Source organism: Lactuca sativa, chromosome 3 (genome assembly GCF_002870075.4).
Source record: "Lactuca sativa cultivar Salinas chromosome 3, Lsat_Salinas_v11, whole genome shotgun sequence".
In the NCBI taxonomy this organism is placed as follows: Eukaryota; Viridiplantae; Streptophyta; class Magnoliopsida; order Asterales; family Asteraceae; genus Lactuca; species Lactuca sativa.
In genome coordinates, this window is record NC_056625.2 from 207,850,964 (window position 1) to 207,923,052 (window position 72,089).

At 38.0% G+C, this 72,089-nt stretch overlaps 1 pseudogene; it reads right to left on the reverse strand.

Moving 5' to 3' along the window:
* Nucleotides 1–31,085: 31,085 nt before the first annotated feature.
* Nucleotides 31,086–35,408, reverse strand: LOC111877552 (villin-3-like; annotated as a pseudogene).
* Nucleotides 35,409–72,089: the final 36,681 nt, after the last annotated feature.

Genomic DNA, 72,089 nt, shown 5'->3' on the forward strand with positions numbered 1-72,089 from the left:
ATAGTCAATTTCGGGTCAAGTCAAAGTCAAACAAAGTCAACGAGATAAACCAGTCAAGTCAATTAAACCTTGTATATTAGGATTTATGTTATGTAATTACTGTATAACTCACTGTTTTAATGAGAAAACATCACTTGGAAAATTCGTGTGTTTAATTTTCCTTAGCCATAGTGCTAAACAATGAACTAAACCGATAAACAATGTTGCATACTCATAGGGAGTGTGAAAGATCTTTAAACATGGCTTAATGGGGCTTACGGACCTTGTGTTGCGAAGTCGGACAGTCACAAATGTCATACACGAAACCTCTCTCAATTGTTTTCACTCTATCTCTCTTTATCGAGAATCTCTCCCAAATCTCTCTTTGTATGAGAAATCTCTCCAAGATTGTAAAATCTCTCCCAAATCTCTTTTTGTATGAGAAATCTCTCCAATATTGTAAAATCTCTCCCAAATCTCTCTTTGTATGAAAAATCTCTCCAAGATTGTAAAATCTCTCCCAAATCTCTGTTTGTATGAGAAATCTCTCCAAGATTGTAAAATCTCTCCTGAAAACCTCTCTTCAAACTTTTATAATCAATTGGGGCATCCCGATACTTGGCTTGATAAGGAACCACTCAAAGAAGGAAAAATCTTGGAAAATTACCCTTAGGACCGAAGCCTCTCTTTAAGGGTCAAGTCCTCTTGGATCCGAGGCCCCTTGAGCAGCCACAGTCTTCGGACCGCAATGGGGTGCAGCCGCAGCAGGTGAGCCACAGCCCGACCGCAGCCAAGCGAACCGCAGCCACGCCCGCGTCAGGACCCCCGACCGCAGCGCCTTCCTTCTTCGACCTCCACATCCGCAACTCCTTCTCCTCGGACCGCACCAGACGACTAAGCCAATCCGATTTTGGCTGCTGATGACCAAGACTCCGGCCCTAGACTTTGGATTTTACATTTTTCACTCGGTTTTTGACTAATTCTCCATTTTAAGTCCGTTATTAATTATCTTAACGCGGGATTTTCTCCAGAAATCATATTTTAACATATAAGACCCTAAATAATCATAATTTGGGCATATGTTCATGAAAATATTTATTTGAGAATAAAATCTTTTCAGTGAGATCTTGAGGTGGAGTGTGGATCTTGCCATAATATTTGACACAAACCACCACCCCATACCCATTCCTTTGACCAATTCTTGGACTCCTCCCTACTCCTAGTCACCTCAAGGCCTTACCCCACCCATTTTCCCAGCAAACTCATGTCCAAAAAGAGCTAGAGAACCCTCTTTCACTCTTCACTTCACACATTTTCCCCATTTTCTCCAAGTATCAAACATCACCTTTCTCTCAAACCCTCTCACTCATATTTCGAGATTCAAGGCTGATTATCAAGCTTTCTCACACTCTTGGTAAGTATAATTCATCCTCTCTATGATTATTACACTCCCCTTTACTCATATCATAGAATGCTTACACAAATTCCATCACTTTGGTGTTTGATTCTTGAAAATCTTCTAGGCATCTTCAAGTGTTCTTGGGTTGAACACTTCTCTCCTTCAACATACACCCACTTACATCATTCAAGGTGAGTTCATACCCCTACATTTTCATGTTTTCTCAAGTTTTTAGAGGGGGGAATACAAGTTAAAACACCAAGAACATAACTAAATTTTTATAACAGCTTTCATCAGAAACGTTGGGCTCCATTCACGGACTGTTTTGGACAACTTAAACATTTTTGTTTTCAAAACTTTTTTAGGTGTAATTAGTTTCAGCTCTTAGCTTTGAAATGACTACTTGCACATCTCCATATGATTTTTCTAGAATTTATGGTGATTTTTACAAAACGGCCTATCATTTCAAACATCAATCCGGACCAGTCTGTGATTATTGACTTTTTCACACAAGTTAAAGGTCATTAAAATTTGTAATAAAAATTATGAACAAACTAGACTCATTTCCCAAACTCTCAAACTTTACGGATTCTGATTTGGACCTTTGATGATTTTTCTATAAATTTTCTAAGAACAGTAAATGAAAATATTAATAATAGAAAAATGCTATCAATTTCATTTCACCTTGTAACATGTTGAGCAAGGTGTATATCTTTATGTGATTATATGTTATTGCAATATATGATAGTATTGTCTTAGTTTTTGGACATACATCAGTTAACAAAGGGATTTTTCTAGACAAAGTATAGAAATAACAATTTGTTGAAGTCAAAGTACACCTATTGCATACAAACATTTGAATAAACTATGTTAAGTATAGTTTATGTACATTACCACTTTTACCCTTGTTTTGATAAACTATAATAGGTATAGTTTATGATTCATCACATAACACACTCATACAAAAAGGGTACATTCATACAAAAAGGTTTTACATACATGTACACCACACATAAACTTGTTAACTTAAATTGTGAGACATTCTCCTTCCGTACGTCCGAGTGCGGGATTTAAATTCCTGGTAGCTATATCTAGAGTCTCTTGTAGGGAGAACGTGATAGTTGTATATAGATCTATATTGGGTTAGACACCCCACACCTAAGCTGCATGCAACAGCTAGACCGGCAGGTCTGTGGTGACAAATGTCATAGCAGTTTCGCGACGTTTGAGAAACGTCGTGGCAGGTTCATTCGGTCATAGTATGGTTATAGCGACTCACTTAGGAAGTTAACAACTCATAAAGTTTACGGGAATTTTTATAATTAAAAAAGGTTTTATGTCGATTTAAAAGCATGGTTATATCATTAAGTATAGAAAATACGTGTTCATTCTTGGTTCTGGGATTTAGGACCACATAACTTTAAAAGGAAAATATCGGATTTTTCTGGAACAAACACTACTTTTACAAGAAAAAGCTTTTCATAAACCGTCTACAAATGCTTATGAGCTCAGCAACCTTTGTGTTGACACTTTTTCAAACAACTTGTATTCTTAGGAAATCACTAAACATGAAATCAAGTGCATTTTGAGGATGGAACGTTAAGGCATCAAACATTTCATATTTTGGCAACATATTATAATTCATTTTGAAACATGTAATTCATACAATGGTGTAACTCTTTCAATTATATATATGTTGGTTGCGTTTACTTTCATCACTATTGCCATTGTTGTTATGATACTATACATGAAGTCCTCCACCCCCAGAGGTTTCCGCCATCCTTGGTTTGGGGGTGTGACATATATCACTTTAAGGCCTATTTAGGATTATGTTTTATATCAGTTATTGCATCTCAAGCTTTTAAAAATATTAATGTGGAACACTTCTTTGGAAATGTTCGATATTAATGTTATGTCACATCGAAATAATATTTTTGGGACAATTTCGCATTAATAAAATACATTGTTTTTAAATAAGCATAAATAAAAGTTTTAAAATGGACGTGAAAATTTTGGGATGTCACAGAGTCCAAATTGACCTTGACATGGATCTGCACAACGAACATCTCTGTGAAGAGCATAGCTGCTACATTAATGCTTACAATAAGGCTTGCCTTGATGAAGAGAGATTCTTTAAACAAAAAAGAATAGGTTGATTGACTTAGGGATGGAGATAAAAATTCTCTTTTTTTCATAAAACCGTTAAAAGTCACAATACCAGGAACCGCATTGATACTATCCAAAATAAGAATGGTGACTGGTTGCATGGGGATGATCTCCATAACATGTTTGCCACCCACTTTGAAGATTTCCTTGGCTTTGCTCAACCTACTGTTCCCATTTATGACCATGTGTCTCTCTTCCCAACCCAGCTTAGTGATGCCCAGGCTATGTCTATGATTCATCGTATCAAAGATGAGGAAGTTAAGAAATTTGTGTTCCATATGGTTGATGATAAATCCTTGAGTCCTGATGGCTTCACAGCGAGTTCTTCAAATCCACTTGGGATGTTGTTGGATCTGATGTCGGTTCTGCGGTTCGAGAGTTCTTCCACTTTGGCAAACTTCTTAAGACCCTCATTGTTAGATACCGTTTTATGCATCTTTTAGGGTAGTTTTTATTATCATTTTAGCATCATATTTTGTACATTTTCATTTCATTTTTTTAAATAATGTTCAGCTCATGTATTTCGTTAGAATTCCCGTACTACTCACATTTTTATGTTAATTTCAGATAGTTCAAGTGGAGCAGTGCTTTGGGAGTAGTTGGATGCGCGTTTGGAGCTTAAAATGGACCTTGGAACTTATGGATTATGTTGAGGAATGATTGGAAGATGCTTTGGTCAAGAAACATTCGATCGAATTGATCACATGAAGATAGAATCTGCAATCTAAAGTTAAAGGATGTTGCTGGCAGCTTTGACCCCCTGTCAGTATTTTGACTATATCTCAAGAACCGTAATTCTGGTTGATGCCATTCAAAATGATATGAAAAGTAGACGAAATTTCAGACGTAATAAGCAAATCATGCGATCGCATGGGGCCTTTATGCGATTGTAACTTTGGTCACAGCTTGTCTTCGAGGTTTTTTTGTGCCAAAAACTCATCTGGGAGTGAAAATTCAGAACATGTGATCGCAGGTTGACCAAACTTTCTTGAAATGGTATTGTACTTCATTTAAAAGGCATGTGACACGTTTTCGGTAATACATGCGATCGCATCTTTGAAACATGCGATCGCATGCGCGTCGTTTTTGCTGCTGGACGTATAAATAGACCCTCATAACCTTGCAGTAACCTAAGTTGGTGATTCCAGAGGTACCAGACGACGAAAATACGATTTTGAAGGTGTTTCTTCTTAGATTTCAAAGATTTATGAATATCTGAAGACTGTGGATTATCTCCATCAAGTAGATTAGTAAGATTAGTTGCTTGATGTCTCTTTTCATTTGTTTTTATAAGAGTTTTGCCAGATCTGGCTAAAACCTTAGTTTTCAGTTCTGCAAAGATGAGTACTTTTCATGTGATTGATCATTAGATCTGGTTTTTGATTTGTGCTTCTATCTAGATTCTTCAGTTTTGTTCTTAATGAATGTTTGATTTTGATTCTTGTTAGTCTGATCATCTAATTAGGGTTTTATCATTCCAGTTAATCAGTTATAGAATACATAATTGTGCTCGTCAACTGGTAATAAGCAACAAATAATAAATCGGTTCCATGTTTGGGACTTGACTTTATTATATACTGAAAAATCATATCTTTACGCTTCTGAGCTTGTGAGAAGTATTGGGTATTCCTGGGAATTTTACAAAGAACTTAACGCAATTTTTTTGATTTAATTAAGAGCTTGTTTAATTGAATAGTAAAAATTTAGGGTTAATTGAAGAGCTTGTTTTGATTAACTAATTTAGGTAAAAGAGAAATTATTAGAGCTTGTTAGTTTTTCTCAGTACCATCTTAGATAGAGCGCATCTCAAATAATCAGATCTGGGTTAGTTGCATGATTAGGAAAGTCGCAACAGGGCTGAAACCATTTTTATTATTGATTTTCATTTAATTTAATATCATTGCATTTTTATTTTTTAGTTTCATCGAAATCCCCCTTCTTAATAATTTTTATCCTGACTAGATTGTGCCTGATGCAAAAAGGCATTAACCATTAGGCTATGTCCCTGATGATTCGACCTTGCTTCTGTGTGCTATATTTTTAGTGCAACCAACAGTGATAAATTTATTTGTTTAATACGTGCGCGACAGCGTGTTAACAAATTGGAGCCATTGCCGGTGACACCGTGCTTTCTAATAGTTTTATGCCAATAATTTTTTGTTCAGGTACACCTTTAGTTTTTGATCCAGAAATCGAGCGAACTGCAAGGAAACTGAAGAAAGAAGCAGCATATATATATATATATATATATATATATATATATATATATATATATATATATATATATATATATATATCGGGTTAGATTATTTTGTTTCTAGTAACTATTGTGTGCCAGAATACACAGATTTGGACCATTGGATGGAATATAATCAAATGTCATGATCTGAGGGTCTATGATAGTAGAATAGGATAACATGTACCATATAATCACACAAATTTGAGCATAAGGGCATTTTAGTCAATTAACCTATATTAAAAAAGAAAATTTTTGGATTTTTAAGGATAATTAATTCCTTTATTTTTAAAAATCTGAATGTTTTAAATTAATTTAAAATTAAAAATTCGTTTTTATTCTGTCATAATGATAGAATTTTGTGACAACCCGAAATTTCCATCCAGTTCAGTCTAACACTTCTTTGAAAGTCAAACTCATTATTGTTATCTTTTAGCACAATTATAATTTTATTTGAGCATTCTGAGCCTTGTACACTTAAGGAATAAGTGTCGGGGTTTATCGGCTAAAGTTTTAACTCAAAGAAATGACCTTAAACACTCATGCAAGGAGTTCACGGCCAACACACGGGAGTTTACAGCTATAAACTCCATGTGGGCCGTAAACTCTTGCTTATATGATGAAGAGGTGGTCATTTGTTCATTCCTCCCTTCCATTTGCCCCAAATCCTCTCAAGTATCATCTCGATCTTCGTCCCCGATCTTCAAAACTCGTAAGCTTATTGTCTTAACTAGTTGTTATCTTGCATAAACTAGTAATCTTACATGATTTCATCCGTGAAATCATTCCATTTTTTAGATCTTCAAGTTCCACCAAGACCATACACTCGTGTTCTTGGCCAAAACCGACCATTCAAGCTCCTAGATCGTAAGTACTCTTGATCCAACTCATTGTACACTAGGTTTATCATTTTTAAGACTTAGAAAGCATAAGAAATCATAGGATTCAAGGAGTATACGGCCAAGGCATGTTCTTGGGTCGTAAACCCCTTTTAAGGGTGCAAATGACACCCTAACACCTTAGTAAGCCTTGGTTAGTGACATAGAACCTTACACCATTGACCTAAGGACCACAATTGACGAAATCGTACTCCTTACCATGATTTTATGGCCTTAAACTCATGGGGGAGTGGTCCCAGGGCCGTGAACACCATACAAGGTCATTTTAGGACCATAAACCCACCCAAACACTTGTTTAAAGCTTTGGAGCAGTTAACCACTTAAGCCCTTAGAGTTTTAAGCCCCTTTTGGTGACCAATTGAGAGTTTACAGCTAGGAGTAAACTCCCCTAGGCTGTAAACTCCAACAAACATGGTCATTGGACCATAAACTCCCGCATGAGGCCTTGCACTCCTTTGTTGCAACCCGATAACCTCCTAGCACTTGACCAAAGTGTTTTCCTCGAAATAGGATGTTTATACATGTTTAATTAGTGTTATAATCACTAATTGTTTATATACATATGTCTTCATATGTAATTAGGATAATTGTGTGAGTGTCTAAGTATTCACTTGACACCATGCACTTGTCCGACACTTCCTTCCGATCCGCTCACTACAGGTGAGTTCATACCCCTTGAAAAAACCTTTTAAATGTTTCTAAATGTTTTTAAGGGGGGGATACAAGTTGAATCATGCTAGTTATTATATCAATCACATGTGATTAGTAACTAACATGCAAATGGATTTACTATACGTTAACTGTTTTACTAAACGGATTTCTTTAAATGATTTTCATAAACGTGTTATATGTTTAAAACTCTTTATTAAACTGTTTATTATACACTGTATGTTTCAATTCAAACTCTTTTACAATTGCGTTCCAAACAAAGGTCTCTTTATACTTAAACTGTTTTATCAAACAAATACTTTCAAACCATTTTATAAACTGACATCAAGTCAATCTTTTCTTAGATATTAATCTTTTCAAAGGTTTTACAAAACTTCTTTTATGCTTTTATATTATCAAATGCATGCCCATATATGTATAGTTATATAAGTAATGTTTAAAGGACTTAGGAAGGCTAACTCACTCTGTTTCCTTTTCCTCGTTGGGATGTGGCTATGGGGTATCGGTTATCCGTCCGAATGTCGTCTAAATATTAGTTATATATCATGTATACATATGTAGACATAAAAGTTTTCCTTTCTGTCAGTTCAGTACCTTTGGGTAGCAAAGGTATACTTCAGGTTATACACATACATTATTAGTAACTATTATAGGTATAGTTAGGAGATACTACTTACCATTCCAAGTACAAGGAATCATCGCAAGAGTCAGTTCATTCATGAGCAGGTTTACATAGATACGCTTACATGAGTACGTTTACATAGATACACTTACATGAGTATGTTTACATAGATACGCTTACATGAGTACGTTTATATGAACACACTTACTTGGATTCCTTTACATGGATACTTTGATAAAAGCATGCCTGTATATGTATAGTTATATAAGTAATGTTTAAAGGACTTAGGAAGGCTAACCCGCTTTATTTCCTTTTCCTCGTTGGGATGTGGTCTGGTAAGATATCGGTTATCCGTCCGAAGGTCGTCTAAATATTAGTTATATATCATGTGTACATATACGGACATAATAGTTATGGTCAGTCAGTTCAGTACCTTTGGGTAGCAAAGGTATACGTTCATATATCCCTAGTAAGCTATTATAGGTATAGTTTGGGCTTATATATGATTTGGTAATAAATATGGATTTCGACCTAGCGATTCGTTGCGGAAGTCACCTTTAGTTCCAAATGTAGAATAGGGACTACCAATCATATTATTACTTACTTACAGCGGGTCTCGTGAGAAGACTACTTACTTACTAGACGGGACTAACCATTCCGGCACCCAATTGTTAGCAACAGAGGTAATGCACATCTATGGATGTCTACGGTTGATACCATTATAGGTATACTTTAAGGGACTAACTATACCTACACACAGCTGTTAGCTACAGAGGTAAATGTACATCTACGAATGTATTCAGTTAACATTGTTAGTTATCCTAGTACAAAAGGATAATACTTAAGTTATTTATATTATTATTACCTTTATCCTGTGACACATTCACATAACCTATGAGGTGAATTATATTTGAGTATCCTAGTACCTAAGGATACAATGTCTTATATTAATAATAATAATAGTAGTCCAGTCGGGTCTTGGTAGAAGATTACTTTCAAAACAGTCGGGTCTTGGTAGAAGACTACTTTCAAAACAGTCAAGTCTTGGTAGAAGACTACTTACAAAACAATCGAGTCTTGGTAGAATATTTCATCTATACTAATAGGAATCATAGGGATTTCTAGGGTTTTTCAAACGCTTTCAATTACTTACAAACATTTCCACACTTATACGAACTTTCTTTCAAAACAATGTCAAGTCTTTCATTACAAGTTTTACAAATCAAAGACACATTAAGACTTATAAATTCAACAGCTTTTTGGCTGATACTCGCTTTCAAAATAACTTGTATTCTCAGGTCACAGATAGACATGTACGACGACCAGGTTTTGTGAAGACGGAGCAGTCCAAACTCATCTTATATTCTGATTATTCATTTTATTGTTGTATATTATGAAAGAACACACTTGTAATTAAAATTATACTATTAATGCAATGGGTGATGTTGTTTCTTGTTTACTACTTTACATTGTTGTGAAACATTACATGACGTCCTCCGCCCCAGAACGTTTCCGCCGTTCTCGGTTTTGGGGTGTGACAAATTTTAACCATAAACTAGTAAATATATTTTTTGATTTTATTCCGTCAGAATGACAGAATGCCAACCATAAACTAGTAAATAAATTCTGAAAGAATACAAAAAATCGATTGTTGAACTAATAATATACCAAATAATTACATTGTATGATTGTGATTCATTGAATAATAACAAAACATTATGAAAGAATAACAAGTATAATTCTTAAAAAATAACAACATTCTTAAACAATGAGTGTAATCATTCATTAATTCATTATGCAAGCCTTTCCCATCAGGTCTTCAAGCCATTTCTATCAGAAATTCATTGTCAAGTAATTTATAGTGATACACTTGTAACAACTGCACATTAAACATACAAATAATTAACTACAATTCTATCAGAATACAACAATAATATTCTTATAGAATAAACTATTCTTGCATAATGGTTTTGAATATTCTTAAATAATTTGTATTATTAAGAATATACAACTGTAGTTAAAACGCCTCCTGCTTCATCTTCAGAATCCTTAGCTTTAGCCTCCATCTCCAGCTCATAACCACTATAGTTAAAATGAAAAAGCAACCAACATTATATTTCTAATTCATCTATTTTATTAACTCCATAAAAGGGAAGACATGGATAGCTTACCCATCAGTTGTTGGATTAATGTCTAAGTCCATAACTATAATTGGTAAGACTTGACCCGACCCGGCATGGTCCATTTGGGTTGCATGGCATCATGCATTTGGATAGACTATAATGAGAGAAATAACACTTAAGGTTTGTTAATATATTATAAGTTATAATATATTAATAAGATTATTTAATTAGTATTGATCAAGAATTAATCTAGAATTAATTAAGGGATCAAAAGAAGACTAATTAAATATATGGGTTGATTGTGTAAATCATCCATACTTGTATAGTGGGCTAATGCTCCATGGATTATGAAGTTGGGCTAAAACCCATAGGATGCTCCATGGATGCTCCATGGTGTATTTGAACCCATGGATCCAAGGAAATATAATTAGGGTTTACCCTAATTGTAACAACTATATAAGATCATATTCTTTGGGAAAAATCGGTCACTAGAGAAAGTAAGAAAGGGCTAGCCGATTTTAGAAGTGTGGTGTTTCTCTCAAGTTCTTCCAAGTGCATATGATGTTGTGTGAACCATTTGAGGTGTCACACTTGGGGCACTAGGCACTCAAGCTTCATGAGGACATTATACATCAAAGAGGTATGTATTCTATCTTGTTATATTCATTGTTTTGTATGCTAGATTAGGATAATACCTTGGATGTTCATATTTGCATGTATAATAGAAAAAACATAGATCCAAGGTATTTAGGGTTGCATGTACACTTAGGAGTGTTAGAATACTCAAAACCCAACAGTGGTATCAGAGCCTAGGCTTGTTTTCTTTTTATACTTGCAAAAGTAGCTGAAAAATCGAGTTTTGATGTTGTCTGCCTAGCAGACTCGCCGAGTCCAAGGCAAAATGCATCCAACTCGCCGAGTTGGTTCGTGCACTCGACGAGTTGGAACCCCAGACAGCATATATTCGACTTTTTTGGCTGGAATTGGACTAGGAACATTACCCTAAGATGTTTTTGGACTTATAAACTTGTTTTTTATGTGGTAATGTTCATGCTAATCCAATTTCTAAGATAATTGTCATAATTTCAAGATTTGTACTAGTTTGTATGTTCATGCTAATTTCTTGAGGATTGATGATTTGAATTATCTTGTTCTTAGATTAATAGAAAAGTTGTGTGAAATAGTTGATTTCAATCCATTTTAATCTAAGATTTGATTCCAAAGTGTGTTTTTGTGACTTGTCCTCAAGTTATATGAAAAGTCACATTTAAGAATCATAAAACTCATAAAAGTTGGCAAAGGTTACAAAATGAAGAGTCTAGTTCTAATTAAATGGTTTTATGACTCCATAACTTGTCCTCAAGTTATGGAGGTTCAAGAGTCTCTTCATTACATAATTAATAAAAAAATTGTAACCTTAATTAGTTCCATAAGTTATAAAATAAAGAAAAAATTACATTCTTTAATAGTTTAAAGTCTTCCATAACTTGTCCTCAACTTATGGAACTTGAAGAGTCTTTTAATTAAAACTCCTTTAAACACATAAGTTATGGAATTAATTAGTTTTGAATAGTTTCAAAACTTGCCCTCCAGTTTTGGAATTTGAAAAGTTTCACTTATGAATACTTCAATTCCAAGTTAAGCCCTTAGAATTTTAAAGAGTTAAAATTCAACCCTTATACTTTATAATATTATAAGTTAATAATATATATATATATATATATATATATATATATATATATATATATATATATATGTGTGTGTGTGTGTGTGTGTATAAGAGTAAAAGTCAGTCTTACCGTTAGTAGGCCTCATTCACGAAGTCGGTCTATAAGGGGGGGGGGGGGGGGGGGGGGTTATAAGGTTACTGCCTATAAAATGGCAGTTTAATGGGTGTCCACTCTCACCCACTACTTCCTTGACTGATGGACGGTCGTTAGCCGAACGGGTAGGACAAAGACTATAAGTTCTCCCCTCATTAAAAGTATTAATGATAAATACTAAGTAACTAAACATTTTATAAATTCCCAATCTTAGTTACTTAGGAAAATGTGAATAAGGTGCTAAGCTATGAAATTACACTTTGCACTTTGCTTATGTCGGTTGGTGGAGCGTGTGTGGTTTACCGGCACACTAGCTTGACTTAACAAGGTGGGCAAAGGGTTTTCTTAAAGTTTATCATAGGCTGGTGGAGCGTGTGTGGTTTACCGGCACATTGGTTGGGTGATAAATATTTAAGAGTACCAAGTAATTTGCATGGTTATTTCACATCTTGTTTTTGTGATCCTCGGCATCCTAGTCACAAAACTTGAAGGGCACACTCGAGATTGAAACATGCCATTGAAAAGTTCAATGAATCTCAAAAGATCTAGGAGTTTCAAATCCAATTAAAACTTAATTATATTTTGTTTTTCATGGTGGAAATTGGTAAATCCTCATTTACCTACCTTAAGCTATTTTATAACTTGGATTACGACATCCCTCTTCCAGTTATAAATAGTTTGTAGGGTCCTAGCCTTAATATTTCATATTGGGTGTCATATTAAGGACTTTAGATCAACTATCTTGAATATCTCCCAAAAGATGTCTAGTTCAGACATCTATGATCTTCCCAAATCTCTTGGAACTTCACTTCCTCCACCTCCTCCGATTATTCTCCCTAACCCACAAGTTCAAGGTCACTCAAGCCCTATTGGCAAAGCAAAGGTCTATGTGTGATCACATCTTGGAGATGTAGTCACATATTGACAAGCCGGGAGAGTTGGGTGTCAAAGTCTTGAGAAAGTTGGATGTTCAATCACTTTCTAAGTCACATAGTGAGTTCCTTTGAGACTCCTATGAAACAGACTATGACAAGACCCTTAATGATCTTATCTAGTTGCTTGGTACTGCTGAATCAACAATGATTTGGAAGGCTAGTAAAGCAAATGTGATTAGGAGATTGACTTCCCAAAACTTTATGTACATTAACAATGGTGACACTGGAAATCCAGAAAAAGAATTCTCTTCCCAATAGAAAGGGATCGGCCATAGTCAACTAGGTTGACCAAATGGTAAAGAGAAATGCTAAGTCTGTGATAGTCCCATGTACCATTAACAAAGGGTCCATTTGTTAAAATTGCCAAAGGAAGGGGCACTAGTTGCAAAGCTGCCAAATTTACCTAAGGATATTAAAGACAATAAGTTTGACTCTACTTCAGGTAAAGTCCATTGTCTAACTCTATTAAGTTCCTATCTGGAGATTCTTATTTAAAGATTTGACTGGGTCACATCTTGGTGTTTTAAGAATCAAATAAAAGTAAAGAAACTTAAAGAAAGAATATGCTGAATCTGATCGCGTAGATGGATTTCTATCGCATAGTTTGAAGATTGGATTCTTGAGCTACTTCTTAGGAGTTATGTGATATTGCTTAGGAATAGATAACAACAAGTTTTTCATATGGACTGTAAGGATAAGTTCTTCCGCAAAGTTTTTAAAATAAAAGGAAAGTTTTATGATTTTATGTATTTTAAAATATCCTTACGATGACATTTGTGGAAAGTTGTTGCTTATAAGATTCCATTGATATCAATATTGGAAAAAATGGATTTGATTCTGTCGGTTGTGGTAATGTCTAAATTTACCAAATAAGGAAAGATTCTCATCACCCAAGTTTCAATTGGACCGGAACTTGGAATCATGCAAGTTGTATACTATGATGAATGAGAACTTTCAAGCATTGGAAAATTAAGACTAATTACTTGTTCACATGGATGTGTGAGTCAAGTAAAGGGCTAAGGGATCGAGTACACATGTGCACTGATCAAGCCCACCACAAATAATCAATAAGACTATTCGTCATGATTGACTTATGTTTAGTAAATATGGTTATACTTACAGGCTCAAGTATAATTTTGATACATTGAAAAATTTCGATGTATGGCAGAACGAATGAGAAGAATCAAATTAGGCAGAAGGATAAAAGTTTCTCAAATCTGAAAAGATGGGAGATTACTTTAGTATCATGTTATATGATCATCTTAATGATTAAGATACCTTATCACAATTCATCCTCTAAGTGCATTCTGATAGCTAAGAAGAGGAGTTATGAATTGTTGAAGTGATTAAATCAAGAAGATGAATCATACTTCGTTCCAAAACAGTTCTTAGAGTCATACTCCAAGATTGTCACTTGAGTGACATATCTTAAAGAAGGTTTATTAACACTAGTCAAATGTAAGAGTAAAAGGTTATCTACTCTTGTACATTTGAAATTGGTAATTTGTGATGTTTTGGATAAAACAGAGACCAACTTAGGCCAAGCCAGGAGTGATTTGATTTGTTCAATCAGTTAGTCGTCATAAATCGGAAATTGGGAAACAAAAAATGGACAGAGAGAATGATCATAATCCATGTCTCAATCCATATGATATCTAGAATGGAGGAATATATGATCCCTTATCTAATGGACAAGTCATTGACAAAGGTCAGAGATCATCGACAAGGTCAGAGTTCGACGGAAGCCTTTGAGAGCTACGATTGCTAGTTGGTTCTTGAAGTCATACGCAATAATAGTTTTAGACTTATCCACATGGGAGACTGTTGGACTAATGTCTAAGTCCATAACTATAATTGGTAAGACTTGACCCGACCCGACATGGTCCATTTGGGTTGCATGGCATCATGCATTTGGATAGACTATAATGAGAGAAATAACACTTAAGGTTTGTTAATATATTATAAGTTATAATATATTAATAAGATTATTTAATTAGTATTGATCAAGAATTAATCTAGAATTAATTAAGGGATCAAAAGAAGACTAATTAAATATATGGGTTGATTGTGTAAATCATCCATACTTGTATAGTGGGCTAATGCTCCATGGATTATGAAGTTGGGCTAAAACCCATAGGATGCTCCATGGATGCTCCATGGTGTATTTGAACCCATGGATCCAAGGAAATATAATTAGGGTTTACCCTAATTGTAACAACTATATAAGATCATATTCTTTGGGAAAAATTGGTCACTAGAGAAAGTAAGAAAGGGCTAGCCGATTTTAGAAGTGTGGTGTTTCTCTCAAGTTCTTCCAAGTGCATATGATGTTATGTGAACCATTTGAGGTGTCACACTTGGGGCACTAGGCACTCAAGCTTCATGAGGACATTATACATCAAAGAGGTATGTATTCTATCTTGTTATATTCATTGTTTTGTATGCTAGATTAGGATAATACCTTGGATGTTCATATTTGCATATATAATAGAGAAAACATAGATCCAAGGTATTTAGGGTTGCATGTACACTTAGGAGTGTTAGAATGCTCAAAACCCAACATCAGTAACATCCATTCACAGTGTGATTAGATGCAATTTCCTATAATATAATAAAATGTCAACTTATTTTATGCCACTTGAAATAAAAGAACAGCTTAATCAAGTCGAATGACTATTCTCAACTTCATAATTTATTCTAATAGAATGTAATCCTAAAACTGCAATGAAAAAAAAGATGGGGTCTTATAGGCATTTCATCGAACAGTTAGAAGGCAGAAAAATTACACCGTTTATGTGGGAAGCATCATCAACAATCAGCGGCAAAGGGTTATTGATCACAGTAGTCGGATCAAAAATCCTTCGTTAAAGATTCGATCGTTTCCAGGTTGAGATTACATAACATCATATCGATACTTCCAGACATTGTTGTACCTAATTGACACGAATGGGATTAGTTAATTGGGTTGTAAACTAAGATCTTATATAAATTGTAAATAAAAGTTTGTACCTTTTGATGGAGGCGGCGGATATGAGTTTGATGGGAAGTGGATGACTACTCGATGAATGTGGTTCTGGGCAAGCAAAAAGCAGTTCTTGCATCTGCGATTATGTATTATATAGACAACTTGACTGTTGTGCGTGAAAACCCAATTTGAGTTTGGTTAATGTTTCTGGCAACGATCAATTGTTTTTTTTTGGGTTTTAAAAGTGATTGCAATTTTATAGGGATTTGATTTGATTTTAATTTTGGAATTTATTTAATATACATGTAACATTAATAATTTTCCCTTATTGATTTATTTAAAAATTTAATTTGTGCTAAATTCTGATTGGTGCATATATGCACACAATAGTTGTTGAAAACATTTGAACCTAACTATATATATATATATATATATATATATATATATATATATATATATATATATATATATATCTGATTGGTGCATATGTGCACATAATACTTGTTGAAAACATTTAAACCTAACTATATATATATATATATATATATATATATATATATATATATATATATATATATATATTTATATATAAACGAAATTGTATATTTCAATTGTTAATTGTGTTTATTGTTTACAGTTTTAAGATCGTTATATAAGTTATTAGGTCATATTAATCAATAGTTATTACCATGCTAAAACAGAAAATTAAAACGTTACTTTAGCGTTACTTCAATAGAATTCTTTTATAAATTAAAAGAACTACATAATTAATTTCTTTATTAAACATCAAAACTACTCGATGTATTTATTTATTTTAAAGACTTACAATAGTTAATTATAAGAAGTCGGTATATATCATTACCAATTAGTACGAACCAAACTTCTTGATAGCCAAATATATTGGTACCAAATATAGCTGGTACGGTACTGATAGAAATTTTTTTATCCCAATTATAATTGCTACGATAGACGGTTTAAAGAAAAACGAATTGGTATCATACCAATTTCACCCCTAATAAATTTGATGAATTTTTTACAAATAAAACAAATAAGACTTTTCAATTTTTGAATAACTCAAGCTACATATTTTTTACGTATTAGAAGTCGTGTTCTAAAAGAAAAATATTATCGTATGATATATATTTTGGTTTATAAATTAACATAATAAATATTTATTATTTTTCGTATGAAGATTAATAAATTATACAATTTATTGTAATAGTTTTACAAATAAATAAATCATAATTATTAAAATATATTTATATTTAATCGTATAAGATAATTTACCAAAAGTATGGATATTATTTATATATGTTAAAAGATATTTAAATCAATTTATTAAAATCTGAAAAAGTTTTTTATTAAACATTAGTTGAAGTAACTTTGAATTTGGGGTTTTTTGTTTAATTCAAAAACTAAAAGCTCATGCTAACGAACCAAACTTTTTTTTTCCGAATTTTTTCTTAAACCTAGAAAATGGTTGTTATTTTTACATTTTACATGTGGTTACAATAGAATAGTCATTTATTGAACTTGGCCATTTTCATAATTATACTGAAAAAGAAGCAATTCAAAGTTAAATAACTTGTTGGGCACTTTTTAAAAATTTGTAGAATATTTTTATTAAATTTAAAATAAAGAAAGTGTATTAACACAAAGTCGCACTATTACAATTTTTATGTTTATAAAGTAGGCTAAAATTTGAAGACATCCACTCATTCAAGAAAATATAATTGTGCAACTCGTATAATAAAATTATCAAATATTTAACTTGATAGTTTTGAAGTCTAGTTTTTGAATGTGTTGTTAGCTAGCGGCCATTATTTCAACTCATACATTCATACCTTCTTTGGAGTACAAAATGAAAATAGTATAATAATATAATCCTCATATAAATGAAAACAAAAGCAAAAATAAGAAGTCAACATGAGATTTGAGGGCCTCATAAAGACCAGGTAAACGAACCCGATGATCAAGAGGAATCTTTAAACAAATTGAGTCTTCAATTTGAGTGTTATGTAAGAATGGTGCCGTTTTGAAATCAACTTGGGCAGCTAGAATTCATTTTGCAAAAATAGGGAACTTCGAGTAGTTTCATTTTTGGTCTTATCGTTTTTTCTTTTTACCCCTCCATAAACAATTCATATTATATATCTTTATTGAGAAATTAAATATCCTCTATGTGTCCATTTTCTTTTATCCAAAATACACATAGTTGAAATATATATATATATATATATATATATATATCCTATGTTAATAAAAGAGTAGTTTTTTTGCCAACTGTCACAATATTAGACCTCCTAATTAATATGATGCCACTTGTCATTTTATTAATTTTCTATTTTAAATTGATTAAACCTTCTAATTAATGTGATTGTATTTGTTTAATATTTATGAAAAAATAACTCCACATATTTATTTTAGTTAAAGATTATAATTTTACATAATTAATAAAAATATATTTTAATTAATAACTTATTTAAAATTTTATATAAAATAAATGATTAATAATTTTGAATTTTTTACAAGTTTAATAATTTTGTAACTGTGGTTCTCACGGGTTATAAACTAGTATATATATATATATATATATATATATATATATATATATATATATATATATATATATATATATATATATATATATATATATATATATATAAATTCATCGAAAAAGTCGTCGTATATTTATTTTAAAAATACAAAATTGAATATGATTAAAATGATGCTAAATGGATATTTATTGAAGTCATTTAAAATTACTTATTCATTACAACGAGCTAAATAGACATATTAAATTTATCTCCATTAAAAACACGTTAGTTAGTTTATTGAGTTTGTTTAAAGAAAATTTTAAAATAAATCATTACAAATTTACCATATAATCGATTTAATAATTATATATTTTTTATTTAATTAAGTCTCAAAAATCGATAGATGTATTCATTTTGATCATTTTATATTTTATCAGGTTATCTCACTTTCAAAAATTATACTTTGGCCTAAATTTAAAACTTTATACAAATTTGGTCCGAAATTTATATTTTTGGCTCAGATTTTAAATTTTATTATAAATTTTGTTCAAAATTTATATTTTTGGCATGAATTTCAGAATTTTTTTATGAATTCCTCATAAATTTGCTTTTTTTACATCTTTTTTTTTTCTCAAAAATTTGTTTTGGCTATGCCTTTTTCTTTATAAAATCATATATATATACAAAAAAAAAACATATTTTCACATAAGAAACTTAATTTTTACTATATAAAAACATTTAAAAAAAAATACTTTTTATATGAAGTACATATTTATAAAAATACGTATTTATTAAGTACATACATATGTACAAATATGCTTTAAAAAAAATATACTAACGCATATTTTATAAAAGAAATGTATAGAAACACCCATTTTATTATAAATGCATTTGAATACAATTACATATGTATTAAAAATATATACAGATACGTTTTTATAACATATATATATATATATATATATATATATATATATATATATATATATATATATATGTGTGTGTGTGTGTGTTTACAAAAGAAATATATACAAATACATTTAAAAAAAATATATTTTTATGTATTTCTTTTGTAAAAACATATTTATATATATATATATATATATATATATATATATATATATTTTACAAACACATATTTATAATAAAATATGCGTTTGTATATATATTTTTATGGAAAACGGATTTTTACATATTTATGCACCAAATAAATATCTATTTTTTTTATAAATAGCTATTTCGTATACAAAATATATTTATAAAAATGTGTTTGTATACAAATACACTTCTATAAATACATCTTTGAAATTTATACAAATACATTTTTATAAAAACATATATATATATATATATATATATATATATATATATATATATATATATATATATATATATATATAAACACCTATTTTATAATAAAATACGAATTTGTAGACATTTTTTTTATGAAAACAGAATTGTGCATATTTATGTACTTAATACATATCTATTTTTATAAATAGGTATTCTGTATACAAAATATATTTATAAAAACAAGTTTATATACAAATATGTATTTATACATACGTCTTTGAAATGCATATATATACGTTTTTTATAAAAACATGTTTGTATATATATATATATATATATATATATATATATATATATATATATATATATATATATATATATATATATATATATATAAACACCTATTTTATAATAAAATGTGTGTTTGTATACATTTTTTTATAAAGAAGAGTTTGTACATATTTGTAACATCCATGTTCTAGGTATTAATTTTTCAAGCATTAAATTATTATGTTTGGCATGGACACTGTCACACTCCAAAACCAAGAACGGCGGAAACGTTCTGGGGCAGAGGACGTCATATAAGTATCACAACAGTGTAGAGTAGTAAACAAACAACAACATCATCCATTGCATTAATAGTATAATTTTAATACAAGTGTGTTCTTTCATAGAATAAGACATGAAAATAAGCAATCAAAATAAAAGATGAGTATTTACTGCTCCGTCTTCTCAAAACCTGGTCATCGTACCTGTCTACTGGTGACCTGAGAATACAAGTTATTTTGAAAGCGTAGATCAGCATTTAAGCTGGTGAATTCATAAGTAATTTAGTGTCATTGATTTGTAAAAATTGTAATGAAAGACTTGTAATTGTTTGAGGAAAAGTTTGTATAAGTATGAAAATCCTAGAAAATCTCATATTTCCTACTAGTATAAAAAGTAGTCTTCTACCAAGACCCGACTGTTTTGCAGGTTTGAACCTCTGTAAAAATGAAGGTTTTTCCCCCCGTATAACTATTATTATCAAAATATAGTCTACCTCATCGTTTATGTGAATGTGTCACAAGATAACAGTAATAGGGAAAATTATATACTTATTGATATCGTATCAAAATATATTCTACCTCATCGTTTATGTGAGCGTGTCACAAAGTAAAGGTAATAAAGAAAATTGTATAATCCTTGAAATCGTATCCATTTGTCTAGGATAAACACGGCGTGGTAAATCGTCGAACAGTACAACCGAGAACATCCTTGGATGAACAGATCCTGTTGTAGCTAGCAGCCAGGTGTAGGATGGTCAGTCCCATAGTGAGTAGTGTATGTATGTACTAGTGTAGGGTATGTCTTCCCTGTGCCCTCATCATAGTGAGTTCGCTAGTATAGTATATAGTGTGTAAGAGTGTCTCTTCATATAGTGTGTATTAGTGTCTCTTCATTTAGTGTGTATTAGTGTCTGTTCATATAGCGTGTATTTGTGTCACACCCCGGCCGTCGGCGAAAACACCGGGCAGTGTAACGTCATTTCTCGTATCATAGTTATCAACTTCCTAAAAACACATGCAATTTAAAATACGTCAACATAAAGTTGGAGAGTTCACAGGTTTTGACTCCATATAAAAATAACACTTTTTCTCAAGTTCAAAAGTATAGTTTTGAAAGTATAATTTTGACTCTCAAACGTTTACTATATATATCCTAGGTATAAAAGTTTACTTACCAAATAAGTATATACCTATAAGTCTCATATACTATGAATATAAGTGTTTGTAATTCCATACAAACGAATGTTGCTACGTATAAATCTTATTTTAGTTCTATACGAGTAAAACCACTGCGTATAAATCTATTTCAATTCTATACGAGTATGTGTGTTAGGTATAATTATCTACTTAATATACAAGTAGTACCTAGGGTATAACTAGAGGGAAACTTATACTTCACATTAATACTTGTATACGACAAAAAATAATGTTTCTAACAAGTTGCTACCATGAGTCCGTAACCACTGCTTGACAACAAAACCTCTGACAAAACACACTCATGATTTACCATGAGAAAAAATACACTCGTGATTTAGCATGAGAAACAATACACACATGATTTACCATGAGAAACAAACACCGCGCACTTCATCGACGCCAGAATAAAAATAAAAGGAGCGAATCGTCACTCGCTTGTCTTGGGTTGTAATCAACCACGAGTGGGGTCGTCAACCCGTATCTTATTCATACACGAATTCCTCGCTCACACGGGATTAACGGTTACAAGTCAGAGGACTTCCATTAAGATCCCCAATCTTTGTTGATGAATGAGGTAACTCATGTAGACCTTGACGGCTTCCTATAGCTCTAACAACAAAAGTATTTTCATGTCTAAAACCTTAAGTCACTAGACTATGCTTTTAAACATTACTCCTAACTTCATAACATTTAGGCAGTATAACAGCTATATCTTGAAGTAAAACTAGGTTTTATATTGATCTAAAACCAATAATAACAACATATAATATTCCTAATTTTATCTTGACATAAAACTATCAATAACTATACTAAGTTTTATCTTAACATAAAACTAATCAATAACAACATATAACATATCCAGTTTTATCTTGACATAAAACCAATAAAACCAACATATAACAAACATGGTTTTATCTTGACATAAAACCAATAATAACAACATATTTATCAATTAACATATAGGACTTCAGAGTATAACTCTGGAACTATATCGCACACATAATATATGTAGAATCCTAAGTATAACTCAAGATCAACATTAGTATACTACTATAACAATAACATACTAACAACTTTATGATAGTTTTATAATTTCCTATACGAAATAGCTATATCCCGGTTATTATAAATATTTAAGTTGATACTAATATACTATCATATAGTCATAATAATAACGTATATATCATATTTAGCATGCGTTTCCCCCCGAAAATATTAGAAAGTGGGGCGATGAAACTCACCTTAATAGTGTGATCTGTAGAATCTAAACGGTCAGAGGCTCGTCCTAGTCATGCTCGGGAAGGGAAAACGGCCTTCAGAAACAAGAGAGAAAGAAGATAAATGGTGTAAGGAATAAAAGAGTCGAGGCCTCTATTTATAGGCTGATTTTGGCCATCTCACGACGTGAGAATGATAGATTCACGTCGTGAGCTATGGAAAGACTCGTCTCGTAGCTTTAACGTGTGTTTTCTAGCCTCGAATAGTGTCCTGCAGCGTCCTCACGTTGTGAGAAAACCTTGCTCACGTCGTTATCTTTTGGGTTATCGTTCCGTAGACTTCTAGCTTCGAAATGTGGCGTTTTGACTCTTCACGTCGTGAGTTTTGATGCTCACGTCGTGAGTCCAGTCGGATTAGGGTTCCTGACACGTGTCGTGCTCTCAGATAGCTGTAACTTCGGAAGGTCGTAACTTTTGCATACGAACTCCGTTTTTGACGTTCTTTATATCCACGCATAGGTACTTACGAGTACTACAACTCTCTTTTATATTCCAATAGCTAATTCTAAGTCTATTTTAAATTCCTCTTATTATAGAGATTTATAGTGTTAGGGTTTATCATAACTTTATCACACGAAGTCAGCTTTAGACGTACTCTATATTTTTGGATTCGTGTGGACGTATACTTTGAGTTGTATCATAAATTATGTATGAAAGTTGATACCTTATCATGAATTACATATAAATTTTGTCACTTTACTAGTTTAACAAAGTCACATTACATGATTGGCATAATCACATGTGATTGTTATTGACCTATTTTGACTGGTGTTACATTCTCCCCCCGTTAGAATAATTTCGTCCCAAAATTTATTATGTGGATGAGGTTTTGTTAAATAGTTGGGGAAAACATTGTGGATATTGCTTAGCACTTGATGTAACTTAAGTTGATATGCCACAGAACCAATTCTTTCTGGAATTTCAATAGATTCTATATATCGCGGGTTTAGTTTGCCTCGTTTCCCAAATCGAATCATGCATTTCCAAGGAGAGACCTTCAACATTACTCCATCTCGAACTTGGAATTCTAAAGGATTACGTATTATGTCAACATAGCTCTTTTGACAATCATGTGCAACCTTTAATCGATCCTTAATTTGCACGATCTTTTTAGTTGACTCGTGGATTATTTCTTGTCTAGTACGTAAGGTATTGCCTATACGTTCTCTGGCCATCTGCATATCTCCGGCATCTGCCCAACATATTGGGGAACGACATTTTCGTCCTTAAAGAGCCTCAAACGGTGCAACCTTGATGCTGGTGTGATGACTATTGTTGTAGGAGAACTCAATTAATGGTAAATGAGTATCCCATGCATTTACAAAAACAATAACACAGGCTCAAAGCATATCTTCTAAAGTCTGAATGGTTCTCTCACTTTGACCATTAGTTTGTCGATGGTAAGTTGTGGTCATATTTAGACGTGTTCCTAAGGATTTTTGTAGAGATTGCCAAAATCGTTAAGTGAATCTACTATCTCGGTCAGAAATAATAGAATTTGGAACTCCATGCAATCTGAAAATTTCCTTAAGATAAACTCTAGTAAGCTTATCCATCTTGTCGTTCTCCTTAATTGGTAAGAAATGGGCGGACTTTGTCATTCTATTGACTATTAACCAAATAGTGTCGAACCCATTAGGAGTTTTAGGTAACTTAGTGATGAAGTCCATTGATATATGCTCCCATTTCCATTAAGGTATTTCCGGTTATTGAAGTAAATCTGAAGGCTTTTGATGTTCTGCCTTTACTCTAGAACAAGTCAAGCATTTGCTCACATAAGTAGCAATTTCAGCCTTCATGTTTGGCCACCAATAATGTACTTTTAAATCTAAGTACATTTTGCCAGAGCCTGGATGTACGGAATACCTAGAATTATGGGCTTCTTCTAAGACCAAGTCCCTGACTCTACCGAAATTAGGCGTCCAAGTTCGGTTCATAAAGTGTCGCGTTCTGTCATCTTTTTGTATAAGTTGCTTTTCCATTCCTCGCAAAGCTTCGTTCTTGATGTTTTCTTCTTTTAGAGCCTCAAGTTGAGCTTCTCTAATACGTGCGGTAAAGTTAGAATGGATAGTTGTGGTTAATGCTCGTACCTGACGGGGTTTAATATATTCTTTCCAGCTTAAGGCATCTACCACCATGTTTGCCTTTCCGGGATGATAACGAATCTCACATTCATAGTTATTCAACGATTCGAACCATCTTATTTGTCTCATATTAAGGTCTTTTTGGTCAAAGATGTGTTGGAGACTCTTGTGGTTGGTAAAAAAAATAGTACACTTAGTAATGTATAAATAATGTCTCCAGATTTTTAGTGCAAAAATTACAGCTCCGAATTCAAGATCATGGGTAGTCTAATTATTCTCATGCACCTTAAGTTGTCGTGATGTGTAGGCAATAACCTTTCTTCTTTGTATCAACACACATCCCAATTCTTGATTTCATGAGTCGCAGTATACGATGAAATCTTCTGTCCCCTCTGGAAGGGATATGATTGGTGCACTACACAGCATTTGCTTCAGTTTCTGAAAAGCTGCTTCTTGTTTATCTTCCCAGTTGAACTTCATATCCTTCTGGGTTAGTGTTGTAAGTGGCTTGGCTATTTTAGACAAATTATCTATGAATCTACGGTAATAGCCAACAAGTGCTAAGAATTGACGCACTTCTGTTGGTGTCTTTGGTGCTTCCCAATTCTTAATTGCTTCAATCTTGGAGGGTTGGACATGAATCCCTTTGTTGCTAACTACATGGCTTAAAAATTTGTACTTCTCTAATCCAAAATTCACATTTGGCGTACAACTTTTCTTAGTAGTTCCAAGGTTATGTTCAAGTGTTGACCGTGTTCTTCCTTGGTTTATGAATATATCAATATATCATCGATAACTACTATCACAAATTTATCCAAGTACGGTTTGCAAACACTATTCATGTGGTCCTGGAACATTGTTGGATCATTGGTCAATCCAAAGGCATAAGTAAGAACTCTGAATGACCATACCGAGTCCTAAATGTTGTTTTTGAAACATCGTCTTCTCGTACTCTGAGTTGATGGTATCATGATCTGAGATCTATCTTCAATCTTCTAGAATCTTCATGTGTTTTATTCTATCAAACACCATATCCAGTTTTAGTTGTGCATCGGTCTAACCATAATTAAACATAGGTGACCAGTCTACGTTTATTTGTTGTTTGGCCCATGTACAATAAAACTCGAATAAGGAGCTTTGACCTAAAACATTACGTTGAATTCTTATCGAGGGTTTGGGTTTTCTATATTTTTGGTTTGTATACATGTGTTCTCATCGTGGGACTGAGTTCATACATAACTCTATTTCTTTGTGTTTGTTGTATTCATGAGTATTATTAATTATTGTTTGTTACTTCAGGTCTAGCTGAGAAGGCACCGGCCAGTCAGGACAGTTGGAGGGCAGGATCATTTTAGCATATAGCCCTTCTGAAAACCAGCAACCCAAGCAACGTGTCTATCCTATCACCGCTCCCGTAAGTAGTCCTTTAGTAGTATAATTTAATAATACTTTTTATTTGTATGTTAAGGGATATACCTAAACCTAACAGAGTAAGCCCTAAACTATAGTCGTGCTTTCCTAAGAAAGTACTATTACACTATAGTTAATAGCTCTGATACCAATTTGTCACACCCCAGCCGTCGGCGGAAAAACCGGGCAGTGTAACATCATTTCTCGTATCATAGTTATCAACTTCCTGAAAACACATGCAATTTAAAATACGTCAACAAAAAGTTGGTGACTTCACAGGTTTTGACCCCATATAAAAATAACACTTTTTCTCAAGTTCAAAAGTATAGTTTTGAAAGTATAATTTTGACTCTCCAACGTTTAATATATATATCCTAGGTATAAAAGTTTACTTACCAAATAAGTATATACCTATAAGTCTCATATACTATGAATATAAGTGTTTGTAATTCCATACAAATGAAAGTTGCTACGTATAAATCTTATTTCAGTTCTATACGAGTAAAACCACTACGTATAAATCTATTTCAATTCTATACGAGTATGTGTGTTAGGCATAATTATCTACTTAATATACAAGTAGTACCTAGGGTATAAGTAGGGGAAACTTATACTTCACATTAATACTTGTATACGACAAAGTATAATGTTTCTAACAAGTTGCTACAGTGAGTCTGTAACCACTGTTTGACAACAAAATCTCTGACAAAACACACTCATGATTTACCATGAGAAACAATACACTCATGATTTACCATGAGAAACAAACACCACACGCTTCATCGACGCTGGAATAAAAATAAAAGGAAAGAATCGTCACTCGCTTGTCTTGGGTTGTAATCAACCACGAGTGGGGTCGTCAACCCCTATATTATTCATACACGACTTCCTCGCTCACACGGGATTAACGATTACAGGTCAGAGGACTTCCACTAAGATCCCCAATCTTAGTTGATGAATGACGTAGCTCATGAAGACTTTGACGGCTTCCTATAGCTCTAACAGCAAAAGCATTTTCATGTCTAAAACCCTAAGTCACTAGACTATGCTTTTAAACATTACTCCTAACTTCATAACATTTAGGCAGTATAACTGCTATATCTTGAAGTTAAACCAGGTTTTATATTGACCTAAAACCAATAATAACAACATATAACGTTCCTAGTTTTATCTTGACATAAAACTATCAATAGCTATACTAAGTTTTTTATTAACATAAAACTAATCAATAATAACATATAACGTATCCAGTTTTATCTTGACATAAAAACAATAACAACAACATATAACAAACATGGTTTTATCTTGACATAAAACCAATAATAACAACATATTTATCAGTTAACATATAGGACTTCCGAGTATAACTCTGGAACTATATCGCACACATAATACATGTAGAATCCTAAGTATAACTCAAGATCAACATTAGTATACTACTATAACAATAACATACTAACAACTTTACGATAGTTGTATAATTTCATATACGAAATAGCTATATCCCGGTTATTATAAATATTTAAGTTGATACTAATATACTATCATATAGTCATAATAATAACGTATGTATCATGTTTAGCATGCGTTTTCCCCCGAAAATATTAGAAAGTGGGGCCATGAAACTCACCTTAATAGTGTGATCTGTAGAATCTAACGGTCAGAGGCTCGTCGTAGTCATGCTCCGGAAGGGAAAACGGCCTTCGGAAACAAGAGAGAAAGAAGATAAATGGTTTAAGGAATGAAAGAGTCGAGGCCTCTATTTATAGGCTTATTTTGGCCATCTCACAACGTGAGAATGATAGATTCACGTCGTGAGCTATGGCAAGACTCATCCCATAGCTTTAACATGTGTTTTCTAGCCTCAAATAGTGTCATGTAGCGTCCTCACGTCGTGAGAAAACCTTGCTCACGTCGTGAGCTTTTGGGTTATCGTTCCGTAGACTTCTAGCTTTGAAATGTGGCATTTTGACTCCTCACGTCGTGAGTCCAGTCAAATTAGGGTTTCCGTCACGTGTCATGCTCTCAGACAGCTGTAACTTCGGAAGGTCGTAACTTTTGCATACGAACTCTGTGTTTGACGTTCTTTATATCCACGCATAGGTAATTACAAGTACTATAACTCTCTTTTAGATTCCAATAGCTAATTCTAAGTCTATTTTAAATTCCTCTTATTATAGAGATTTATAGTGTTAGGGTTTATCATAACTTCTTCACGCGAAGTCAGATTTAGACGTTCTCTATATTTTTGGATTCGTGTGGACGTATACTATGAGTTGTATCATAAATTATGTATGAAAGTTCATACTTTATCATGAATTACATAGAAAGTTTGTCACTTTACTAGTTTAACAAAGTCACATTACATGATTAGCATAATCACATGTGATTGTTATTGACCTATTTTGACTGGTGTTACAATTTGTGTCTCTTCATGTAGCGTGTATTAGTGTCTCTTCATATAGTGTGTATTAGTGTCTCTTCATTTAGTATGTAGTATATTTGTATAGACTCATGAATGAAATGACTCTTGTGTATTACCTTGTACTAGTAATAGTAAGTAGTATACCTCTAAACTATACCTATTATAGTTTACTAGAAATGTATGAATATGAATGAACGAAAGTATGCCTTTGCTACCCAAAGGTACTGAACTGACTGATAGAACTTTTATTTCTACATATGTATATATAATATGCAACTAATATTTAGACGACATTCAGACAAATAACTGATACCCTAAGGCCACATCCAAACACGGAAAAGGAATTAAAGCGAGTTAGCAATTCTAAGTCCTTTAAACATTAGTTACATAATTATACATATATAGGCATGCATTTGACAATATAAAAGTTTAAAAGAAGTTTTGTAAAACATTTGAAGAGTTTGATAATAAAAATCGATGACTTGATGTCACTTTCTAAAATGATTTAAAAGCGGTTCGTTTGATATAAATAGTTTAAAGTATAAGATATACCTTGTCTGAAATATAGTTATAACAAGATTTGAAAGGAAAGATTTAGTATAGAAAACAAGTATGATAAAGAGTCACTACTAGAAAAACAGCCTTTTATGACGCGCAATGCGTGTCGTAAAACGCTCAGACGACGCGCAAATACGTGTCAAGAAAGGCCCTGTCATAACGAGAGACGACACGCTTTTGCGCGTCGTCTATAGACGATGTGCATTTATGACACACAATTCGTATCATTAAAGCCGATGTCAAAAAAGGCCATGTCATAAATGAAGATGATACACATATTTGCGCATCGTAATTTTTATTTTTTTTTAAAAAAAAATTATTTATACATTTACTAGTTTTCAAATTAATTTTGCATTTCATGTCTCATAATAGAAAATAAAATACCATATACAAAAAATACAATCCATTGCACAAAACTTAATGTCATACAAAATACAAAATAAAATACATTGAATAAGAAAGATAATTAATTGCACTAACATGTCAAATACAAATAATCATCCCTAACTATATAACCTAATACTACATTGCTACTAAGGGACATCATCATAACTCACTGAAGGTTTTGGAACAATGTTCTCATCATCAACTCTTACACCAACCTTGCTTTAGTACATCAACTATTGGATCCATGGAAACTAGAAATCAAAATTCAACTTATGAGAGAAATTAAAAAGTAGAAATAGAATATTAATGATGATCTCTTACCTGTTGTAGCATCCACATAATACTCCCACATCCATCTCATATAACATTTCGTACACAACTTCATTTGACCAGCATATGTCCTATATCCAAACAATTACAACTCATTTAGCTACAACCAATAGATATTATCATAATTGCGTAAAGCAAAGGTATTACAACTCGTCCTTGTGGTTTCATTTTATATACATCCTTAGTCCCTAAGTCATTAAATCATTAAATCTAACTACTAAGTTATTAGTTTTTTTAAACATGACCATTTGGCCCATGGACCAAACTAATAAAAAAAAGCACCATAAGGTCCAAAATGGTGTGTTTTTTACTTGTAAATATACTTAAATATATACATATGCATATGCATATACATATAGTAAATTACAAATTTGGACTATGTGGTGTGTTTTTTATTAGTTTGGCCCAAGGGCAAAATGGTCATATTTAAAAAAACTAACAGGTGAGTAGTTAGATTTAACGATTCAATGACTCAAGGACCAAGGATGCACATAAAATGAAACCACAAGTACGAGCCATGCAACAAAAATCAAAAATTGGATTCCACCAAACTACAAGGTCCATTTATGTAATTTACTAAGGTAGAAAAGTTTTTTCAATATTTATGGATTTCAAAAAAATTTTCTAAGCAACATATAAAGTAAATCAGTGAATTTATTTATTATATATCTATTTTGCAGGAAAATGAGGTGAGATTCTTGGAAGATAAACCTCATGTTAAGGGCATTATAAACAATGTGTTGTACCAAATAGTAGTTTCTGTTGGAGCAGATAAGAGAATTATCGGGTTTGATTTACACACTGAAAAACCAGATTCTAAGCACCAAATAGAAAGCAAATGCATGAGTGTTGTACCAAATCCATGTGACTTCAACCTTTTCATGGTTCGTACCAGGTAAATTGCAATTGATTCGCTTATATGGTAAAAAAGAATCAACCTCTTATTATGTGCTAATATTTTGGCATATTTTAATATACTTACTTGTAGGACTCCACAAAAGCAACTAAGATTGTTTGACATAAGGTTGACATAAGGTTGAAGCATACAGAAATCCATGAATTTGGTTGATGATTCTAGAAGAGATATAATCACACACATACGGTTGACTCTTGTTTTCAAATAAAAATATTATTTACGATAAGAAAATTTACCTGAGCTGAAAAGAATATAGATTTGATCAAGGAATATTTATCAGCTTCAAAGGACTTCTCATGGGCAAGTATTATCTGGATGAAAAAAAAACAAGATTAGAAATTTGGGAACTCCTGTTAACAATATGAAACTTCTTACTAAAATATATACCTGCTGAAAGAAAGTTCTACAGATGACAAAAAGAAACTATGGGAATCAGCAACATATGGAGAACTTAGCCAAAGATTACGAGAAGCCACTCCAAGTTTCAAGCTATATGCATTAAGATCCTTGATGCCAATTGGCAGGGGTGGAACACAAGCATTAAAAATGAGGGGGCCAAAACCAAAACTTCAAGAGAAAAACTTATAAACAAATTATTTTGTTCAAGCTTCAAACAACTAATTATTTTGATTTACATACAAAAGTCATTATTATAACATAAAAAATATACAAAATCTAACAATTAACATTACATTTAAAAAACAAAAATATCCTAATTCATGTTTGCATTTTGGTAAAATTTTATACCACTCGTTTGTTTTAACAATTCAAACTTGACCAACATTAAAAAAATAATAAACCATTGTTCTGCTTTTTATTACGTTTACAGCACCTCTAATGTGCTTTTTCCTTGAAATTATGCAGGTAATTGAGATACTATAGAAAGGAAATGTGATTTGGACATAAGAGAGAGAGAGAGAGAGAGAGAGAGAGAGAGAGAGCGAGCAATAGTTCCTGAGTTAAATTGGGTACAATAGCAATGAGCATTTCTAGAGCACACTTGAAGATTTCGTATATAATGGCATGATATGAATCTTTAAGCTCATAATTTAGGCCATCTTTGTTCAAGATACAATAGTTGAGAAAATGACAAACAACCGGTTGAAGCACCTGACTGCAACCTTCAATAACGGAAACACCAAGCTGAAAAGATGCATCCTAAAAATGTACGTTGTTGCTTCAGCAGCGATACAATTCAAACCCCAATTATAGATTAATAATCATGCAATTATTGTAATAAAAAATACAAACGATGAATGAAAGTGGGTTGTTATTACCTGTTACTTTTCCTCTATTCTCTGCTGGAGGTGCAGATGTTGATGGCCATGACTCAAAATTAGTCTTGAATACAACCGTCTCATAACCTTGAATTAATTGGGTTACAAGGGTTCATTTTGGTCGATCATGAGCAGTGATATACTCCTACAAATGGACCTGAATGGTGAGAATCACTCAAAGGGTAAAAATGTAATTAACCAAATCCTACCTCAGCACATTGCATGGCAGATTTTCTACCATCTGTTGGGTTAATCGGATTCAAGTCTAGTTTTAGGAAAGTTGCCTTTTATTAATTCTCAGTTTTAGATTAGGAGTCAAAGTGTTTTATTTTATTATTTTAGAAGTTTGAGTAGTTTTCAATTTCTTTAGTATAAATAGCTAGGAGCATGTTTCATTCTTGTGTGTTTTTTTAATGAACTTCCAGTAACTTTGTGATCAAGTATCGTCCTCTTTTTTTCCTTTTTTTTTGTCCTTGTTTGAGTTCACGGTTTCAACTCACAACAAGTAATTTGTTTATTGTTTTTATTGCACTTACACTTGGTATCAGATCGGTTTCGTTGAAGGGGGTGTGATTCGAGGTTGATTAGAAGCAACCCCGGTTTCTTTTAATCGGGCTTGTGAGAGACTATCCGGAGGCACGGAGTAAACGAACGAGAAGACGTCAAAGCGGGTGGCTTTGATTAAGTTTGTTTTGCGGGTGACGGAAGACGGTAAAGGTGGTCGTGACCTTGTCTTGTTGTCCGGTGGAAGAGTGCTCTCGGAACAAGCTTGATTAAAGAAGTCGGGGTTAAGGAGAAAAGGATGTCGTTGGTTAAAGAAGGAGGTTCGTTGACACATCAAGTTCCAGTTTTGACACCAACGAATTATCAGGTGTGGGGGGGTTAAAGTCAAGTCAATTATGGATGCACATGGCATATGGGAGACGGTCGAACCGATGACGTCAGATAAAGCGCCAGATCAAAAGAAGTCAAAACAAGCTCTTGCTTTTTTGTTTCAAGCGATACCCGAAGACATGGTGTTGCAAATGGCGAGTTACACCGACCCAAAGAAAGTGTGGGATGGGCTAAAAACACGGTATTTGGGAGTGGATCGGGTGAGAACGACTCGACTTGCAACCTTAAAAAGGGAGCTTGAAAGTTTACGCATGAAAGAGGATGAAACGGTTGATGATTTTGTGATGAAATTATCCGGTTTAGCGTCAAAAGCAAGGAGTCTTGGATATGAGCTTGAAGAAGGTGATTTGGTAAAAAGGTTTATAGATTCGATGCCTAAGTCGTTTCTTCAAATCGTGGCTTCAATAGAGCAATGTTTCGAGTTGGATTCATTGTTATTCGATGAAGTGGTTGGTAGATTGAAGACATACGAGGAGCGTATAAGAGGAACCGAGAAAGTGGAGGATACTCAAGGTGGGTTGTTGTTGGCTAGTGAGGAAAAATCACATGTTTGTAAGCATTGTAGCAATGGACGTTCAAATCGGGATGACTTTGGACATGGCCGGGGAAGAGGTCGGGGGTCCGGGAGAAGTCGAGATGGTAATGAACGTGTCCGGGATAAAAGTCACGTTAGATGTTACAAATGTGGTGAGCTTGGTCACTATAAAAACGAGTGTCCTAAATGGGAAAAGGAAGAAGCGGGTCTAATCGAAGAGGAACCGACATTGTTTTGAACGAGTGGCTCGTATGTCAAATCCGATTAAGAGGGTGATTGTTGGGTTAATCGGATTCAAGTCTAGTTTTAGGAAAGTTGCCTTTTATTAATTCTCAGTTTTAGATTAGGAGTCAAAGTGTTTTATTTTATTATTTTAGAAGTTTGAGTAGTTTTCAATTTCTTTAGTATAAATAGCTAGGAGCATGTTTCGTTCTTGTGTGTTTTTTTAATGAACTTCCAGTAACTTTGTGATCAAGTATCTTCCTCTTTTTTTCCTTTTTTTGTCCCTGTTTGAGTTCACGGTTTCAACTCACAACAAGTAATTTGTTTATTGTTTTTATTGCACTTACACCATCAACTTGTGTTGCTCTACCAACCCACATAAAAACCTCCGCCCCACAGTCCGTTAGATAACATTTGTCGTTTTCCATGGTCGATTTCGTGAATCCTGTAATTTCATCCTTCACCTCTGATCCACCAATGCTACAAAAAAATAAAAAAATATAGAATTATGTAAAGATAATTTGTCAGATAAAGAATAAAGAAAACCAAAAGGAGATTCGTACTTAAAAAGTTTGCCAGGTGTCTTGTCTAGAACTATATCATCATCACCAAGAACTTTCTTGCCAATAGGAGAAAATCCTCCAAAAATTACCTAGAATTCACCTTAATCACCTTCTGCTTGTAGTTTCCCATCATCTGAAATGATTTATTAAAACAAAAATAAAAAAGGGTGATAAATGTGAATCTAATCATATCATATGCTTTAAATCCCATACCAACAATTGCAACATTGCATGTTCCCTCATTATAAGTGTCCTTCAAATACTGAATAACCTCTAGAGCTTTAGCTCTTTCTTGAATGTTTGAGTTTGCTCCATTGAATTGAAAGATCTTGTATTTAGTATCCAAGATAAACACATCATCATGATTCAACAAAGATCGAGAGAATTGAATCTACTTCACATGAACAATTTTTTTCCCGTTGCATATGTACAATCTTGTTTCAAAATCCATTTCTTCAGGTTTCTTGAACCCAGCTGCAACACCACCTTCAAGTAGCACAATACATGGTTTGAAATATGACAAGCATTTATAAGATTCATGACTTTGAATCTCTCTATGTTGCACTGCAGGCCCTCCATGAATCGCATCAACTATTTTTATTGCAGCTGTTCCAGCTTCATCCTAATTATCACATTTAGTCAATTTGAATTGAACTTTTCTTTAAAAAAATATCAGAAAGTGTTACTTAATTTGGGATATAGGATGTTGTTATACATTGCTTGTATCTTTTCCCAACCAGAAGTGTATGCCGTATCCATAAGCACCTCCTCTCCCATTGGAAGTCTGCAAGTGTATGAATGATTAAAACAATAAAATTTTGTAACTGAAATAGAAATTGTGAGAGATTATGAGCAAACCCGCAAGACAATGTATGAATCACCTATGTAGAATCTACCATAATCTGATTTTGGCAAAGGAACTTGTTGAAAGTTTTCAATTCTCCATATTTCAAGCCCTCTACAAGGTGTTAAGTGAAAAACTAACAATAAATGCAAACAAATCATACATGCATATAATGACTGGATTTCTAGTGTTCTTGAAAGTAGATGATGATTATAAAAGAAATTGATGTTGGGTAAGGATACGGTTTAGAACCAACTCCCTGGAATGCAGGTTCAAGAGCTTTTGCAGTAGCCATGGTGCTTGTAATTTCTTTAAATGATGACAGAAGAAAATACCTTAAAATTTCCCACTGTGTAGTCCCTATATGTAAGATTTTGAGAAAGGAAGCATAGATTAGAACAGTCGTCACTAGAATAAAGTAATTATTTGCATTATTTCCCAAACAACTATAATAACTTTATAAAACTAAAAAATTACTCCCAGAAAAAAGAGGCACTTTATTGCCCCTCCATGTTCTTTTATGTGAGGGTTTCAGGGGGTATTTAAATGGCTCTTCTAGTTGTATTTGGTTAAACACTTAAACTCTAGATGTTAACATACAATGAATTATAAGATGAATCTTTTAACAAAAATAAGATTTACTGAAACCAACACCAGTAAAAAAATAAGATGAACAATTTCATTATATTTGTTCTAAGAGGCAAAAAATCAAACAGTTGGTGTGCGCTGAATACCCATTTATTCATATCAATACCTGAAAGGGCAAGCTTAAGTAGAGTATCAAGGTCAATATCAGCTGCTACTTTGGCATAAAATAGGATAGAGGGATGGGTAAACGGTCTTTTGAGAGGGTCTGTGTCGGCTTTGACAATTAACTCGATTGCCTGCATTTGTGAAGCGATTGACGTCGCTATTTTTGCTCTTTTGAATACGCTTAAACAGAGATGGTTGGATTCCTAAACTGGTTGTTGTATTGTACCAATGTCTTGGATATGATAAACCCTAAACCCCAGAGTAGAGTGGTTGTTGGTGGCATGTGCCAAGAAGGGGTTACCAAATTCAAATGAGATGGCGCATGTGTATAAGCCCTTTAGGGTTTATGTTTTCCTATGTGTACCAAATATTTTGCAAGAAAGGCAAGCTGAGTGACCAAAATCCTTAACCTTTATGGACACAGGAGGTTCATCCAAATCCAACGTATTAGTGACCGAAAACGACGGGGAGGAGGAGGAGGAAGGGACAAGGGAAAGCAACCATAGGGACAAGGGAGAGAAAAATGACACATGATAGAAATAGGTGAAGATAATGATATTACAATTTAAGTGAGATATGCGAAGCCATGGGAGATCTCTATGAAATTGCAGGTTGGGTTTTAGGTTAGAGAGAGAGAGAAAGGATGACGAAGAGCCTAGGCTTCTTTCTTGCTAATTGGAAGCGGAGGGGTTTTAATTTTTCACATGGAATAGCGGCCATTTTTGGGGATTTGATTTCCTGCTTAAAACGTGTGTTTCATTAAAAAAATATAAAGCAACACACTTAGATGACACACATTTTATGATAGATGTCCTCCGTATTTTTTTTTCTTTTCTAACACTAATTTCAGGGCGCGCACAAATACATGTCCTCTATCCTTTAAATTTTAGAAGAGATGACATTATTTTTAGGACGCACGCTTTTGCGTATCGTAAATCACTGTGTGTCATTGTTTGCACGTCATTAAAGGGTTGTTTTTTAGTAGTGAGTATAACATGTAAAAACGTTTGAGAAATCATTTTGAAGTAGTTTGTTTGGCAAAACAGCTAAAAGTATAGTGAAATCCATTTGTATGCTAGTTATTAATCACATGTGATTGATATAATAACTAGTATGATTCAACTTGTATTCCCCCCCCCCCCATAAAAGCATTTAAAAACATTTAAAAGGTTGATTAAGGGGTATAAACTCACCTGATATGGGTGATTCAAATGGGTACGCGTGTAAGGATGAGAAGTTCCTCGAATGAAGTCCTGGGACACAACAAGTCCTAAATGATATATAATGACACATATTGGCATGAATATAGTGTTTATAAGCAACTGTATGAAAGGAAACGCCTTCTGGGACTAGGAAACACTTTGACCAAGTGTTGGAATCACATGTGATTGATCAAAGGAGAGTAGAATGACACTCACATGAGTTTACGGCCATGGGTTTACGGCCCAAGGGAGTTTACGGTCGTAAACTCATGTTCACTCATGTATAAGTATAAGTTTGAAGGCTCGGGAAGCTTTAGGGATTTTTGCTCTACACTAGTATGAGAAATACCACTTCTAATGAGGCTTTTGATGAGTTTGCGGCCCAAAATAATTACAGCCGTAAACTCATGGCCATTTATGTTTATGAGAGTACTTTAAGGTCCTACAATCATCAAGGAAAGGTTCTAGGTCACAAGCCTTGCATCTAGGAGGGTTGATGGCCAAAATGGGACCCTTTAAGGGCTTACGGCCATGGGAGATGGCTTGGCCGTAAACTCCTTTTTTCCTTGTGTTCGTGATGTTTTCAAGTCTCTATGCATGAGTCCTAACTAGATATGAAGTATAGGGAAGAGTACTTACGATCTAGAAGCTCGAAATGGTCGGTTTTGGCCAAGACACTAGTGTGTGTTCTTGGTGAAACTTGAAGATCTAAGAAAAGAACGATTTCTATGGATGAAATCATGTAAGGATACTAGATTAAGAGATGTATCAACAAATCTAGGTAGAATACTTACATCTTTTGGAGATCTTGGAAGAAAGTCTTGATGATACTTGAGAGGATTTGAAGGAAGTCAACCAAGGAAGGAAAGAATGAGAAAAATGGCCAAGTATCATCTATATACACTTGAGTTTATGGCCACATGAGTTTACGGTCGTAAACTCATGGTCTTGTGGCCATGAACTCATTATGTGGAGGTTATGTTTTGATTTGCTACACTGTGGTTCTAGCAGCTACTTTCTAACACTTATTCCTTAAGTGTATTAGGCTCAAAACTCCTTAGAATGACCTTTAACCGGGATAGATCTCATTTCCAATGAGTCTGACACTCAGTTGAGTTGATTGACTGGGCTTTAAAAGTAAAAAATTTTCGTTTGCCACAGACACTACACGACACTTAGTTAACGAAGAACGTAGATCCGAGCGTGTCACGATGTGGCATTGTATAGAAACGGTGTGGCAGCCGTTTTAAGCCTAAAATCCTAATCTCGGGGTTGGTGACCTATACCATCTTGATATTGGGGTATTTCCATTTTTTACCCTGAGTATGAGAATTAATTGCGTTTTAATTAGCCCTGAATATGAGAATTATGGCAAATTGGACCAAAATGACGTTAGTATGTTGGGCATACATGCATGTACGCTGGGCGTACTATGGTCTTAATGAGTAGGTTGGGTGTACATTTGGTACATTGGGTGTATGTAGCCAGGGTACAAACCCTAATTTTTAGGGTTTAGACCCTATGTAAACATCCTTAAGTCCTAGGTCTTCTTTTATTCGTCAGCCTCCAGCCCCAACTTTGACCCTTGCAAACCCTAATTCGTTCTTGAGCATTATTGAGCCATGTATAGGTGTTTTGGTGCTCATAAAGGAAGAAGAATGAAGGGAGAACAACTTAGAATTTTGAAGAAACCTTGGATCTGGAAGCTTTGCACCCTCCTACATCTTTAGAAGGTATAAAGTTCATACCTTGATGCTCATTTGGTTAGATCTAGCTTATGTGGTGTTATTATGTGCTTTTGTCACCAATCAATGTTGTTCTTGAGTATGTCATGCTCTTGATCCAATCAAGATGTCCTTTCAGACGTTTTTGAGCATGCAGTTAGCATAAAAATGTAAGCTTGATTGTTAGTGCCCTTCCATTCATGAGTTACAGAGTCTTAATGGGTTAAGTAGTTAGGGTTTTCATTGTTGGGCACTTTTTAGCCATGCAAGACCATATATTTGGAAACTTTATGGTTAAGGACGTTCGTTTAGGGTTAGATCCGGAATTTGACCAAAAGAGCTTAAAGAATAAGCTCTTAATGGAAGGATTGAGTGAAGTTAAGGCAGCGTACATTGGGCGTAACCCAGGTACGTCGGGCGTACTAAGTTAACGAACCCGTAATTTGGTTAACAATCATGTATGTTGGGCATACAAGCTGAGTATGTTGGGCGTACTCAATAGTGTTGACAAATTTTGACTTTTGACTTTTTCGAATTTGACCAGGATTTGACCAAGTTTGAGCTAAGGGTATTTTGATATGTATTTGATATTGGTCACTATTTGATGTATAGGTGACGTCTCGAGCTAATATTCAAAGTAGAGACTTATTCAACTATTTTTTCAGAAGGCGAGATGAGTTTTCCTTACTATAACCGTGAGTCGAAGGCACCAAGGTCGGCCCGGTGGATTAGATATCATGTTTTGTTGAGTGTTGTTATGTTGAGATATGTGTTCACTGGTTATGAGATTAGACTGGTAGATCTGTAGGACTACCTGTGTTTGTTGATTATTGTTTGTTATTGTATATGTCGACATGTTATGGTTTGATGGGCTGAGGCGGGTCAGGTGGTGCTGAAGGCCAAGACACCCAAGGTGGCCCAGTTAGATTGAAGGCCTGCAAGGTGGTCCAGTCAGGCCGAAGGCCTATAGAGCGGTCCAGATAGGTTGTAGGCCCTACGAGGTGTTCTAGTCAGGCTGAAGGCTCATATTTTAATGTTGTTGTTTGTTATGTTGTGTGGTGGTACTTTAAGGGAACTCACTAAGCTTTGCATTACGGTTTCAGTTTACTATTTTAGGTACTTTAGAGGATCATGGGAAAGTGAAGGAGTGATCATGCACATCTTCCTGCTTTTATGACATTGGATCTTGGGATACTCTAATTATGATTATACTTTTGAAACAATGGTTTTTTAAACACTTTATGGTTAATGGGTTTCCTCATTTGGCTGCTCCCATCCTCTAAAAAGGAATTCCCATCAAAATCCTAGCCTTTTCTTTGTTTTGAGAGCTTGAACTCCATTTTGTGATGGTTGAAGGAAGAAAGAGCCTTTGGGTGTTTCTTGAAGGATCTTAGATCCGACATCTACATATTAGTTCTACATCTTTGGAGGTATAAAGTTTCTACCTTGATCATTAATTCTCTAGATCTTGTTCTAGGTCATTTTATGAGTTTTTAGCCCCAAGTCATCATGTTCTTGGATTTTAGGTGAACTCTAGAACCTTTGAAATGAATTGATAGCTTTTGGACCTTGGTTTTGGTTGTAAAGTTGGTTTGCATGGGTTGTTAAGTGAACCCATGCCTTGATGTTGTCATTAAGAACTAAGGAATGAAGATGTTGACTTAAGATCTTGAGAGGTTTTATATTTGAGAGTTAGAGCTGTTTGGGTTGAGGCATAACAACTTAATCAATAAAGTTGTGGATACGTAGTGCCCATGGCGTGATCATCATTTACCACGGCGTGGAGACTAGTGTTTCCACAACCATCTCACTAGACAATTGTCATGGTGTGGCTAATAGCGGTCACGACGTAAGGGTTGACCCATTTGCCAACTGATTTGTCTTGGATTGGCCACGACTTGGCCATAAGTGGCCATGACGTGGAGGCCTGTGAAGTTGACCTTAACCATTGAATTTTGACAAAGGTTGACTTTTTGGGCAAAACTAGAGTTTTAAGGGTGTAGGCTAATAGGGTATGAATTTACAGTTGTTAGGTGTTTTGTTGATCCTATCGACCCTGTGTGTGAGAGCTACTGTATTTTAAGTTTCTACCTGAAAAGTGAGTATTCTCACTACTTTACCTGTGTGGTATCCATGTCTGAGACCAGTTATGTCTTATTTGTTGTTTGTTGTTTTGTTAGAATTGCATTATTGATACTTCAGGATTGTTGTTAATCCATATGGCATGTTGTTAGCCCACTGGGATTGCGGATAACTCATAGTTGTTTATTGTGTTATATTGTATCGATATTTTGGGAAGGACTCACTAAGGTTTATGCTTATAGTTGTAGATTAAATGTGTTTCAGGTACCTCGGATTATCATGGGAAGACGAAGGTATGACTGTACACTCCGACTAGCAGATCTTTTTATGATTTCCATATTTTGAAACTTTGATTTTGAACGATTGTATTGATACACTTGGTTTGAGAGAGTTTTTTCTAAAACAAAAATGAAAATTTTGTTGTAAATTTTGGGTTGTTACAAGTTGGTAATAGAGCCGTGGTTTGAGAGAATTTGATGAACATTCGTGCGATTCCATACTCAAACTAAGTATCTTGTAGTTTTATAAACCTTTTTACAAAAGAATGAGTTTTAAAGAAGGGAACGAAGGAAGCAAAGTGTACAGTCAACTAGAGCGTGAGGCAGTGATCTCTTAAAATATCCATAACATTATTATATGTTGTATTGTAGTTGAAGTTATTGAGCTGATAGAAATAATGCTAATTGGTAGGCTAAGGATCCCTCAAGAATTTTAGAATATGTTTTCCTAAAAGTATGATGACTTATAGCCTAAAAGATTACTTGTGGGTGCTCTATTAGAGTTGAGGCTGATTGCTAATTAATTTTTGTAAATTGTATGGTTGTACATAGTTAGGATTATATATTCTTAGAATGCTTGGTTTACCCTTACTTTATGTTCCTTGTTTGGTAGTGGATTTTGGGTAGAATCTATTATTCAAATGTCTATTGATTCCAAGTTATGTAAAATCGGTTTACATGGAGCCATTTCCAAGGCTAGCAGAGACTTCTTGCGAAATGGAGTAGTAGCTAAGCAGGGACCTATGATGTATATCTCAGGGTTTAGATGTGGCTCTTTGAGCACTTAGATGTATATGGGATGATTCTATGAAAGCAGAGTGTTTTAGATTCGGAACCATGATAGGGGATCTAAATCAACTATGGGTAGGTGTGGAAGGTAGTATAGACCCGTACAACTGAAAGCACATGATTTGTATAAGATTTAGAAGGAATCTTGAGGGTACCAGGGGATTTTTTGGACTATATGATTGCTAGTGCTTTTAGTCTGGTTTTAACCTTTTCCCTTGTGTCTTTCAGTATGGTGTACACCCAAGGATCAAGCTCCATCGGTTCGGGAGACATGGGATCAGTTATCATGAGATCCACAAGATCATTGTTATGGAGGTGTCTGTTGCAGTTATGGAGGCTGTCCCGGAGGTATTTGGGTCTATCAAGACCATGATGAGCGAGATGTTTGATGAGCGCTACGCCACGGTCACTGAGGTTGCTGCTTTCGTATCCACTGCAGTTGTCGCTGCTGCAAAGTCTCATGGGGGTGATTCAATGAGTATTGGAAGTTCAACAACACGAACCCCTGGAGTTTGATGGAGTCCAGGATCCTATTGCTTCTATGAGGTGGATCATTAATATTAAGGGGTGCTTTTATACCTGCTCATGTACGGATGATTTGTGGGTTCGCTTTATGCTTAACTTACTTCTCTTGGGAGCGAAGCATTGCTGGAAGTTCATGACTGTTGATTTATCACCTGTGGATAAAGCTGTAGTTAACTGGGACCGGTTTGTTGAGACGTTTCAAGAGGATTATTTTCCTTTGGTGGAAAGAGATCGATTGGATCAGGAGAACCTATCGCTCCGGAAGACGATAGAGATGGTGACTGAGATCACTAGGATGTTCCATGAGAGAGTTATGGTTTGTCCAGAGTATGCATCTACTAAGCAGGCCCAGATCACCCGATACTTGACCATGCTCAAGAAGGACATTAGAGAGTTCGTAATGAACTCTTAGTAACGGAAATTGGTTGAGATGTAGTCCAATGCCAGGAGGAGGGACATTGAGATGGAGCTGTAGGTGAGAAAGGCTGAGGTGGATACATAGAGCAGAGATAGGAGGCCGATCCAGTTGCCATTGACGGCTAAGCGGGCAAAGCCTACTGATTCGTGAACATGGAGTCATAGGAGCAACACTTGCAGTAGGTGCGGAAAGGGCCACGAGAGACCCTATCGATCGGGATCGGTATGCTACATATGTGGCAAGGAAGGACATCTTGCAAGGGAGTGCTCGAAGGGTTTGCGAATTTGTTTCAGCTATAATTAGGCAGGCCATGTGAAGGTCGCATGTCTACTTCTTGCAGAAAAGTCAGTTCCGACTCCTGCTCCTGCGACCATGTGCATTACTGATGGGTGTCAGGGGAAGGTTGAGGCCTCGAAGGCCAGGGACGAGCTTTTCAGTTGACTGCTGAGGAGGTCAAAGCAACATCCGACGTCGTCGCTGGTATGTATCCGTTTTATATTTCCTGTTGAATTATTTATTATAGATGCTTATTATCTGACTATGTTGGTTACTTTTCTTGTGAATTATGTAAGTACCTTGGTTTTATTTGAATCATGTGTGACTGGGTCTTTTGTATTTACATCTTTCTACAAAGGTTTTAGTGTTTCTCGTTGTAACAATTGGTAAAAATTAGTCACAGTTCGACGGTCAAACCACCACGAACCGCTATGTATTAAGGACCAATTTGTGTATAATTTTATTTTTATAATGTATATTGAAGATATTATATTCATAATTACTTTTGGAACATCTCAAACTGCTCAAAACATCTATCGTTGAATATCGAATCGAAAATCACCAAAAATTAAATTTATTTGTGACGTTAAAAATAAAATTTTGAATTAAGTTTATTTGAGAGTTATGGATAAGAAATTTGAATAGATTACATTCTCCTAATTCCGTGGATATAAATCACGTCCAAAACGGAGATCGTATGAGAAAGGTACGCCTCTTTAAAGTTATAAAAACCAGTATTTGTCTGATTTTCCTGAAACGAATTGTGTACTGCTTCGTTTGGAATAGCTACGAACCTCGTAAACTACTTTTGAGCATGTTTTTGAACTAAGATCATGGTATATTAATTTATTTCATTTTTGTCACATTTTCAATCTCGGCTAAAATCAAATCTGTAAAATCTATCGAATATGGGGCAATTAATCACGAAACTATAAACATTAGTTTTCGGAGTTTGGTATATCCAAATTAAAATCCGGCTATATTTCTGGTCACCATGACCAGAAAAATAAATTAACAAACACTTTCAGATTTTTTTTAAGAAACCGTATGATAACACGATAATCAAGAAATTGGGATTTACATCACAAAAATATACTGGATTGGATTTTGTACAAAATATCCTTAAAAAACTGATTTTGTACAACCAAAATCATTCAAAATCTATCAAAATATTTAAAACTCAAGTGATATATTTTCCTTTCTATCATTTTCTCTAAACTATAAAATATGGCAGCTCTCTCTCTCTCTCTCTTACACTACCGTCGATGAGGAAGGAAATCCGGCGAGCAAGCTAGTGGTTGCATCCCCTCCTTCATCGGCGATGGAAGCCCTCCTCCCCTCCATTATCTTTCATCAAATCCAGCTGCCAAACACCCATGTGATTGTTGAGATGCACCCCCCAAACACCCCTCGATTGACGACTGCTACCACCCATCGGCGACTGGTCTTTTGACTACTTCCGTTCGTTCTCCTCCCTAAGTAGACGGAGGCGATGACCAATCGAAGCCGAAGGCTCGCCGGAGGGAAACTTCTCCCTATTCGCTTCTACTCCATTTTCATGTCGATCCAAACATTTCCATTCCCTTTCGTGTTTGGTACCGACTACAGAAGGAAGAAACAAAAAGGGAGCCACCGAAGCGACCTCCCTCACAACCACATACTACGGCGACAACCACCGAGAAAATCACCCTTTTCTTTCTTCTTTTTCCTACTGATTGGAACTAGTAAATCCCTAAATGTCGATAGTCGTTTGCATTCTTCTTCCCCGTGGTTTGCTGCCACCGGCGACGCATATTAAACCCACGGAGAGGCATCGGGATCGAATCCTCCTCCCCATTGCGTTCGTCCGTTCCTTGCTCGATTTGAGGGAGTAGAAGACACACCTTTTTTTTCATTTCATGGACTTGGCAAAACCACCCCCACCCTTCCTCCCATACACACAATTGTATTTTCAATAATGACAACCCTTGTTGAGATATTTAATCATATCAGGTCCCTTGTGTTAGCTAAATTACAAAACAATCATTAAATTATTTTACAAGAGTTAAAATACACCCCTTTTTTTGTATGAGCCATTGCCAAAAATAGTCCCTTTAGTTCAATTGGTTATAGAGTAGTCGTGAGAATGTTTCAAAGTTCAAGAATTATTTATTTCGACTCAAGAAAGTGCAGATCGCGGTTTCTCACACGAATGAACCAACTCCAAACAATCGAACTCATGCTTCAAGGGTGAGTTTCTACGGCCCCTCTTTTACGGTTTTAATATTTTGGGGGAGAATATATGCGTGTCTATTAAAGTTTTGATGATTTTCAAGTTTTATATACGAAATAACATCATACTATATTATTGGTCAAAAGTTTATGAAATAGAAATCAAAAAATGTGATAAATCACCAATAAATTTAATAAGTGAAAGTAGATTGTTAAAAGATCATATATTTATACTGTACGTGAAATATGAATATAATTATTATGAAAAATCACAAGATTATAAGTAAATTGCTATAATAACATAATTGCTATTATAAGTCACAAAAATAAAAATGACCAAAAATATTACTCGCGTATAAAATGAAAGTACATTATCATATTTGGTAGAAAATTCACATTTATAAAATCGTATAATTAATAGTTAAAATTATCGAAATTTAGCTTTTAATATATATATATATATATATATATATATATATATATATATATATATATATATATATATATATAGGTTATGCAAAAATGAATGTAAAATTTATTAATATATTTTATATTAATTATAAAAATATAACTCATTTTACTAAGTTATGGGTTTCTATTGCAATAAATAAGATGACCGACTTAAAGTCTTGAGAGTCATTATTTGCGAAATATTTTACTCTATTGATCACATAAATTATAAATATCATAGGAATTGTTGGTTTCATGATGGTTGGAAACTGGAAAATATTATAAAAGAAATCGTTATGCTGCCCAAATTTTGTCATAACAGACAATAGAAATTTGGAAATCCATTAAGTCTTACGTATCTCAAATACTAAAAGACTTCAATCAAATATTATTCCTAAACAACAAAATGATAAATATTCAACAATCTTAAAATGGGAATTTTAGGCTAGGATGCCTAGACACATTGTTATGATCCAACACTCCAGGGTCTCCCTGTAGGTGTTACGTTCGTTTCTAAAGCTATACGAGTTAGGTTCGTTTCCTAATCCATTTAGGCTATGTTATTGGGTATACTAAGACTGTGTGTCTTTGTGTAAAACCCTTTATTTCATAACCATTAATCTGCAAGGAACGACTAACGACGGATATAAATGTCATATTATTAATCTTATACGGTTTGACCGCCCCCTTAGAGTTGCTAGCTACAACTAACGTGTGCCGAGACGAATTTAGGAACTGACATTTAGTTTCATCGAACATTACTACGTGTTATAACGAGGTGAATGACTTTAGCATGTCTTTTTATGGAGCTGGTGCAAAAAGTGTATTGTCACGAGTTTGGTTATGAATTCATTATAAAATCCCAGTTTTGATTCGTTACCGTATAGAATCAATATTGGGTTTATATGGGGTTTTTTGTTCACTTAATTAATATCACTACATGACTGATTAAGGTTTAATAACTTTCAGCTAATAAGTTATTTAAATAAACCATTTGTTATTGTACGAGAACACAATATTATGTTGGAGGAGTTTGCCCTGCTGGTTAAGTGTCGGTTCCTAAATTAAGTAAGATAATACTTAAACAATACCACGCCACGATTTTACAAAGTTTATCAATTCGAAACTTATGAGTTTTACATATAAACTATAGAAATGCTTGTACATGGTTTCTGGAGTAAATTTGACCATTTTATGTTTTTAGAAGATGTGATATGAATTTATTTTATATAAATAGGCATTCAAAGTCCTTTTATAAAAAATATTTTGTTCATGGGAACCGTAGAAATTTGATATATGTCGGATTTACATTTGTGTATTTTTCTAAATTTTGTAGTTTTGGATTTGAACAAATGATATTCATGAATGAGTCCAAATACACTTTTATAACTCATTTATTTTATACTTTTTTATACAAAAGTAAGTATTTATAAAAGTCGTTCAACCATCTAAATGTTATATAAAACTTTTGGTTATAAAAATACTTTGTGTCAAAATCTGTAGAACCCACCAACAATTTTGTTTGACATATCTTAATGTATGTATTCTCAGGTTTATTCACAGGTTGGAAGGACTTGCATAGATGACTTCCATTATTTTACTATACAATTGTAAACACCAATCTGTTAGGCGTGTGTAGTGATTTAGCAATAGTCATTGTCGATGTAATTTCTATTTCGGTACTGTTTAATGTATGTTCAATAACTGTGATCACTGATTTGCGTCGCGCACCACAGCGTTTCCGCTGGTGGCTGGGGGTGTGACACTTGTGGGGCCATGGATCGACCTTTGAAGGTCGCTATAGTTGCTGATTGTACGGTTTCGATTTCTGAGGTGTACCAGGATTGTTTATTAGAGATATTTATGTGGGATTTCTGATTGACATCATTCCCATCGTGATAGGAGATGTTTGCATGATTTCCAACATGGATTGGTTTAGCCAGTTCAGGGGAATTAATTGACTATGAAAGATAGTTAGTGATGGCTCGTGACCCTAGTGCGGGAGAATTGACAATCTATGGTGAGGTTACTAGGGTTGGATCTGGCTTTTACCCCGCTGTCAAGGCGAGGTAGTGTCTTTATCATGGATGTATGGGGTATATAGCTTATGTTGTTGCTACACGGGTTGAGAAGAAGTAGTTCATTTCTGATGTCCCTGTTGTGAAAGAATTTCTTGATGTTTTCTAGGAAAAGTTGCCAGGTGTGCCTCCTGAGAGGCAAATCAAGTTTAGGATCGATCTGATCCTTGGTGCCACCCTGATTGCAAAGGCGCCATATCGCTTGAAACCACCAGAAATGCAGGAGTTATCCTCCCAGCTGTAAGAACTGTTAGGGAAGGAGTTTATTCGGCCGAGTAGCTCATCGTGGGGAGCAACTACCTTTTTGTGATGAAGAAGGATGGTTCACATCGAATATGCATTGATTACTGGGAGTTGAACAAACTGACAGTGAAGAATAGATATCCATTGCCACAGATTGATGACCTTTTTGATCAGTTATAGGGGCATTTTGGTTTTCTAAGATCGAATTGAGGTCTGGCTACCACCAGATGAGGGTTCAAGATGAGGATGTCCCGAAGACAGTTTTCCAAACTCGTTGTAGGCACTATGAGTTCGTGGTGATGCATTTTTTGCTTACCATCGCACTGACAACATTCATGGATCTCATGAAATAGGTGTGTAGACCTATGTTGGACAGGTCACTTATTGTGTTCATCGATGATATCTTGGTCTATTCAATGACCAAGGAGCAACATGAGGAACATGATCTGGAAAGTGCATTTCATTAGGATGTGATAGATCTATTTCCTTAATTAATCATCTTATATCAAGTCAACAACGTTCTTGATCAAAGGAACACATCAACATTTTACGTCTGAAGATTATCGTTCATCATAGAATGTAGACTCTATAAAGTCCAAACCAACGAGTTACTAGTTTTGGAAGACTTAACAAGGAGTTCGTGAGTGCGTCTATGGTAGAAAATGAAGTTATATGGATAAATAAGTACATATCGACGAATTCAATGCGGCAATGCTGGCTACATATTAGGTTGATCTCATAAAACCTCAGCAGGATAGTGTGTAGGCATTATCGTAAAGCGCTTTAGGACTAAGATTCCGGGGGACAAAATCTCTATAAGTGGGGGAGACTTATAACACCACGTTTTCGCCTAGCACTATAAATGACTGATTATGTAAAACAAACATTTACATAGAAGGCTATTTAGGATATATAGTCTTGACAAAAGTCGTAGTAGTCGTAAAAACGAGATTGTACATATAAAGAACGAAAAATCTTACTTCATATGAGAAAGTTATGATTTTTAGAAGTTTCAAGGCAGTAGTGTATGACAAACAAACCAAAATAGAGATCAGTCGATTGTTAAGAAAAACAATCTAAACAAGAGTTGAAGGTCTCATTAATAGGAGTCCATCAATATAAAGACAGTTGAGAACAGATTTTGTATGGACAAGTTAAGATTTTTTACAGACTTTAATAATCTAAGCCTATTAAAATTATAGCTTTAAGAAATAAAGTGAGAATTTGTTGACGGAGTCTAAACAAAAAGTGTAGATCTCATTGCTATGTGTTGATATAAAATGTGTAAAAACAGAGCTCATATAACGAAGATATGAATTTTTGAAGAAAATAGGATTGTTCGCTTGCAGTCGTGCTCACAGAGAGCAGACATGGCGTGCTTTGAAACTCCACCTGCATTTCCCTACGTGTCAGCACCTAGAAGATGCTACGTCAACACCCCCGACTAGGTGTTCAGCACGTACCGACCATGTGCATGACGCGCCTTCGAATTATGGCGATAAAGGTTGCAAATCCCATTCTTTCCATCCACATTATTCTCACATATCTCTTTGGTTCTTGAGTCCAAAATTCTTGGGTTCTTTCGGGGTTATGAGAAATCTCTTTTTGGAAAGACTCTAAAGCAGAAAGTCAGGCAGATAGAAGTGTTCGGTATCGGGGTCCTGCCCTCAACTTTTTGGGTTTTTTCTTGGAATCTATTTAAGTGAAGCTACGCTTACCAGATTTTAGGAGAATTTATAATTGTAATTATAATCATCATTAGGAACCTATAAATGCTAGACTTGTTAGTAATTCCGATTTTAATGTTGATTGATCTACTTACAGGAGAGGTGACTAGAATGGTCGTTGTCACACCCTCTACATACGGCGGAAAACCTTGGGTTGTGCGACATAAGGATATTGGATCATGGTGACAAGTATATTGAACAATACATAGAAATATGTCACAAACATTACTTTTATTTATTATAATTTTATTAGTGGATTAAATTGTTCTATATTCAAGCATACTTCCTATTCATAACTAAACACATATAACTTCCAATGACTTCCTTCCTTCCACATCTATCTTCCACGCTCATCACCCTGAAAATACATGTACTACACAAACATCAACATAAAGTTGGTGAGTTCACAGGATTTATAGTGTTCTGTTTTATCCTTTTATTTGATCAGATATTATTTCTGGTTGAAAAACCTTTCTTTCCATTACCTAATTTAAATTAAGTTTTATGGACATTATTACAATGAGCCCCCTATAATCAATGTTATGGACTGATATATGCCTCATACGACGCTTCACCGGGCGTCAAATAATACTTTTATACTTTAAGAAAGTTATCATGTTGGGATTGTAGCTAGAAATCGTAAGTGGCGGTGTTTGCCCCATATAGATCTATACATATCTTTTTGGCTCTTGCAAGATTAACGATTATAGGACTAAAGTTAGCCGAATTTAATCAGGCTAAAGGATAATGATGAGATATGGTCCACTAGCATGGCCGAGACTGCTCCAACGCGTCAGCCTGGCCTGACGCGCTCCTGCCAGCCCTGTCTGGCGTTCCCTTGCTAGCCCTTGCTGGGGAATCCCTTGCCAGCCCTGCTGGGGACTCTCCTGCCGGCTCGGCCAGGCGCTCCCTCGCCTGGCACTCCCTTGCCATCCTTTCCTGGTGCGCACCTGCCAGCCTTGCCTGGTGCGCGCCCGCCAGCCTCGCCCGGCGCCTCCAGGCAGCCTCACCCAGCTCCTTGCTAGTTGGGCCTGATTTGGGCAGGCCCAAGGCCTGACCTAATTGTCCCCTATATAATGAACAGTACCTTCTCCATGGAGAGGGACCTTTCCCTGGACTCTTCCCCGTGGCTCAGCCGCCCCCCTATACTCCGGCCGGGTGGCTAAGCCACCATACGCCACCACTACCACCAAGATGGTTCTCTCCATCTATGGAGGACCATCTCTGGTCTTTTAGCTGATCTAACTTGACTGTCGGAGTCCGCTCCCGGGGCACAGTCCCTGGGACGGCTCTAACGGGTTTGCACTATGATCTCAGATCTCCGCTGCAGCAGAAGACTAGAAGAGCCACCGGAGGTCAATGTCGCATCATTTGGCGCCATCCCGGATTCGAGCAAGTAGCAAAAGCCTTAGTTGGTCTCAAGCTCGTTTTTTCCCAGATTTGAACAGATCTGATGTGTTTCCACCTAAGGTTTGTTCAGATCTATTCATCTCCATATTCCTTAGTTCAGATCTGTTTGGCTTTTGCCAAGACCTTTTCAGATCTATTTTGCCATATTTTAGATCTCAAAGATCTACTTTGTTTTCAGATCATATTTGTATAATTTTTCGTTTTTCAGGTCAGATCTCCAAATTTGTTTTCGTTTTTAGGATCTGATCTCAAGATTTGTTCAAGTTTTCAGCTCATGAAGCTTGCAAAGAGATCTTGGATCTATTTTCATTTTTATATTTGACTGAATGTTTTAGCAACTTGATGGAGAAGACAAGAAACTTTTACAAGTTTTATTCATTTCATCAAGTTCATGTTATCAAAAAATTGAGTTTTTCTTCATTTTTTGTTCATACTTTCGAATTTTACTCAGCAAGTTGAAGAACAAACAATATTTTACAAGTATTTACCTCTCATGTTTGCTCATTACCAAGAAAATCGGTTTTTGGTTCCTGATTTCTCATGTTCAACTTCATTCAAGTTGTTTATTTGATGCTTCCTATGGAAGCTTAGAGATGGGAAACAAAAGATTTTTAGATCTGTGAAGCAAACTGAAGAGTAAGGAAGGTTTAATGAGAAGAACACTTGGTTAGATTCGTTTTTGTTTAAAATGGTGAGGTTTTTTATGAGTTTTACCGACCTCTTGTTCACACATTATCAAACTCTTCTTCAGTTATGTGCTTTCTGTAACAACCATTTGTACATATAGTTGTATGGCTTGTACAAAACCTTCAAAAACAAAAATGAGAGAGAGAGGAGAGAAGAAGTTTTTATGGGTTTTACCCCACCTTCTGATCACACATTTTCAGAAAATGTTGTTTAAGAAGATTAGAGGAAAAAATTAATTTAATGAGCTTTTAGCTTCTTCTTTGCTCATATTTTTAATACCCTTTCCATTTACACAGTTGTTTGTACACATAACAGAGTTGCTTGTACAGTTCACAAAATCTCAAAAAACAAAAGAAGAAACATCAATTTTACCAAAGCACCAAAACCCCCCACAGACCACATTTTTACCCCATCATTTTAATTTTTACCTTACTGTTTATTACTTAGTCAAATAAACTTTTCCTTCGTAAAAAAAAGAGGTAGAAATGGAGTTATACAAGAAGATACAATCTGCAAAAAATATATATTACAAAATGGTCTTCGTACCCTTTGTCTCTCTCGAGACGACAAAAAAATGGGTTAGGGAGAAGAGTAGTACCATTACTACTACTACTACTCGTGACGCATTCCGGAATAATCCTCAACAATTACGCTGCCCTACTATCGGTAGTTGTGTTGACCAGCTTTAGGCAGTCTCCCTACATAGCTATTGCCATTCACGTTGATCGGTCACCCCAATCTCGCTATTCGGCTCTCAACAGCCGTGCCGCCTGGATCTTAGCGGTGGCACAGCCTGGCCCTCAGTAGTAATGTGGCCCAGCACAATAGTGACAAAGCCCAATCATCAACAGTTGTGTCGTCTGACCGACGTTCGTGCTGCCTGGCTCTTATTAGCAGCTATATGATGGTCATTTCCCTTTTCCTCGCCTCCTATAAAAAAAGGTGGGGGGTGGCACGACACTATGCAGAAACGATTTTTATTCCGAAAGGGGTAGAGTTAAAGTATATGAAGAGCCGATACCGTACGTGGTAGTGCATACCCAAGGTGGCACTAATAGCCCGGATCGAAAGAGCAACCCTGTGGTTCAATCCTCGGTAGCCTCGTTGCCCAGCTCTCAATAGCTTCGTTGCATAGCCGTCGACAGTCAGCCAAGACAGCAAGGCACCGATCGTCACTACAACTAATGATGCAGTAGAGCATCAGGTGCCATTCCGCTTTAACCCAGAGTGATCACGCGAGCTAGATGCATAGTTCGTGGAGTGCTACGCCCAATCATGCGAGGTTCAGTACCCTTGCCTCGAGTCTCCTGGCTTCCTAGCTCGACTCCAGTACAACGGCAAGCTCCGCATGCGAGGTTCAGTACCCTCGCCTCGAGTCGTCTGGCTTCTCAGCCCGACTCCATTACAACGGCAAGCTCCGCATGTGAGGTTTAGTACCCTCGCCTCGAGTCTTCTGGCTTCTCAGCCGACTCCATTATAGCGGCAAGCTCCGCATACGAGGTTCAGTACCCTCGCCTCGAGTCGCCTGGCTTCTCAGTCCGACTCCATTTGTAACGACCCAAATTTTACGTCCAAAAATTTCGTTTTTAAAATATTACTTTAGAAAACATTAATGAATAAAAACATTATCTAAATAAAAAGAAGCGTTGTTTGTTCACACCATAACACATTGCAACCATGTTCTAAAAAGCCACACCATACATCCCATCAAAATATCAGAGTACAATCCCAGTAAATCTCCTAAATGCGGAAACCGAAGAGTGTGTGTATGACGTGCCGCTACCGCGCCGGCTCCTTCCCCTTCGATGCAGAGGTACCTGAAAACAAAACTGTAAACGTAAGCACAAAGCTTAGTGAGTTCCCCCAACGTACCGCATACCATACAAACACATAACATATATACTGTCAGGCTATTCTGGGGTGCCTGACTACCCGGTACGGCCATTCTGGGGTGCCGACCTACCCGTGTCAAGCCATTCTGGGGTGCTGACCTACCCATACGGCCATTCTGGGGTGCCGTCTTACCCGTGTCAAGCCATTCTGGGGTGCTGACTACCCATCGGTCCTGACAACCGATCCTCGGGGACTATTTAACCCCTACTACTATGATCACATATAGCATAACAAGCCAGCATACAAACATATCATCACATACTGTCGGACGTATCTGGGGTGTCTGACTACCCTTCGGTCCTAACGACCGAACTTTACTACTATCACAGACAACATATCCTGCTAGCATATCACATATCAGGTAATAGCAAACTTAGATGATATCACAAAGACAATCATCTACCATACATCTCCTACTGGTGGGTCGGCATTGTGGCCTTAGACCCACCGCTACTGGAAGGTAACTCACCTCAAAGTAGCTGCTGAACTGATCGGAAACTGACTGCCTACTGCTGCCGCTGCTGCTCCGGAAATCCTCCGGCTGCAATTCCACAATAAACCCAATCAAACATTGCTCACTGACCTTTGGGTAAAATGACCATTTTACCCATGACCATGCCCTAAGTCAAAATCAGAGTCAACTTTCAGTTGACCCGACTCGTCGAGTTGGCTTTCCAACTCGCCGAGTCCCTATCCAAACGACTGCCCTGAATCCCGATCCTACCCGTCGAGTTAGGCGACGACTCGACGGGTTCACCTTCTTAACCAATATTCAAGTCCTTCATCCTACTCGCCGAGTTGTATGAACAACTCGTCGAGTTCATCTTCATCCGATGAACACTTTATGCTAAGACTCGCCGAGTTGTATGAACAACTCGCCGAGTCTGTTCTTGAGCTATGAAGATTGCCTTGGACTCGCCGAGTCAGGGCATTGACTCGCCGAGTCCTAACATGGGTGAGTTCAGCTCCCAACTCACCGAGTCACTCCCTGTGACTCAAGGCTCAACTCGACACATGAAGAAGGGACCAATTCTGTGACTCGCGACCAGACTCGCCGAGTCACCTATGCGACTCGCCGAGTCGCCGCCATGCACTCCTTAAATATACCGATTTGCTCGGTTCCAGACTATGCCATTCATAGATCTGGACTTCTAGGACACGAATCACACGTAAAGTTTCCAACTTTACGTGTGGATATCCACCAATAAGGATTATAAGGCTCAAAATGGCTCAAAATGGTAGATCTAGGGCTAACAAGCCTTATGGGACCAAAAAGCTAACAGATCTGAGCTCCTGGAGCTCAATCTTACATAGATCCAAAGGCCAAACGCCTTATTACAACATATAATGAACATGCAAACTTGGGGAATTGACCAAGAAGGACCCAAATGAAGTTTTAAGCATAGAATCAAGGGGAAAACGGGTTATACCTCAAGGGAAATGCTGAAATGACACAAGGATGGCTGATCTCCTTCTCCTCTTCTTGATCCACTCCTCTTACACTTCAAAACCTTCAATAGTACACTAAGAGCACCTCAAACTCTCAAGAAAACAAGGGGAAAACGATGTAGGGGGAGTTCTGGGGTGAATGGGGACGAGTTGGGGCGGAATGAGGGTTTAAATAGGGTGCAAACCCTTGAAACTTAGGGTTTCATCCCGCAGCGGTGACTCGCCGAGTCAGGATATGGACTCGTCGAGTCGCCTACTTAAAACGCGTCCTGAGTCCCGTCCCTACTCGGCGAGTCGGACCCTATGACTCGCCGAGTCTAAGGCTAAATTAGGTCAATGCTCAAATAAAATTCACATACCGGAAACCAGGTGCTACAAATCTCCCCCACTTATTTTAGACTTCGTCCTCGAAGTCTGCTGCCTGATCCTGAAACAGCTCGGGATAGTGCTCCATCATCTCGTCTACCGGCTCCCAAGTCCACTCTGAACCCTTGCGGTGCTGCCATTGCACCTTCACTAGCTCCACCCTCTTGTTCCTTAAATCCTTCGACTTCCTGTCGAGGATTGCGACTGGGCGCTCGATGTAGTTCAGGCTGTCATCAACCTGAATATCCTCCAAAGGTACTACTGCAGTATCGTCCACTAGGCACTTCCGCAACTGCGAAACATGGAAAGTGCTGTGGATCTGGCTAAGCTCGGCTGGCAGATCCAGCCTATATGCTACCTTGCCCACCCGGGCTAAGACCCTGAACGGTCCGATGAATCGCGGGCCCAACTTGCCCCGCTTCCTGAATCGGATGGCGCCTTTCCACGGCGACACCTTCAGGAGGACCATATCCCCGACCTGGAACTCTAAATCGGATCGACGCTTGTCGGCATAACTTTTCTGTCGACTCTGAGCAGTCTGAAGCCTGCTCCGGACCTGCTGTATCCTCTCAGTCGTCTTGAGCACCACTTCGGTGCTTCCCATAACTCTCTGGCCAACCTCACCCCAGCATATCGGGGTCCTACACCTCCGTCCGTACAACATCTCGAAGGGAGGGCGGTCGATACTCGCGTGATAGCTGTTGTTGTAGGAGAACTCAGCCAAAGGAAGATAGGTATCCCAGCTACCACCGAAATCCAGAACACACGCCCGCAACATGTCCTCCAAAGTCTGGATGGTCCGCTCACTCTGTCCATCTGTCTGCGGGTGAAAGGCGGTGCTGAAATGCAGACGAGTGCCCAACTCGTCATGGAATCTCTTCCAAAACCTGGAAGTAAAACGCACATCCCTGTCTGAGATCACCGATACTGGCACCCCATGCCGTGCCACAACCTCCCTGATATAAATGTCGGCCAATTTCTCGGCCGATATGCTCTCCGGAATCGGAATAAAGTGAGCACTCTTGGTCAATCTATCCACGATGACCCAAATCGAATCCACTCCACGTGCGGTCCTAGGAAGCTTTGTGATAAAATCCATCGTGATATCTTCCCACTTCCACAGTGGAATGTCCAACGGCTGCATCTTGCCATGCGGCCTCTGATGCTCGGCCTTGACCTTCCTGCAGGTCAAGCACCGCTCGACGTACCATGCCACATCCCGCTTCATGCAGGGCCACCAATAGTCTAGACGAAGATCCCTATACATCTTCGTCGCCCCGGGATGAATGGAGAATCGGGACTTGTGCGCCTCCTCCATCAAAATCTGGCGCACGCCCCCGTGATACGGCACCCACACCCTACGGTGTAGTGTCAATAACCCTCGGCTATCATAATCGAAGGAGGAAACCTGACCTACTACGCGCTCGCTCTTCCGATGCTCCTCCTTGATAGCCTCCTGTTGAGCTTCCCGAATCTGCTCCAACAGGGGAGTCACCACAGTCATCCTCAAACAGGCGTCCCTGATCGGCGCCGTCTTGCGGCTAAGCGCATCGGCCACCACATTGGCCTTTCCCGGGTGGTAAAGGATCTCGCAATCATAATCCTTCACCACATCCAACCACCGACGCTGCCTCATGTTCAGATTCGGCTGGTCCATGAGGTACCTCAAGCTCTTGTGGTCCGTGTAGATGGTACACCGAACCCCATAGAGGTAATGTCGCCAAATCTTGAGGGCAAATACCACCGCCCCCAGCTCCAAATCGTGCGTCGGGTAGTTCGCCTCGTGAGGCTTGAGCTGCCTCGAAGCGTAAGCAATGACATGCCCCCTTTGCATCAACACCGCGCCCAACCCAGAAATGGACGCATCGCAATAAACCACGAAATCCTCTACGCCCTCTGGCAGGGCTAAGATCGGCGCCTCACACAATCTCTGTCTCAGCGTCTCAAACGCAGCCTGCTGCTCGGGTCCCCACCGAAAGACCACGGCTTTCTTCGTCAGCCGCGTCAGGGGCACGACTATCTTGGAGAAATCCTGGATAAATCTCCGATAGTAGCCTGCCAATCCTAGGAAGCTCCGAATCTCAGATGGGGACTTCGGAACCTCCCATCTCATCACGGCCTCGACCTTGGCCGGATCGACCAGAATCCCGTTCTGGTTGACGAGGTGCCCCAGAAATTGCACCTCGCGCAACCAAAACTCACACTTGGAGAACTTGGCATACAAGCTCTCCCTCCTCAGGGTCTCTAACACCTCTCTCAAATGCTCCTCATGATCCTCCCGGGTCTTGGAATAAACCAAGATATCATCGATAAAGACTATCACAGACCGATCCAACATCGGTCTGCATACACGGTTCATGAGGTCCATGAACGCGGCAGGAGCATTGGTGAGCCCAAACGGCATCACCACAAACTCGTAATGGCCATAGCGCGTCCGAAACGCGGTCTTCTGCATATCCTCCTCCCTGACCCTCATCTGATGATAACCCGAACGCAAATCAATCTTGGAAAACCAAGATGCGCCCTGAAGCTGGTCAAAGAGGTCATCAATCCTCGGAAGCGGGTAACGGTTCTTCACCGTTACCTTGTTCAGCTCCCGATAATCTATACACATCCGATGTGACCCATCCTTCTTCTTCACAAACAGAATCGGGGCTCCCCAGGGCGAACTGCTCGGCCGAATAAATCCCTTGTCCAGCAGCTCCTGCAGCTGCGTAGACAACTCCTGCATCTCGGGAGGAGCCAACCGATACGGTGCTTTGGCTATCGGAGCCGCACCGGGAACGAGGTCAATCCTGAACTCCACCTGTCGCTCCGGAGGTATCCCAGGTAGTTCCTCCGGAAAAACATCAGCAAAATCTCGAACCACCGGGACCTCGCTCACGGTCGCCTTACCCGCCTCCCGGGTGTCCATCACGTACGCGACATAACCCGCGCATCCCTGCTGAAGGTAGCGCCTAGCCCTCGCTGCTGAACATACAGTGGGTCCACACTGCGGCCGCTCTCCATGAATCACCAACTCTCCCCCACTTGGGGTCTTGACTCGCACTAGCTGCTGCGCGCAATCTATCACTGCCCCATTAGGGCTCAACCAATCCATACCAATAATCACCTTGTTCCCACGCAATGGAATGGGAACCAAGTCTACCAGGTAACACTCCTCAAACAGTCGCAGGGCACAATCTCGAAACACCCTCGATGCTTGCACCGATCGATCATCGGCAATCTCTACCTCTAACGGGCAATCTAACTCGCCTGAAGTCTCATGAAATCTCTTGCTAAGAGCAAGAGAAACGAACGATCGGGATGCACCCGAGTCGAACAATACCTGAACCGGGATGCCGTTCACATGGAACGATCCTAATACACATGCATACACACAGAGCACATATCAATATCATAACAACGAAAAATAAAAGATAGAAGGAAGGAATCATACCCGTCACCACATCGGGCGCGGCGCGTGCCTCCTCGGCAGTCAACTGAAATGCCCGACTCCTCACCATTGGAGCCTCTGCCTTGCCCTGACGGCCATCCGTGATCCGCAGGGTCGCTGGAGCTGGCGCCTTCACTGGCGCTGAAGCTGTCAACATGGGGCAATTGGCCTTCTTGTGGCCCCTCTGGTTGCAGTGGAAACACAGCAACTCCGATGTCTGAATAACAGTCGCAGGAGCAGTGCAATCCCTGCTGATATGCCCAAACTTGCCGCACTTGAAGCAGCCTGACGATCCCATCCTGCACGCCCCCTCGTGCGGCCTGCCGCACCTCCTGCAGCGGCTCGGTCCCGACTGACCTTTCGGCCTCCCATCTGATCCCTTGGGCTTCTTCCCCGAAGCCCCTGATGCCTGACCATCCTCAAGTTTCCGTTTCCGGATGTGCTCCAAATCTATCTCTCTCTCCCTAGCCCTGGCAATCATGGAGTCCATGGTAGGGCAAGCCGAAAAGCTAACATGCTCCCGAATGTCAGCTCGTAGCATGTCGTGGTAACGAGTCCTCCTCATATCCTCGTCACCCGCATACTGGGGCACCAATAAAGCCCTCTCCCGAAACTTGGCGGTGATCTCCGCCACGGTCTCTGTCGTCTGCCTCATATCTAAGAACTCCCTGGCCAGCTGCTGAAGTTCGACCGCTGGCGCAAACTCTGCCCTGAACCTAGTCACGAAGTCAGGCCAGGTCATTGCCTCGACAACCGAGGCTCCCATCGAGTCACCCACTGACTCCCACCAATCTCGGGCCCGGTCCCGTAAACACCCTGCTGCGTACCTCACCTTCGACCCCTCGGGGCAGAAGCTGATCAACTGGGCGGACTCGATATCCGCAATCCACCGCCTGGCGACAATGGGGTCCTTTACCCCATGGAAATCCGGCGCACCACTGCTCCTGAAGTCCTTGAAGGACAGTGTGCGAGATCCTGACTGGCTAGAGGCCAAGTCGCTCCTGAATGCCCGTAGGCGATCCTCCATCATTTCCATAATCCCTTCCTTGATCGACCCAAAGATGATGGGGGTCGACTCAAGAATGCCCCTAGTGATCTCCGACGTGATGAACTCACGTAGCCTCTCCTCAATCGGCTCGGTGCCAGATCCCGAACCTGACCCCTCTCCTGACCCGCCATCCGTCGGTCTCGATCGAAGTACCACCATTCTGCAAAACATCAATAATAATCATTAGTGGTACTGCTACTTCCTGAGGGATCTCAACTACTTACAGGTTCCTTGGTCTCGTCTTGGCCTTCCTCGGCTCGGGTACGGATCCTCTGCTTTCAGTAGTACGGGCCCATACTACCTTCCACATCTATCCGTACCTTCTTCGAGGAATTCCTCGACTCCACCAACTCCCCTCTACTACTGCTACTCTCCGCTATTCTCACCCTAGGCTTGCCCTAGGGAGAACTCAAGTTCAACACAACTGGTCCTCAGCTGCTGTAGGTCTCCTCCTAATGCCAGTTAGCCACCACCTAAACACCATCACATGTAATGAGGATTAGATAATCCTTCAAGTAAAAGACCCGTCCCTACAGCGGTTGGACTCAAACAAGAGCTGCGCAATAGGACCAGTTCCAATACTCTGGGATCATTCAACCCCGATTACATGTGGTGTGACGTGTTTACCTAGTGGCTCACTCCCATTACTCAGAATCCCACTAAGCACGAAGCAAGCAGCATTCGGATAAGGAAAAACAGACCCAAGCCACAACTGTTCTTAGAACAAGAAACGACACTTAACATAGGATGCTAAGCTCATACTATCAGGCATAACCTAAACAGGCTACCCTACTGCTGTCTACTCAATTCTAGCATGCAATATTCAATAAGCGGGAACAATTAAACAGGCACATAAGGCATCACTCCTAGATCCTTAGCCTATTCTAGCATGCAATATTTATAAAGCTGGTAAACATAACATAAACTTGTATGGGTACTATGGGGAATACTTACTTGAGCTCGGCCGGTCGCGCACGTCACACACTTTACTCTTTCTCGTGACTCTTTTCCGGGTTTTAAAGAATAATTTCTTTTGGAAAAATCTTTCAATCCCTCGGATTGAGTCCAAACACTCCCGAAGGCGTGTCCGAATCCCTCAAACCAGGGCTCTGATACCAACTTGTAACGACCCAAATTTTACGTCCAAAAATTTCGTTTTTAAAATATTACTTTAGAAAACATTAATGAATAAAAACATTATCTAAATAAAAAGAAGCGTTGTTTGTTCACACCATAACACATTGCAACCATGTTCTAAAAAGCCACACCATACATCCCATCAAAATATCAGAGTACAATCCCAGTAAATCTCCTAAATGCGGAAACCGAAGAGTGTGTGTATGACGTGCCGCTACCGCGCCGGCTCCTTCCCCTTCGATGCAGAGGTACCTGAAAACAAAACTGTAAACGTAAGCACAAAGCTTAGTGAGTTCCCCCAACGTACCGCATACCATACAAACACATAACATATATACTGTCAGGCTATTCTGGGGTGCCTGACTACCCGGTACGGCCATTCTGGGGTGCCGACCTACCCGTGTCAAGCCATTCTGGGGTGCTGACCTACCCATACGGCCATTCTGGGGTGCCGTCTTACCCGTGTCAAGCCATTCTGGGGTGCTGACTACCCATCGGTCCTGACAACCGATCCTCGGGGACTATTTAACCCCTACTACTATGATCACATATAGCATAACAAGCCAGCATACAAACATATCATCACATACTGTCGGACGTATCTGGGGTGTCTGACTACCCTTCGGTCCTAACGACCGAACTTTACTACTATCACAGACAACATATCCTGCTAGCATATCACATATCAGGTAATAGCAAACTTAGATGATATCACAAAGACAATCATCTACCATACATCTCCTACTGGTGGGTCGGCATTGTGGCCTTAGACCCACCGCTACTGGAAGGTAACTCACCTCAAAGTAGCTGCTGAACTGATCGGAAACTGACTGCCTACTGCTGCCGCTGCTGCTCCGGAAATCCTCCGGCTGCAATTCCACAATAAACCCAATCAAACATTGCTCACTGACCTTTGGGTAAAATGACCATTTTACCCATGACCATGCCCTAAGTCAAAATCAGAGTCAACTTTCAGTTGACCCGACTCGTCGAGTTGGCTTTCCAACTCGCCGAGTCCCTATCCAAACGACTGCCCTGAATCCCGATCCTACCCGTCGAGTTAGGCGACGACTCGACGGGTTCACCTTCTTAACCAATATTCAAGTCCTTCATCCTACTCGCCGAGTTGTATGAACAACTCGTCGAGTTCATCTTCATCCGATGAACACTTTATGCTAAGACTCGCCGAGTTGTATGAACAACTCGCCGAGTCTGTTCTTGAGCTATGAAGATTGCCTTGGACTCGCCGAGTCAGGGCATTGACTCGCCGAGTCCTAACATGGGTGAGTTCAGCTCCCAACTCACCGAGTCACTCCCTGTGACTCAAGGCTCAACTCGACACATGAAGAAGGGACCAATTCTGTGACTCGCGACCAGACTCGCCGAGTCACCTATGCGACTCGCCGAGTCGCCGCCATGCACTCCTTAAATATACCGATTTGCTCGGTTCCAGACTATGCCATTCATAGATCTGGACTTCTAGGACACGAATCACACGTAAAGTTTCCAACTTTACGTGTGGATATCCACCAATAAGGATTATAAGGCTCAAAATGGCTCAAAATGGTAGATCTAGGGCTAACAAGCCTTATGGGACCAAAAAGCTAACAGATCTGAGCTCCTGGAGCTCAATCTTACATAGATCCAAAGGCCAAACGCCTTATTACAACATATAATGAACATGCAAACTTGGGGAATTGACCAAGAAGGACCCAAATGAAGTTTTAAGCATAGAATCAAGGGGAAAACGGGTTATACCTCAAGGGAAATGCTGAAATGACACAAGGATGGCTGATCTCCTTCTCCTCTTCTTGATCCACTCCTCTTACACTTCAAAACCTTCAAGAGTACACTAAGAGCACCTCAAACTCTCAAGAAAACAAGGGGAAAACGATGTAGGGGGAGTTCTGGGGTGAATGGGGACGAGTTGGGGCGGAATGAGGGTTTAAATAGGGTGCAAACCCTTGAAACTTAGGGTTTCATCCCGCAGCGGTGACTCGCCGAGTCCAGGATATGGACTCGTCGAGTCGCCTACTTAAAACGCGTCCTGAGTCCCGTCCCTACTCGGCGAGTCGGACCCTATGACTCGCCGAGTCTAAGGCTAAATTAGGTCAATGCTCAAATAAAATTCACATACCGGAAACCAGGTGCTACACCATTATAGCGACAAGCTCTACATGCGAGGTTCAGTACTCGTGCCTGGAGTCGTATGGCTTCTCAGCCCAACTCCATTATAGCGGAAAGCTCCGCATATGAGGTTTGGTACCCTCGCCTCGAGTCGCCTGGCTTCTCAGCCCGACTCTATTTTAGCAGCAAGCTCCGCATGCGAGGTTCAGTACCCTCGCCTCAAGTCGCCTGGCTTCTCAGCCCGACTCTATTATAGGGGCAAGCTCCGTATGCGAGGTTCAGTACCCTGGCCTCGAGTCGCCTGGCTCCTCAGCCCGACTCCATTATAGCGGCAAGCTCCACATGCGAGGTTCAATACCCCCGCCTCAAGTCGCCTGGCTTTTCAGCCCGACTCCATTATAGCGGCAAGCTCCGTATGTAAGGTTCAGTACCCTCGCCTCAAGTCGCCTGGCTTCTCAGCCCGACTCCATTATAGCGGCAAGCTCCGCATACGAGGTTCAGTACCCTCGCCTCGAGTCGCTTGGCTTCTCAGCCCGACTCCATTATAGCGGTAAGCTCCGCATGCGAAGTTTAGTACCATCGCCTCGAGTCGTCTGGCTTCTCAGCCCGACTCCGTTATAGCGGCAAGCTCCGCATACGAGGTTTAGTACCCTCGCCTCGAGTCGCCTGGCTTCTCAGCCCGACTCTATTATATCGACAAGCTCCGTATACGAGGTGTAGTACCCTCGCCTCGAGTCGCCTGGCTTCTCAGTCCGACTCCATTATAGCGGCAAGCTCTACATGCGAGGTTCAGTACTCGTGCCTGGAGTCGTATGGCTTCTCAGCCCAACTCCATTATAGCGGAAAGCTCCGCATATGAGGTTTAGTACCCTCGCCTCGAGTCGCCTGGCTTCTCAGCCCGACTCTATTTTAGCGGCAAGCTCCGCATGCGAGGTTCAGTACCCTCGCCTCAAGTCGCCTGGCTTCTCAGCCCGACTCTGTTATAGGGGCAAGCTCCGTATGCGAGGTTCAGTACCCTCGCCTCGAGTCGCCTGGCTCCTCAGCCCGACTCCATTATAGCGGCAAGCTTCACATGCGAGGTTCAGTACCCCCGCCTCCAGTCGCCTGACTTTTCAGCCCGACTCCATTATAGCGGCAAGCTCCGTATGTAAGGTTCAGTACCCTCGCCTCAAGTCGCCTGGCTTCTCAGCCCGACTCCATTATAGCGGCAAGCTCCGCATACGAGGTTGAGTACCCTCGCCTCGAGTCGCTTGGCTTCTCAGCCCGACTCCATTATGGCGGTAAGCTCCGCATGCGAAGTTTAGTACCATCGCCTCGAGTCGTCTGGCTTCTCAGCCCGACTCCATTATAGCGGCAAGCTCCGCATACGAGGTTTAGTACCCTCGCCTCGAGTCGCCTGGCTTCTCAGCCCGACTCTATTATATCGACAAGCTCCGTATACGAGGTGTAGTACCCTCGCCTCGAGTCGCCTGGCTTCTCAGCCTGACTCTATTATAGCGTCAAGCTCCGCATGCGAGGTTCAGTACCCTCCCCTCGAGTCACCTGGCTCCTTAGCCCGGCTCCATTATAGCAGCAAGCTCGGCATGCGAGGTTCAATGCCCTCGCCTCGAGTCGCGTGGCTTCTCAGCCCGACTCCAGTATAGCAACATCCCCGATCCATTCCACGCGATGCTCTCTCGCGTGATCTATCTAAGATCGTTAGCAGCCAAACCCGACCTGTTATACGCGACACTTTCCCGCAAGACACCTCCATGTTTTCCGGCTACTAAGCCCAAGCTATTCTCCTAAGTCGCGCATCACAAGCTTCTCCCACACCATGATCTTGGTGCTTCCTCTCTCACAGCCATCATCATTCTCCTGTGCTCGGACGATCGATGAAGTGTTACCAACATTACAACCTACTATAGTGAGGATACTCCCCATCAAGAAGGTCATCCCGACAGCGGCCCTACTACCTACAACCCCACGGCATCTCTGTTTCCTGGATTTCGGAAATGGTCTCGCTGTTTCCTCGGCAACAGTCTCACTGCATGTTTCCTACATGTAGCCTCACTACCTATTCCTCACGAATTCTATTGTTTGGCTATCGACAATAGTCTTACTACATGACCCTCGCTAGCAACCTAGTCGCCCAGCTCTCGGAATCTATATAGATGGTTACTGGTGACATCCCATCTCACATGGATACCACAACAATCACGCCGGATAACAGTTTCAGGGACTGAATGACAAGCTTACGCTTCTTATCTACACCGGTCCGACATTCCACCGACATCAATGTCACGTAACACTCTTTAGCAGATCGCAGCAATAGTTACGTTGCATCTCACTGACCAGATCGCACTCCTCTCAATGAAGGAGTATCAAGTCAGGTCAAGCAGTGTTTGGCTCGTCGCACAACCCCACGACTCTCGTGGGCGAGGTTCGGTCATTTCTCTTTATTATTTAAATGCTTTGGTGCTTTATCTACTCTGATCCGATTGTCAGCAACCCAATCGCATTAGACTAGGGGGACTTGATGACACACAGTTTGTATGACTAGTTCCAGTCCGATGTCATTGGCCACATACCAATAACACCAGAATGGGGGGACTTGATGATATATGGTCCACTAGCATGACGCAGACTACTCTAGCGCCCAGCCTAGCCTGGCGCGCTCCTGCCAACCTTGTCGGGGACTCCCTTGCTAGCCTCGTTGGGAACTCTCCTGTTGGTTTATCTGACTAAGTCTAGTCCGATGTCATTGGCCATGTACCAATAACACTAGAATGGGGGGACTTGATGAGATATGGTCCACTAGCATGGCCTAGACTGCTCTAGCGCGCCAGCCTGGCCTAACGCGCTCCTGCCAGCCCTGTCTGGCATTCCCTTGCAAGCCCTTGCTAGGGAATCCCATGCTTGCCCTGTTGGGGACTCTCCTTCCGGCTCGGCCTGGTGCTCCCTCACCTGGCACTCCCTTTCCATCCTTTCCTGGTGCACGCCCGCTAGCCTCGCCGGCGCCTTCGGGCTGCCTCACCCAACTCCTTGCTAGTTGGGCCTGATTTGGGCAGGCCCAAGGCCTGACCTAATTATACCCTATATAATGAACAGTACTTCTCCATGGAGAGGGACCTTTCCCTGGACTCTTCCCCGTGGCTCAGCCGCCGCCCTATACTCCGGCCGGGTAGCTCAGCCGCCACCCGCCACCGTCAGCCACCATACACCACAACTAGCACCAAGATGGTTCTCTCCAGCTATGGAGGACCATCTCTGATGTTCTAGCCGATCTAACTTGACCGTCGGAGTTCGCTCCCGGGGCACAGTCCCTAGGACGACTCTAACGGGTCTGCACTGTGATCTCAGATCTTCGTAGCAGCAGAAGACTAGAAGAGCCGTCGGAGGTCGATGTCGCATCAGATAAATAATAACAACTGATTTAATATTGTTTTTTTACCTTAAGTATGATTATCGTTTTATCTTTTCTTTATTTAGCCTTTCTTTGATACCAATTTCCTTTCCATAATTATCACTATATATATACGCTTAACCATACTATATATAAGATAGTTATAATTAGTGAATATTCTATAATTATTCTTATTTGTTTGTGTGTGTCTATATATATATATATATATATATATATATATATATATATATATATATATATATATATATATCATGTGTGTGTGTGTGTGTGTATATATATATATATATATATATATATATATATATATACAATAATTACGATTGCCTAGATAACACGATCTTATGGCAGAGTAACAGCTAGGTACATTGCGTATCCTTAAACTTTGGCAATCATTATTTCCAGGTACTATGTTATCCTAGGATAACGACCAACATAACATCTTGGTAAATTCCTTTCGTAGTATACTGGGTAGTATAACGATTAGGCATAATATCATTGCTTAAAACTAGGCATATTATCTACCATCATATCAACCTAATGTTTCATGCTTTGTATAAGTTACTGATATAAAATAAATATTTTTTTGTAAGTTGATAAAGAAGTTTCGAAGCATGTATTCCCCCTCGCCCGTAAAACATTTAAAGATAGTAAAAGTAGGGCTATGAACTCACCGTCGATGTATGATACCGCTGATGTAGGGTCGGATTGGTGCTCAGGACTCTAGAAGTTGCTTCGGGATTGTAGTGGTTCCAAGGGAGAGAGAGAGAGAGAGAGAGAGAGAGAGAGAGAGACAGAGTCGAGACTTGAGGGATACATAATGGGATTGTAGGCCGTTATGTTTATAATCCAGATTTTGGGGTGCGCGCGGCGCAATTAGCTGTGCGCGTCATGCGTGATCATTATGTCTCCATCCGGGAGTCGCCACATGTTACTCTCTCTTGGGGCCACGTCATTTGAAATCTAATCGAATCGGGTGTCAGGTGCATGCGGTGCGATGGCGCTCCCACACACATAAAGGATTTTGAAAAGTCCATATCTTATGTGTAAGAGGCCCGATCTTTCCCTTCTTTATATCCATGTGTCAATCTAAACTTGTACTACAACTTTCCTTTAGGTTGTTTTAGCTAGTTTTGACTTTCATCCTTTTGCATAACAGGTGTAAAAATAAATGATTTTATAAAATTCATCTCTCTCTCTATATCTCTATCTCTCTCTCTCTCTCATACGGACCCCGATTTTGGCATTCTTTGTCCTAAAGTTCTTATCTCATGGAGTACTATGATTCACTTTTTTGTAACTTTAGTCAAAACTCAACCGATCTCTATGTGTCGTTTTGACGTTGTAATAATTATTTACGTGGTTGTTTTACTTCTTACCAAAAATAACAAATCCTCCAATCAGAGTCAGATTTTTACGAATTTTGTATCCTTGGAATCATGACAATGAGTACTTTCTGAATGTATTAACCGTTTTAAAAGACGATACAACTGTTCAAAATATTACAACATAATTTATTGTATTTATCCATAAATCATACCTTACAATACTAAGCTATTTCACTTATCTCTTTCTACTACTTCCTAACGGAGGTCGGTGACGGGAATTTTCTTGGTTGTCACATTCTCCCCTGTTTTATGAATTTTGTCCTGAAATTTATCATACGATCGAGATTCTTGGAAACAAGTGAGGGTACTTATTCTTCATTTGGTCCTCTTATTCCCATGTATATGTTGATCCCCGCTTAGATTTCCATGGTACCTTGACTATGGGAATCTAACTCTACTTGAGTCGTTTGATCTCTCTGTCCATAATTTTGACTGGCTCCTTGACGAATTTCAGTTCATGTTTGATTTGCATTTTTTTCAATTATAATGACAATTGTATCGTCAGAGATACAGTTCTTAATATTGGACACATGGAAGACATCATGCACGTTATTAAGATCTTGGGGTAATCTAAGTCAGTAAGCAACCGGACCAATCTGATCGAGAATTTTGAATGTTCCTATGTACTTGGGATTTAGTTTTTCCCGCTCTACAAACCTTATAACTCCTTTCTAAAGAGAGACCTTAAGCATTACCCTATATCCAACTTAGAATTTAAAGGGTTGGCGTCTTATATCGACATAACTCTTTTGAGGATAACGTGTTGCCTTCACGTGTTCCCAGATTTACACTATTTTCTCAGTCTTCTCATGAATAATCTTTGGACGAGTTCGTAGGGTATTTCCTACGACTTTCTTGGCTAGTTGGGTATCTCCAACTTCCGTCCAACAAATAGGAGATCGACATTTTCGGTCGTATAAAGCTTCGAACGGTGCAACCTTGATGTTCATGTGATAGCTATTATTGTCTGAGAAATCGATCAATGAAAGATTATTTTCTCATGAATTTACGAAATCTATCACACATGCTCTGATCCTGTCTTCAAGCGTTTGGATTGTCCTTTCGCTTTGACCATCGGTCTGGGGATGATAGGTTGTGCTCATATCTAGCCGAGTACCAAGGGATTTTTGAAAACCTTTCCAGAATCGGGAGGTAAATGTGCTATCTCTGTCGGAGATAGTAGATAACAATATCCCATGTAATTTGACAATATCTATAAGGTATGTCTTGGTCAGCTTCTCCATCTTATCTGTCTCTTTTATTAGTAGGAAATGATAAGACTTGGTTAATCTATTGTCAACTACCCATATAGTGTCGTAACCACTAGCACTCTTAGGCAATTTGGTCACAAAATCCATTGCAACATGCTCCCATTTCCACTTGGGTATTTATGGTTGTTTCAGCAATCCTAATGGTTGTTGATGTTCTTCCTTGACCTTGGAACATGTTAGGCATTTACTTATATTGGTCGCAATCTCATCCTTCATGTTTGGCCACCAATAAAGAATTTCTAAATATAACTACATCTTGTCCGATCTGGGATGGATGAAGTACCTAGTGTTTTCTTTTTCCATTCCCTTGAGGCCTTTTGCCTTAATGTTTTCTTTTGTTAGAGCCTTGAGCTGAGCATTTCTGATCTGTGAGGTTAGACTAGACTGGATAGTCATAGAAAGTTCTTTGACTCTACAAGGTTTAACTTTTTCTTTACAGCTCAAGGTGTCGGATATGATGTTAGCCTTGTTTGTATGATAATGGATCTCACATGCATAGTCGTTAAGTAATTCCAACCATATTGTTGTCTCGTGTTAAGTTATTTTTTGGTTGAAGATGTACTGGAGACTCTTGTGGTCCATGTAGATTATGCATTTCGTTCTATAAAGATAATGACGCCAGATCTTTACAGAAAATACTATAGCTCTCAACTTTACATCGTGGGTGGTGTACTTATTCTCATGCACCTTGAGTTGTCATGAGGCATAAGCTATGACCTTCTGCCTTTGCATCAATACAATCCCAATCCCTAATTCGAAGCGTCACAAAACACAACAAAATCATTAGTACCCTTTGGAAGGGATAGTATTGGTGCACTACACAACATTTGTTTCAATTTTTGGAGAGCCATTTCTTGTTTGTCTTCCTAGATAAATTTTGTTTCCTTTTGGGTCAATGATATGATGGGTTTGGCTATCCGATAGATGTCCTTTATGAATATCCGGTAATATCCTACCAAGTCTAAGAATTGACGAACCTCGGTTGGTGTCTTGGGCGCTTCCCAATTCTTTACAATCTCAATCTTAGAAGGATCAATGTAAATTCCTTTAATACTTAATCTATGCACTTCCCTAATCCAAAATTCATACTTAGAGAATTTTGCGTATAAATTTTCTTTCCTTAGTAGCTCTAGGATCACCCGAATATGCTACCCATGCTCTTCCTTGTTTCGTTAATAGTCCAGAATATCATTGATGAATACTATCACAAATTTGTATAAGTAGGGTTTGCATACTCGGTTCATAAGATCCATAAAAATAGTTGGGGCATTGGTCAGTCCAAATGGCATGACCAAGAACTCGTAATGGTTGTATCGGGTTTTGAACGTAGTATTTGGAATGTCCTATTCGATTACTCGTAGTTGATGATATCCAGATCTCAGTTCGAACTTAGAGAAATAACTAGATCCTTGCAGTTGATCGAAGAGATCATCAATTTGGGGAAGTGGATATCGATTTTTGATTATTAACTTATTTATTTCCTTATAGTCAATGCACATCTGGAAAGATCCATCTTTCTTCTTGACAAATAGAACGGTTGCTCCCGAAGGCGAGAAGCTTGGTCTGATGAAACCTTGTTTATGAAGTTCCCGTAGCTAGCTAGACAGCTCTTACATATCTAACGGTGCCAATTCGAGGAAGTACCTCAGCTCCTGGAATATTCCTGATTAATCAACTAATGAATCATTGATATTCAACTCTTTTATTAATTAAACTATTAATTAATTCCCAAATTGTTTTTCCAATTAGTTTATAATTTTTTATTAAATAATAATTAACAATAAATAAACTAATTCCTCCCTTATTTATTCTACTTAGTTTAAGTCTTGAGGACAACCTAAGTGGACCTTTCCATTATTAGAAATATTACCAATTGTCAATGACCTTCGAAACACTTTCTAATAGTATCCCACTAGGAAAATTCATCAACTATATATGGTCCATACTTATCTAATAATCAATAGAGAGAATGTCATCCAATGCATTTTCCGAAATCTTATCTAATCAGTTTCAGCCCTCAGATAAGAGATCAACTATCTGTTCGTTCTCATGATATCTGTATGAATTCGAGACATGGGTAATGGTAAATCTCAGAAGTCATTATTGTGTTTCCTGATAGAGACTTGTGACGATTGCATTCGACCACTAAATTAAAAACATCAATTTCAGTATGGACTCGACCATCTATATATCAATTTCATGATGTTAGCACCTGAAATTGATGTTTTTAATTTAGTGGTCGGATGCAATCGTCACAAGTCTCTATCGGGAAACACAATACATAGAAATATAACACAAACATTAGAAGAGAATTAATCGGTTGTGTTTTTAATTTAGATTGATTATTTCTTGAAACATTTAGCAGTATGAATTGCAATCAATCTAACAACTAAACAATTATACCATATCATCAACAAATCTAATGACTATTGATCTAGCATGACTATCATGCTTGATCCTTGATAATAGAATCATGAATTAATCGGTTGGATTATCCTCTAATGAATCTTTGTTCACAATAATATCTCCATCATCGACATGCTTTCTCATGTAGTGGTATTTCCTGAGTATATTTCTTGAGTTACCATGGTCCTTGGGTTCTTTA